General features: G+C 42.3%; 1 long non-coding RNA gene across 1 annotated transcript; it reads left to right on the top strand.

Annotated features, from left to right (window-relative positions):
* The first annotated feature begins 15316 nt into the window (after positions 1 to 15316).
* LOC141994538 (uncharacterized) lies at positions 15317 to 59263 on the top strand. The gene is made up of 5 exons (XR_012641158.1): positions 15317 to 15515; positions 16212 to 16327; positions 58380 to 58473; positions 58752 to 58832; positions 59200 to 59263. It is a non-coding gene; the product is annotated as an uncharacterized LOC141994538 (long non-coding RNA).
* The last annotated feature ends 12826 nt before the right edge of the window (positions 59264 to 72089 follow it).

Here is a 72089-nt window from a genome sequence, read left to right on the forward strand (position 1 = left end):
GCTACTTGATCGGATGCATTCAGTGGACTGCTGAATTGGAATTAATTTGCAAACTGGATACAATTAACTTAGGCTTGAATAGAGACTGGGAGTGGATGGGTCATTACACAAAGTAAAACTATTTCCCCATGTTTATTCCCCCCCTCCCCACCCTCCACTGTTCCTCAGACGTTCTTGTCAACTGCTGGAAATGGCCCACCTTGATTATCACTACAAAAGGTTTTTTTCCCTCACTCTCCTGCTGTTAATAGCTCACCTTAAGTGATCACTCTTGTTATAGTGTGTGTGGTAACACCAATTGTTTCATGTTCTCTATGTACATAAATCTCCCCACTGCATTTTCCACTGAATGCATCCGATGAAGTGAGCTGTAGCTCACGAAAGCTCATGCTCAAATAAATTGGTTAGTCTCTAAGGTGCCACAAGTCCTCCTTTTCTTTTTGCGAATACAGACTAACACGGCTGCTACTCTGAAACCTCTCTCAAATGTTCAGTTTGAAATAGTTCCTTAAAAACCCAACCTCTGAGGCTAGAACACGTAGTATCTCTGGAAGAATTTGAACTGTTGATAATTATTTCTCTACACTACCTTGGTTTTAAAAAACATTACCTGATGCTAGTTGAGCTGAGGACCTCAGAAGACTGAGTTAACAGCTGTAAGTGTTGTGGCAGTAGCTAGCAAATACCCTATCTACCCAGGAAACTCTAAAGAGCATCAACTCAGAAGGTTGCATCTAAGCAATTTCTAATGAGTACACAAAAACATTCTGAAAGGGAACTGGATGATTCAGAGTATTTGTAATAAGAGCTAAAGATTTTGAGCTTAGGTCTCTGTTCAAATCCAGGCAGGACCAGTAGTGACTGAAACCTATTACACAAGCTGTATAAAAAACTTTTGAAACACTCCATGAAATTACTCGGAATTCAAGGCTGTTATGACTTCAAAAATGGGCTCAATTTTGCTAAATTTCATTTTTTTTAAATGAAGTCCATTTTCAGTGAAAATGGGTCTATTCTCTGAACAAAAACAGCTTTCACATCGGAACATCCAATAGTTAACTTTTCACATGGGTTTTTGATATGAAAATAGCAATTTCATCAAATTTGCAAAAGAGGTGGATTTTGAAGGTACAAAACTCACAGAAAACAAAATAGTGACAATATTCATGAGGAATTCTGTGACTTGTGCAGTGTGAATTGTACACAGTTCAGGCTGTTAGCACTGGTTGTTTTTTTGGCCTATGGGGAATGAATTTCTATCCTTAGTCCAGCTCCCAGAGGAAAGGTCTGTGTCACTGAAACCACCACAACATTTAATACGACAGCTGGCAGCCTTAGCAGAAATACTAGAGAATGGATGAATCAAATTAGTTCAATTTCCATCTCAGTCCCAGCGGGAATCCCCCTAGGTTAGTGTGGATGCACATTGGCAGGATGGGGAAGGCACAAAGCAACAACTTATAGGGCTGCTACCCATGCAATACTTGATCTGTGGATAAAGAGAGATCATCTTTTGCCAGGACTTTCAGTTTGGGACCATTCAGATACACTAAGGTGGTTCCAATCCAGCAAAACACTTTAGCACATTCAGTAAGCATGTGAGTGACTTTAATATTAAACACATGCTTTGCTGGGTTAGGGCCTAAATTTGCATCAATTAATAAATAGCTATTAAAGTGCCAACAAAATAAATATTTATACTTTTGAGGAGTATGTTTCTAAAATGCCTGCATGAAATTATATATGCAAAATGTATTATTGTTATTCATATCATGGTAGCATCTAGATACCCTACTACATATACATAGTAGGAAATAGTCCTTGCATGAATTGCTTATGATCTAAAATGGCAACAGAGAAAATGTGACATAGCAAACAGGCAGAGAGTGGTAAAGTGATTTGACTAAAATTACATATCAGGTCTGTAACAGAGCCAAGATTGGGAAAAAATGCCAAATCTGTGACAAATTTAATCATGTTTGAAGTCCAGTGTTTGTCTAGAGAGGAGAAAAACAAATCCAAAGTACACTCAGTAACTGAGGAGAGCAATAGTGAGTATGAGGACTTGAGGACTTACTACCAGATCTGTCTAAAGCCAGACTTTTTACCATATGCCTTGTTAAAAAAATGGATTCCAGCACATCAAACTGACTGAGGTATCCAGTTACTTGACAACACCTAATAGGAGTGGAAGGACCAACAAGAACAAGCAGTCGAGGAAGTAAAAGAGATGACTGGGAAGGCTTCTATTTTGAAATATCACTATGCAAAGGAGACCCTGAGGCTGCAATGTGATCCATCCAGGATGGGTCTCGGGGCTACCATTCTGCAAGGGGGACAACCTGTTGCTTTCATAAACAGAGCATTGTGCATGACAGAGAGGGGCTATGCTCAAATTGAAAGAGTTGTTAGCAATACCCTTTGGAATGGAGAATTTCACCAATACACTTACGTTTGCACCATAGACATACAATCTGACAGTAAACCTCCCTAACCCATTTGGAAAGAGCCATAAATCAATGCACCAAAGTGCTTACAGCAGATGTACCGCTGCAGTTGCATCATCCACATACAGACCAAGTATTGCCCGGCCAGAGATTTGCTGTTGGTAGACACCATGAGCTGTGCGTACCTGTCCAAACCCATCAAGGAGAGATCCATAGACACTGAGATGGAGGCAGTAAATATGGTACAGTATTTACCTATTTCAGAAGAAAGGCTGAGAGAGATACAGAGCCAGACAGAATGCTGCAGACATTGAAACTCATGATCCTACGGGGATGGCCAGTGACAAGAGACCAAGTACTTAGAGTGAGAACACCATTCTTTCAGATAAGAGATGAGTTGTGCACACAGAATAGCATTATATTTTGCGGAGAGAGCAGTTATTCCCAAGAGCTGGAATGAGGTTATTCACAAAGTTCGTTCATTACATCTGGGAACTGAAGGTTGCTTAAGGCAAGCCAGATAGACTATATAATGGCAAGGAATGAATGAGCAATTAAGGACGTTCATGGAAAAAGTGTAATGAATGCAGATCCTGGGAAGACGGTCAACCAAAAGAGACCCTTTGGCAACGGAATACTCGAAACCACCTGTTCAGATAACGGTCCACAGTTTGTTTCAGGAGAGTTCCAGAAGTTCAGTAAAGACTGAGATTTTGATCACACAACATCACACTGCGGTATCCTCAAAGCAACTGCAAAGTGGAATCAGCAGTAAAAAAACAAACAAACACCAAAGACAAAAATCTAAGAAACTGTTGAAAAAAGCAAAAACAGCAGAGGCGAAAGATCTGCCAGATCTGGAGCTAGGTGACGATAAGGTCTGGCACAAAGTTATAGTGGTACAACCAGGAAACCAAAGATCATATCAAGTACAAATGGACAATGGACAGACAATGAGGCAAAACCATAGGCACCTTAAGAAAATACAAGAAACCTCTAAGGACAGGACGGACAACACGTCTTAGGGTTCTACAGCAGGAGAGTCCCAAGCCAAAATGTTAGAAGTGGACAATGTCAGGAGCATACCACAGGACAGACAGGAGGAAGAAGATGTTTTGAGGGACACTCCAGCAACTTGAAACCTAGAGACTGTGGCTGACCAGATGGGAGGAAGACCACATCAGGGAGGCTACAATGAACCACAAAATTTCAGCGGAGGGTGGATTGTTAAAAGACCTGCTCACCTGAGGGATTTTGTGTGATGGACTTCCACGTTGTTATGATTTTATAACTAGACAAACTGATGAACGCAGTAACTGCAAGACTAGTCAGCCTCTGAAAGGAATATTAGATTATCAGTTATTTCTGGTGTGTTTTATTGTTTTAAAAGAGAAGGGGTGACAATATGAAAATGTTAGCACACGCTTTCTGGCATCATACTGTTTCCTGGGGTGAACTGTTTGGAAGCAACCCTGTAGTTTTCTAAACTCGGTACCTACATTTTTGCAGTAAAAAGGTTCTTACATGTCTGTTTCTGCCTCTGAGCATGTGCACTGCTACTTTACTGTAGACACCCAGATGCCTAATCTCCCACCTAAACCCCACAGCAATTCACAAACCAGGGGAATATAGGTGTTGACCTGCTTAACTCATGTGTGGGGCCAAATCCAGTAGGCGTGCTCACTGCCTGCCTACCGAATGGGGTCCCTCAGGCAAGTTCACCCAAAACAGCTGGGGGTTGAGGACCTGCTTCATACCTTTTAGCCCAGTGGTTAGGGTATTCATCTGGGAGGTGGGACACCCCTAGTTCAAGTCTCCCCTGCACCTGATGAGAAGAAGGAATTTGAATAGCGATCTGCCACCCTTCAGGTGAGTGCTGTAACCAGTGGGCTGTGGGATATTCTGGTATGGGGCTTCCTCAGCCTCTTCTGTTAAAGCTGTTCAACTGTGGCTAAACACTTAGTATTTGCAGTGTTGTAACTGTGGTTGTCCCAGGATATTAGAGAGATGAGGTGAGTGAAGAAATATTCAGACCTGCAAGGCCAGCCCTAGACCAAATGGTGCCTCAGGCAGGGAATGTCTTCAGCATTCCCCCTCCATTTGTTAAACTTTTGAATACATTATTTTTTATTGCATTTATAGCCCATTTCATGACTTTGATGAATGATTTGCATGTCATCAAACATTATGTGTTAAGCATGGCAAAAGAAGTAACAGTATTTCTTTTATATTGTTGCGTAGATAGGGGTTCGATAGATATATCTTGCATTTCATTAAAGATGTCCTTTTATTAGTCGCTATTTACACACTTCAAGTCTTAAAACACAAGCATGCTTTCCCAATTACAGAATAAAGCAAGTTTCACAATATGGCAGCTGGGCTCTCACTTCACTTCAGTTTGTTCTTATACCTCACTGACTGACGGCAATGCCCCACCGCTTATATACCCATGTGGGGATGGCTGACAACATTCTAGGAGGTTCAAGGAAAATGTAGTTCTCAGAAAGTCTGGAAGGTTCTATGAGATTCTACAAAGGTCCAGAATGTTCTAGGAGGTTAGTGAAAAATGAATCCGTATACAGAATAACAAACATTTTACTTCAAACATTCTCTTTCCCTTTTGTCGCCTACAAAAAAAACAGCCCCCAAGCCTGGCACCCCAGGCAGTTGCCTATGTAGTCTTCCCCTAATTCTGGCCCTGCAGACTTGAAGAAGAGCTCTGTGTAGGTCAAAACTTCTCTTTCACCAACAGAAGTGGGTTCAACAGAAGATTTTACCTCACCCACCTTGTCTCTCTTGAGTCATTGGAGCAGAGGACGGGATCCTGAGTCTCCATATCCTGCAAGAGTTATAAGTTATAGAGTCATTCTCATGTTGATCCATACCTGCTTCCAGTACTGGGAGATGGGAAAGTGGAATAATGCTCTTCCACCTCATGTGTGCTGAATGGAGGGTAGCTCTAGTGCACCTCAGAATCTAGCCCTTGAAATCTATTTTAAGTGAGTGTTTCCAAAATACAATACTGCTGTCTAGAACGGGTATTTTGGAGGGCAAACATATTATCTGTATCTCAGCAATTTTTAAAAAGGTATGTCAGTAATTTTTGCACAGTCTGACAGTAACAGTCTGCATTCATAAGGAGCAAAAGAGGACATTGAAGCTCAGTCACTAAATCATATGAGCTTCTCGTAATTCACCAAACCATAGAGATCCTGACTGCCCTTAAAATCATATGGCATATTGTAAGTTTTTTTTTTCCAACATTTTGCACAAAGCAGAACCATCCAGCAACCCTCCAGTACATGTTCCAATTCTGCAGGCATTCATCTAATTGCAACGTCTTATTTCAAAATGTACAAATGGCTTAGAAATATTGCAAACTCAAGTTTATCTAATGTTAAGCAAGCAAGTTTGAAAAATTCATTTGCTCATACTAATAGACTATAATCCCAAGAATATACATATTCTTCTTCTTAGAAAATAGAACTGGGAATGCCATATTTCTAAACTACTTTAGCAATATAGTATAAAACAACTTGTGCAATACTGTAAGCTATCTAAAAATTAGAAATGTTGAACCAAAGAAACAATCTTTGTTTACACATCATGTTGTACTTAATCACATTAGTCTCAAATATGCCTTGATGATTTTTGTACTTAAGATGCCGCTATTGTTTATTTTTCAATTTCTTCATTAATGCTGGATTTATACAGCATTAGGCATATTTTGCTGAGGTGCTGGCATATATTTTATTGCAAAAATGTAATCATGGTTGTCAATTATAAAACTGATTGCATTATATCTCTAAGGCACTTCTGCTTCACATCATTTAGAAGAAAAAGAGGTCTTTAAATCAATCTTACAAGTAGTATCTTGCACAAAAAATAAAGTTAACATCCAGTTCATTCATTACTTACACGAACATTAAAAGTATACAGTGATTGACAAAAGCTACCTGCTGTGACAATAGTGTAGTTGCTAATTACAAACAGAGATATGATTCTGCTGGGTCATAGCTTGATAAACAAAAAGATCATCATGTGTTTCACAGGAGCTTCCAGCTCTCCATTATGTGTATTGAGATTTGTTTTCATGTGGCATAATGTTTTACTGTATAAGTTTGGTAGGGCTGTGTAAAAGAGTCCTTGGAGGCCAGGTGGCCTACTGGGTAGCACATCCAGTTTCTAGTCTCGTTTCCCTGTGGGAAGGGCTTTCAGTCCAGTTATTAACCGTTGAGTGTGGCCTAGCTTCACCTTAAGGGTTTCAACAACCTTGCCCTCTCCTTACTAGAGAAGGAGTGGGGTGGGAATGACTCTTATGCCCCTCCTGCAACAAGGGCAAGTGGTAGGGGAGCCTGGACCATCCCCCTCCACCGGGCTCTGACACTCAACAGTGTCTGGTACCTTGGAATTTCCTCAGAGTTACCTCCCTGGGTCACTTCTTACCCTCTGTCTCTCCCCATGTCTCCAAGACCAACATAAGATAGGAAAAGAAAAGACAACTAAACCTTCAGCACCAACTGGGCTCAAGAAGGCAGTCTTCTTCACAAGGAGGCTTCTTTGACACCCTTGCTCTGAAGCCCTCAGGGTAAGTCTATCTTCCTCCCCTTTCTGAGCTAAATTTTGCTCCCTTTTGAGCTTCCTCTGCAGGTCTGGAGGGGCAGGGCTAGCTGGGCCCAGTATTATCCTTTAACTCCTTCAGGTTCAGTGTGGGGTTTGTACACCCCATCACAGGCTGCTTCATCTGTGAGTGATAATGGTTATACAGGTCATCCTAAATGAGTGGAAGTAATATCTGCATGCCATGATACGTCATCATGCATTCTGTACCAGCATTATGCCAGGTACTACACAGAAAAGTTTAGAACTATTTTACGGGTGTTTTCTATTTTACTTTGTTGGAACCACTTCTTTCATCCTCCCTAATGTCTTTGTGAGTTCTACTGAGCATGGTTCACAGGGAGAAAAATATTAAGCCTCTAAAATGACCCATACACAAAGATGTCTCAGCTTTAAAATCTGAACTCTCAGGACCTTCAAGAGCTAGTCAGCACTATGTGTCTGGTTGGGAATCTTCACTTTTCAGTGCTCTGAATCTTCTGTGTCTAGCTTTCAGGATTACAAATGGTCAGAATTTACACACATCACTGACCCAGGACTGAATATTGCCCACCCTATGCCTCAGGCAAGGGTAATTTTTGGGTGTGTGGGAGAGGGCAGGACAGGGGGTCCTAGAGTAGGATAAAGATGAAAATATTATTGTGCCAGGTTGACTTAAAAAAAAAAAAGACTGAAATGGTGGTGGAGTATGGCATGTAAGAAGTATCCCAAGGGAAACAGATTAGTGGGCAGTGCAGGGAGGTAGTCAAAAGTATAAGATGAATGCAATTTATTACATGATATATATTACATGGATATACCACCCCTGTGGTATTTATTTATGAGTACACACCTATTACATTCACTTCGAAATGACATATCATAAAACCCTGAAGGTAGGAACCCATGTTCAGTCTCTCTTCAGACTGTTACTGCTAACTTCCATCTGTCACTTGACAGCTTTTTTTGCAGCTTAAGTTCAATTTTAGGATTTTTTCTCTTTCTTATATCTGATATTTTTAACCTCAGGGTATGTCTACACTACGAAATTAGGTCGAATTTATAGACGTCGGTTTTTTAGAAATCGGTTTTATATATTCGAGTGTGTGTGTCCCCACAGAAAATGCTCTAAGTGCATTAAGTGCATTAACTCGGCGGAGTGCTTCCACAGTACCGAGGCAAGCGTCGACTTCTGGAGTGTTGCACTGTGGGTAGCTATCCCACAGTTCCCGCAGTCTCCGCTGCCCATTGGAATTCTGGGTTGAGATCCCAATGCCTGATGGGGCTAAAACATTGTTGCGGGTGGTTCTGGGTACATGTCGTCAGGCCCCCCTTCCCTCCCTCTCTCCATGAAAGAAAGGGCAGACAATCGTTTTGCGTCTTTTTGCCTGGGTTACCCGTGCAGATGCCATACCACGGCAAGTATGGAGCCCGCTCAGCTCACCGTCACTGTATGTCTCCTGGGTGCTGGCAGACGTGGTACTGCATTGCTACACAGCAGCAGCAACCCATTGCCTTGTGGCAGCAGACGGTACAATAGGACTGGTAGCCGTCATCATCATGTCTGAGGTGCTCCTGGTCACCTCTGTGAGGTCGATCAGGAGCACCTGGGCAGTCATGGGCGCAGGGACTAAATTTGGAGTGACTTGATCAGGTCATTCTCTTTAGTCCTGCAGTCAGTCCTATTGAACCATCTTATGGTGAGCAGGCAGGCGATACGGATTGCTAGCAGTCCTCTTGTACCATCTTCTGCTGGGCAGGCAAGAGATGAGGATGGCTAGCAGTCCTATTGTACCATCTTCTGCCGAGCAGCCATGAGATGTGGATGGCATGCAGTCCTTCTGCACTGTCTGCTGCCAGCCAAAGATGTAAAAGATAGATGGAGTGGATCAAAACAAGAAATAGACCAGATTTGTTTTGTACTCAGTTGCAACCCCCCCCTTCCACCCCCCGTCTAGGGGACTCATTCCTCTAGGTCACACTGCAGTCACTCACAGAGAAGGTGCAGCGAGGTAAATCTAGCCATGTATCAATCAGAGGCCAGACTAACCTCCTTGTTCCAATAAGAACAATAACTTAGGTGCACCATTTCTTATTGGAACCCTCCGTGAAGTCCTGCCTGAAATACTCCTTGATGTAAAGCCACCCCCTTTGTTGATTTTAACTCCCTGTAAGCCAACCCTGTAAGCCATGTCGTCAGTCGCCCCTCCCTGCGTCAGAGCAACGGCAGACAATCGTGCGTCTGAGTTGACAGTGCTGTCCAGAGTAGTCACAACGGAGCACTTCTGGGATAGCTCCCGGAGGCCAATACCGTCGAATTGTGTCCACAGTACCCCAAATTCGAGCCGGCAAGGCCGATTTAAACGCTAATCCACTTGTCAGGGGTGGAGTAAGGAAATCGATTTTAAGAGCCCTTTAAGTCGAAATAAAGGGCTTCATTGTGTGGACGGGTGCAGGTTTACATCGATTTAACGCTGCTAAATTCGACCTAAAGTCCTAGTGTAGACCAGGGCTCAGTTATGTAGTTCTCTGTTGTGTTTCATTTCACCTAATGGCCAAAAGCAGACATGCTGATCTTGAATCAAAGATCTAAAGAGATAGTGAGGACTGACCTCTGATTTGTGACATCATCCATTACTCCATTTAAACTTGTATACTCACCACACTTCTGGCTCTATGGACCAAATGAGAAAGAAGACGAAAATGAGAATGTTATCATATGGCCTCTTGAAAAGGTTTCCAGGTAATCATATATCAAAGTCCTAGAGAAACCATGCTGGTGGAATAAACTGAGCTGGTGTTAGATTCAGGCTATGTCTACACTACACAGCTTTTAGCAACACAGCTGTGTCACTAGAGCCATGCTGCTAAAAGCTACGCAGTGTAGCCACTGCTTGTCGGCCTTCCTGCTGACAAGGAACTTCCAACCCCAAGGAGCGGCATTAGCATTGTTGGTAGGAGAGCGCTCCTGCCGACAAAGAGATGTTCACACCGGCGCTTGTCATCGGCAAAACTTTTGTCTTTTGGGTGTATTTTTTTTTTTTTTACAAGACAAAAGTTTTGTAATTCAGTTGCCAGTGTAGACATAGCCTCAGAGTTGTCACATTGCAGTGTCGTTAATGGCTCTGTATTGCTCAAAGAGCTGTTAGAACAAAAGTGAGAATTCAATAATTCTGGTAGGGATTTTGAACTGGAACAAGGGGAGATCCTGCAAGGTGACCTGAAGCTACAGGTTCCATGAAGTCAGGCCCGTCCCAAGTGGGGTGTGGGGCCCGGGACATAGGCGCCGAGTTTCTAATCTGCTGCGGGGGAGGGCGCAGGGGCTCCCCCAGCTCAGCCCAGGCAGTCGCCCCGATTTGCCCTACCCAAATGACGGCTCTGCAAGAAGTAGCATACTTTGGCCATGAAGGTATGTGTAAAATGGCCACAAGCTTTGAGCTGCAGTGACAGGCTTCTCCCCCATCTCGTCAGTTTCCTTCAAAACAATGGATTTTAAAGCAAAGCGAAAATATTAAAGCATCCATGATGGCACACATCAAATTTGTTCCACTTCTGGGGAGATAAGGGATAAAGAGCAAGAAGCAAAGTATAATTCATATACTTAATACATTGGTTGATGTGAAGGTTATTCAGCGCTCACATGCAGAAGGCTGCTTACCGTAGGACTTGAGTCAGCTACAGGCAAACAGGATGGCTGCCTCTTCCCGAGAACTGAAAAGGAAAAGACATTTATGAGTGGTTATTGTACACATGTATATACAAAGTGGAAATTACATGCTACTCCATGTCTCATCCTACCTACTGATGGCTTGCTGCTGGCAAAGCAGATGTTGCTCTCAGGCTGTTGCTTGGCTGTTTGTAAATAACTTCTTTCAGCAGCATTCCCATGAGCATATCCCTTCTCTTTTGCAGTGATTTTTTTTCTTCTCTAGTCCTCTTACTTGCTGTGACCCCAGTTGCTGCTAGATTCATTAAAACTTTGGAGTGCCTGTCTGTTCTGGCAGATGTAATTATCTCTGCAGTATTACCACTAATTGCTAATAATTACTATTTCACTCCTTTTGGATTGTCACAGGTTTAATGATATGTGTTTGGATGTGGGATACTGTATTCCAGCCTCCCTGCCATGACTTACCCTTCTGTATTGACAAGCTTGGCTAAGAGTTCCAAGAATGGACAGTTTTCATATCGGGAACTAGAAATGCTTATACTGTGAGAGCCACTAGAAAGGAATTAGCTCCAAACAACCAGTATCCCCTGCCAACGTGTGGGAGAGGGGTCAGTCAAACTGAGAGATAGAAAGTCTGGGGTTGGTGGAGAATATATTGCGTGAGGCAAAGGTGAGTTTACTCACAGGAGGAGCTAACAGCTAGCTGACTCCTGGAAATCAGATGTACAGTAGATAGCCAGAGGGTCGTTGGGGGATGTTTACTTACCTTTTTTTATGTTGTAGTACATTGTACAATTGTCTTTTATTAGACATTAATCCTGGTAAAGTAGTAAGAATACAATTTAATTTGTAAGACAGAAGGACAAAAGGGGAGAAAGTAGCAAACCTAGAGGGTGAAAGTCTTTGCATTTCATTGTCAAGCCCCTGAGCCAGTCACCCAGTAATGCACATTTTTAAGAAGGGGCTGGTCTTTTGGTTCAGGCACAAGATTGGAAGTCAGGAGATCTGGGTTCTGTTACTGGCACTTCCACAGACTTCCTATGTAATGTGTCAGATTCCCCATCTGTAAAGTAGGAATACTACTTTCCTATCTTACTCAGTCATTGTGAGGTTTAAATAATTAGTCAATAAATGGTTTGAGTTCCTCAGATGGAAGCTGCTGTAGAAGTGTGAAGTTGTTGTTCTGCGCATGGGGTAGGACAATGGGCAGATATTTATTATGCATTTATTACTGGTTGAAATCAAATTAAGTATATTCATCAGTTTAAAACATCCAAATTATGGGATCTTTTAAAAAAATTAATCCTTCCAACCAAGCATCTTAAAACACTTCAAGGCCTGAGAACAACCTTCTGAGATATGTAAGGGGATGTACTATATCGAGAACACTTAGCTGACCACGGAAGTGCAGCCACCTTGGAGGTTGAATGTTGAAGCTCTTTGAGAATGAATACCATTTTTACACAATGCTTTTAATGTCAGCCAATAGCCAATATTGACAGATGAGTTGTAGACTCTTGAACAACAGCTGTATTATGGATTTGCTGAAAGACCCTTGAGTGTGAAGGTGCTACCAAGCAACTTTCCAACATTCTGAGCTTGCTATTTTTATAGTTTTGGAAATAATGGTTCTTGTATTGTTTCCCTAAGCAATATTGTTCTGTATTAGAAAGAAGTGTAATAACATCTCTGCTCAATACTGAAGGTGGTAAGGCATGAGTGCCTACACCATAATTCATGCTATGAGCTCTCTGTCTCTTTATGCTCTTACTGGTCTCAGAGCCAAGTAGAAGCTATTATATCAATTGAGTGACAAAGCACTTGCCTCAACATAGTTGATCTAAAACAGATGTTGCAGCAGAAAGTCCAGTGGGGGTGGTAAAGGAAATTAGAGTCAGCATTTAATGTTAATCTACATCATCAGGTACCACAGCTGCTGCTTCCACCTACTTGTATTGTACCTTCTTAAAAATACAGAGCTGTACGAAGCACAGCAGGAGGTGTCCTGGCTAGTGGGTAAAAATGTGACTAGAGGATCCTTGCATCCTCGTGATCCCCAGTTTCCAGAATGGCCTTTGGTACCATGGCTAGCCAGCACAAATTATAGCAGCCTTAACACTACTCTAACTTTAACAGGAGATTGGCAAAGCAGACCCATGATCAGGGGAACATAAATGGCAGATGAAATTTAATGTTGATAAATGCAAAGTAATGCACATTGGAAAGCCTAATCCCAACTATACATATAAAATAATGGGTCTAAATTAGCTGTTACCACTCAAGAAAGAGATCTTGAGTCATTGTGGATAGTTCTCTGAAAACATCCACTCAATGTGCAGTGGCAGTCAAAAAAACCGAACAGAATGCTGGGAATAATTAAGAAAGGGATAGATAATAGGACAGGAAATATCATGTTGCCTCTATATAAATCCATGGTATGTCCATATCTTGAATACTGCGTACAGATGTGGTTGCCCCATTTCAAAAAAGATATATTGGAATTGGAAAAGGACAACAAAAATGATAGGGGTATGGAACGGCTTCCGTATGAGGAGAGATTAATAAGACTGGGACTTTTCAGCTTGGAAAAGAGACGGCTAAGGGGAGATATGATTGAGGTCTATAAAATCATGACTGGTATAGAGAAAGTTGATAAGGAACTGTTGTTTACTACTTCTCATAACACAAGAATTAGGGGTCACCAAATGAAACTAATAGGCAGCTGGTTTAAAACAAATAAAAGGAAGTATTTCTTCACACAACTCACAGTCAACTTGTGGAACTCCTTGCCAGAGGATGTTGTGAAGGCCAAGACTGTAACAGGGTTCAAAAAAGAACTAGATAAATTCATGGAAGATAGGTCCATCAAAGGCTATTAGCCAGGATGGGCAGCAATGGTGTCCCTAGCCTCTGTTTGCCAGAAGCTGGGAATGAGCGACAGGGGATGGATCACTTCATGATTACCTGTTCTGTTAATTCCCTCTGGGGCACCTGGCACTGGCCACAGTTGGAAGGCAGAATATTGGGCTAGATGGACCCTTGGTCTGACCCAGCAGGGCTATTCGTATGTTCTTATGACTTAAAGATCCTTAGGGGCAGTTGAGGATTGAGGTTTATAATCCTAATGGGAAAAATGCCTAATTTATATATAATGAGCCAAATCTCAGTTTATTTTAGTGACTATCCCCCTGAAATTATCAGTGGCCCCAAATTTGCACCCAGTGAAGTCAACTGGAATTTGTCATTGTTTTGAATGGGATAAGGAGCAGGTCCTTTACTTAATACTTGTTTGAAGAATTTCCAATCCTCTATATATTTAAAGCATGTTTCTTTCTGTCTCTGAAATACTGTTCCTTAACAAAACAAAGCAATTAGCATCACAAGTGTAAAAAAGTCCGGTGGGGCTGTAAATTATTTACCATCTTTCACCAGAATGCATTTAGAACATAATATGGCAACAGCAATCAATTTCTTCTTAATGTTATTGAATGGTCAAAATCACAACTGATTCCTTCCTGTCTCTGGCACTCATCACAATCTTTTGATCTATATATTTAACTTTCTCTGTGCCCATTAGTAAGGATGTAATATTTTAGACAATATTATTTTCGGTTTAGTTTCCTTGGCAGATTCAATAGGGACCATCAAAACTTTGTTTGTGGTGCAGCAAGACTGATGTAATAATTCCTAAACCATCCTTAATTGAAGGGTGGCCGCATCTAGTCTTATAAGCTAGTGTCAGCAGATGTCAATCAGGGTGGAATTTGACCCCATGGAGTATTGTTAATTCATTTGGAGTAAGCCAGAAACTAATTGAAACTTGATAGGCCAAATCCATTCCTGGTGTAATGCCACTGAAATAACAGGGATGAATTTGGCCTGAGAAATTTGACAAACAGGACTCTGCTCTGGATATACAAAATTTGCATGACAGAAGGAGAAAACCATCAAGGAGAGGTATAGGAAACGATTTGTGGGAGCTACAGAGATATTTTTCCCTTACATAAGATAATTGACAGAGGTTGAAGAGACCTTTTACTTTTTTAGAAAAACAAGTGCTCAAAAACATGTCATTTCTAATTTTCTTCAGTGGGACTCTTATAGCATTTGGGCTCTGCATGTGAGTCCCTGTACTCCCGGTGCCTCCATAGACAGGAGACATGTATTTGAGTGAAAGCCACTACATTATATGCAGCAGCCTGCAAAAGTATAGTAAATATCCTTCAAACAAATCCTCATGTGCCCTGACTACAAAATGAATTGAAAGCAACATACTGTGCTGAAAAGAAACCATATTTCTAGACAGGATTGTCAATAGATTCCTAGTTTTCCATTGCATTCATTCTCACTAAGTCTTCCTATTGTACCCTACGCCCCAACACACTGCAACTCATCTCCACTGTGCCTAGAGTTGTGACATTTTGGGGGGAAACAAGGCTTCCTTTAAAATAATTGTAGGCACCCTTTCTAGTGGGGTGTCTGAACTTAATTGGGAGTGTTCCAGTTGGGAAGATCCTGGGTGCTGCAATCCAGCTTTAGAGACCACAACTCCCATGATGCCTTAGGGAAAGAGTGAGAGACTTCCTCTTCCAGGGAGAGCAGGTGGCGGGCTCCATTTTTGGGGAGAGGAGCGAGATTGCTGGTGTGGAGCGTTCTCTGTACTAGGAGCTGCTGCTAAGAGCCTACTGGGGCTTTGCTCAAGCAGGGAGCTTGAGAGGTGGTTGGTGGCTTTCCTAGAGCCAGGGCAGAGACTATTGCTGTGCCTAGAGCTAGCTGGATAGGTCTGCAGTGAAGGAACTGTGAGTAACCCCCACTCTTGTCTGGGAAAGTACTTGCAAGGGAAGGGGCCCAGCAGAGAGACTGAGTCTGTGGAAAGAAAAGGAGTACTTGTGGCACCTTAGAGACTAACAACTTTATTTGAGCATAAGCTTTTGTGAGCTACAGCTCACTGGGGCAGAGTGATCTTCCCATAGAACCAGGACCCACTGCTGACCTTTGGTGGGGCCAGCTCCAATCTTGAGGAGGGTTGTGCAGCTTGTTGCATTGGCTGGACTGATGCACAGAACCAACAGAGTGCTGTCTCCAGCTGCAGATCTTCAGGCCCGCCCATGCAGGTCTCTGAAATCCAGAGGAATGTATACCCCGGGGCTGGGTAAATGGTGGCAGTGTAAATGCCAGTTAGATAAGTTTCATTTATTACTGTATACTATATTTGTTAATTGGATTTTATTCAACTGCCCCCTGTTTACATTAGTAGTGACATTTAATTTTAGTCTGTTATACCTTGTTTCTTAAATTAAGTAAATGAGTGTTAGCTCTAATGTAAGTATATTGGATGTATATTATTTATAATTGGTATTTTTGAGTTAGACCCATGCCGCAGAGGATGATGATTTTATTAGAATGGGTTTCTTCCTGGAGGCTCCCTAGGCATGCCATTGAGTGTGTACAGGGGCCAGCCAGGTGGAGGCACCACCAACTGTAAATTCCTTTAGGAGTAAAGGGACTGCAGCAGAGGGGTGGATTAAGGATTCCTACCTATCCAACATCATCATTGGGATACTTCAGGATCTCCTTTAATGTCAACATCATCAGGTGCCCAGGCACACAGGTGAGTGTTGCCTGCTCCTGAGTAACCTATGGAGGAAAGGGCGGAGGGGGAGTTTACATAATAATGAAAAATGGCCAGTTGTGTAGGTTTGGTAAATGTAATAATTTAAAATCCAGTCAATAGAGAAATTAAAAATAGCAAACACTATCTCCTTCTGCTGCACAACAGGACCAGGAAGTAGAGTAGGAGAGTAGATTAAAGCAGAACCCAGGGTTATCTTAAATACCTGAGCCACATTGTTTATTTTTAAACAGAAATCCCCACTGAGCTTAGTGGGGATTTCTGCTTTAAAAATCAGTGGCAGAGAAAGACTCCTCCAGAATAAGTTACAAAAGTGGAAGATGGGTCCAAACTGGTGAAGATTTGTTGGGATAGATTTTCCCCTCCAGAGGGAGTTGCTCTTCTTGACTGTAAATGAAAGGCAGAGAAAGGCATAAGACATTCCCATGCAGGAGGATTGTTGTTCCTACTGTAAATCTTAATTTACACAAGACTTCCCTAGTATCATTAGAACAAATTCAGAGGCATATTAAGTATTAATCAGTTCTACTTATCTGGTAACATCCAGAGTCTTCATCAGAACTAGAGTGCACTATTTAGGAAAAGGAGGGATTATAGTCTGACTATAATAAACTCTATATGTGTGCTATTCTGAAAGTATTTATTTATTTATTTATTTATAAGCATTTCTGTAGGGGTTAGCCTGGGCACCTCACACTATTAATGATTTTACCCTTGATAGACCATGTGAGGTGGGGGAAGTATCATTATCCCCATTTTACAGATGAGCAACTAAGGCACAGCAAGGTTAAATGACTTGCCCAGGTTCACACAGGAAGTCTGTGTCAGAACTGGGAATTGAAACCCACATCGCCTAGTTTAGTGAATAATCACAAGTTCTTCCTTCTCTCTTTGGAAAAAGGATTAAGGATTTTACAAGGAAGGGGAAATTTTTGTATGGAATTTAAGTGGTAACAGGATAAATTTCAGAAAACTTAATTAGAACCATTGTTAACAAGTGGATTAGGACATGAAAGTGGATTCTGCCCTTTTTGATTAGCCAAACAATTATGATTTTAACAGAACTTTCTGGAAGGAACATGAAGATGAGACTTAAGGAAAAGCTTCCTGAAACTGATTGTCAGATAATAGGGTAGAAGTTCACAGGGGGAAATCTGAGTATTCTAATTACCTGATTGTAGGCCCCAATCAGGTAGCAAGAAGCACAAGTGCGCAGATTTACAACCACAGTTCACCCTCCTGGGCCAATAAGGTAGGTGCAGAGTTTGTTGATTCATATGGCCACTGCAAACTGCAAGGCTGGGCCTCAGCCTGGTGGAAAATATATGGTGATATTTTGAAAACAAAAGGAGTTATTATTAATTCAAGACTTAGACCTGGCATTTCCCCCCTGAGAAATACTGCCCTGCATCTATAGAAGCAGATAATACAGACTGAATCTGCATGATTTTGTCCAAAAGATGACATGTAATTTCCTCAAAATGAGTGAAGGTGACCTAGATTAACCAGACTTTCTACAATTCAAAATAAATCCACTGATTGACACTTAATTGACCCACCCTGTTTGCTTCTTGCATAGCCACAGTAGAAGCTGGTCAGAATTTTTTTTCCCTGTGGAAAATGTCACCTTTTCATAAAGCAAACCCCTCCCCACCAATTGATTTTTTTTTTTAAATTTTTTGGGGGGAGGGTCTAGTGAAAACTAATTGTTTTTCAGCCAAAAACTGAAATTTTGACTAACCTCCCAAAATTCTAAGTTTTTCAACAATAAATTAAAAATTATATAGGAAAGCAGATGCTTTCTGTGGAAATATTATTTAGTTGAAAACCCAATTTTTTTTATCAACTTCTTTTAGCAAATTTTTGACTAGCCCTATTTTGAGCATAGTGTAAGGGCTCAAAAAATCTGTAGGACGTAATCAGTCCGATGCAGCTGGAGACTTCCAAGCTCCTCTGAGTCAAACTTCCTTAGGCCAATTCTATTGGTGAGTTCCATGTTTAGACTGCACACAATCTGGCCCTAAAGTGAGGTTCTGTCATTCTGGAAAACTAGAAAAAGGTGTGGACATACTGTTGTCACTAGAGATTTACCTCAGCTTGGTTATAAATATCACTTGTACAGGGAGTTGAACTGTAGATGATAAGGTGATATCTGGTAGTTGCCTCTATTCTTCATTTGTATGAAGAGCTTCATACCTGTGTATAATTAATAAATTAAACATTCTGAGATGCTTATATATTTGTATGGAGGGGACTTAGATTGAACATAAGAACGGCCATTCTGGGTCAGACCAAAGGTCCATCTAGCCTAGTATCCTGTCTTCCAACAGTGGCCAGTGCCAGGTGCCCCAGAGAGAATGAACAGAACAGGTAATCATCAAATGATCCATCCCCGTCACCCATTCCCAGCTTCTGGCAAACAGAGGCTAGGGACAGCATCCCTGCCCATCCTGGCTAATAGCCATTGTTGGACCTATCCTCCATTAATTTATCTAGTTGTTTTTTGAACCCTGTTGTAGTCTTGTCCTTCACAACATCCTCTGGCAAGGAGTTCCACAGGCTGACTGTGTGTTGTGTGAAAATGGGGTAATGATTGTTTGGGCTGTTTTGAACTAGGATGTCTATATTGGGCTGACTGCATTGGGTGAATTCAAGGTGTATACTTGATACACCTATACATGGTTGCATAAATCATGTATTTTTAAACAATGATTGAAGCAGAGCAATATAGTGGAAAAAATGGTTTCTTAACTGTGCTTTGGCCATTGGTCCTGATGGGTCCCAGTTCATCCTAACTGAAGCAACTATCTTTTAACATGTTTGCAGATGGCTCAGCAGTGGCTGATGCAGCTGTGCATGTTTGGCACATGGTTTTTAATTTTGTATTTGGTAGCTAGCCAAATTTTTCTTGGACTGGGTGGGGAGGGGAATGATCCATGGTTGTTGCATATACACATAGAAAAAGCAATTTACTGGCACTGATCCTTTCCTAACCATATAGCATCTTATTCAGGGCCAATTTTTTCACACATTCCCTCAAACCTCTATTGTTAGACAGCCTTAGAAGGTCTATCATCCCCTCTGGTGGCAGTCAGTATTATAATGGGGTAGAAGAATATGCTATCTGGGAATAGGCGGGCATGATGGTAGGAATGTTCCACAAATCCTCCTCAAGTAATTTGTGCTGCATATGTTTACAACAGCTTGTAGGCTTTTAGCAATTGCCTGGAGGAGTAGAAGGACAAGATAGAGGGATTCTGGTTTTTAATAGTATCACTGAATTTCTGAGATTGTTACAAAGCATTGATTTATTTGCTGGACAGTTCTCTCATAAAACTGCACAAAGTGGCAACAAAGGAAGCATCATGCATACTAAAGGACATCATCAGAACAGGATGTAAGTGGTGTTTTTATTTGTGTAGATTATGTTGTTATCTTTGTCTAAAACAATAAATCCTGGGACTGGAGTTTTGGGCTTATAATAATGAACTATTGTGCTCACCAAAGGTCTGAGGACTTGTTCTCTCTCAGAACAGACCTATACCGTTACCTCTATTGGGCAATGTCACAGTCATGTTTGAACTTTTTTCTATCACCATAGGTAATTCTGGATTAGTTAATCCTCCCCCCAAACACATGCACCCCATTTTCTTTGCAACCCCTAAGTATAGAGATTCTTTCATCTTGCAGGATATTCAATCAAAACCTATTCCCCAACATAAACATGTTAAAAAATCCAAAATTGATGACATTTCCAGCAAATCCTATTTATTTAAGAGCTGTCAGAAGAGAACTCCCTCTTGAAGTGGATGTGCTGGCTCTGGGCTCTCACTGTCCCACTCTGGGCATACGGTAGGTAAGATGCTTCTTGGGCGTACCCAGGATTGTGAGGCATCTTGCTACCATCTGCCTTTAGCCTAAGGAATCCTTGTCTGTGCCAACTCCACCAGCCATGGGCAACATAAGCACTCTCCTCTAGGCCTTGCACGCCCCACTGTTTCTCTACAGGCTAGCAATAGGCACACTCCAACCCTTGAGCCCTCTGAGTGTCATTTTGGTACACTGAACCCTCACAGTGTTCACAAATTCACTGCTTCCATAAAAACAGTACACCCCAGCTTGCCAGTTCCACCTCAGATCACTGCTGCGCTTAGTACACAGCACTTAGATATATTTATAGTGACATCAGGTATAAGTGTATTTAACAAAGCATAGAGATTCAAGTAATAGCAAGTAGAAGCATTGGAAACAAAAAGTTACATATAAAATAAAATCATAACATCCATTCTAGAGCCTAGACTTACTTAATAGGATACTCTCATGTTTTGTAGAGTAATGCTCACCCCAAATCCTTGCAACTTGTTACAGCCACACATGGCTGTGGTCCTCCTTCCCTGAGATGAGTACTTTGTGAGCTAGCTTCCCAAGTGAAGGATTCCAGGTGTTTCCTTGCACCCTCAAGATATACTGTAACAATTCTTTGTCTTTAGTCAGAAACAGGATACCTCCTGCTGTTTGTTTCATCTTGTGAATTTCCTTTCTTGTAGATTTTGCAATCTCTTCTTTCTCCTGTGGCTGTATATGCAAATAGGCCCATCTTGTGAGGCATACAGCATGCCAATGACCGGACAGGAAGATAGGTGACGGCTACTTCCTGCCGGAAAGGAACGTTTCCAAGGAATGTCCCCTCTCGGTGACCTACCTTAACTTAAAGACTTTAAGAACATAACTTTTGGTATAGATATGTAACTCTAAATATCATTTGTACATATGTTTCCCAATGGTTATGTTGACCAGTGGACCACTGGTTCTTTGGTAGAGACCTCACATGCCACCCTTTGGTGAACTGTTATAGATTTCAGAGTAGCAGCCGTGTTAGCCTGTGCTGGAGCTCACGAAAGCTTATGCTCAAATAAATTGGTTAGTCTCTAAGGTGCCACTAGTACTCCTTTTCTTTTTGTTATTCATAGAGGGATCCCCTGGGTCAGATTAAAAACGTATGTACCTCCTGTGCCCTCTGACAGTTGCCACTAAAAGGTCCCTGGGTCACAGCAGGGGCAATCTGGGGAAAGGGAGGGGAGGGAGGGCACTCTGGGGGCCAGCAGTGGCCATTGTGCAATTTAGGGCATGTTTACATAGTGGTTTAATCCAAAGCTTTTTGATGCAAATCAGGTAACTTCCACCAACTGTTTTCAATTCACATCATGTAAACACAGGACAGTAGTCTGCTGTGAACCGAGGACAGAGTCGTCTTGGCAGGTATTCCATGGTACTTGGCTTCACTGCTGGGTAACATGCATCCTGGGATTGTTAAAGGCACCTGTCAAAATCAGCTAGTCTAGAATCACAAAGCTAGGTTCATGTCCCACCCCTGTCCCAGCTATCCACCTGGGCTGGAGTTTGCTTGGAGGAAGGAATCTACCCTTTATGTGTAAACTATATTTGAAAGCTAAGCATCATTATTATTTATTGCTTTCCTCTTGTGCATGGGCTAACAGGCTCTCCATGTTTGGAGACACCAGATCTTTTCCATCCCAATTCTCTGCTGAAAAAAATCCTCTATTGAGATTCATTCCACTCTTACTCCTCACTTTCTTCATCTCTCTGATATTAATTTAAAAAAACTTGAAAATTATCTTTTAAAATTCATTCCATCTGTGCAGTCTCTTCTCTTTCAGGCTCTCTACTGCTTGAGCCCTAGGTCACAGAGCACACGCAGACAATATGCATGTTCATAATGAGGTAATAAATAATGCAGTGGTCTCATTCCGATCTCATCCTTTCAGCATAGCTGTGGATTCTCATGCTCTGAGCAGTTTGAATTTCTCAGCATTTCTATCTTTATAAGATCTAGTGGGCGACACAGACTAGAGCTTGTGATTTTGGGTAGATATTTTGTTGGCTTGTTATCAAGAACTTAACAGAGGAGTGGCATTGAGCTCATAATCAGGTAGGGGCTTGTGCACGGAGAGTCCTGATGCAGCTAGGCTCATGCTGCACTCCACTCTGACCTTCGGAGGGTTGTGCCCTGAGAGACACAGAGTGGTTGTGTGGTGGTGGTTTCAGAGTAACAGCCGTGTTAGTCTGTATTCGCAAAAAGAAAAGGAGTACTTGTGGCACCTTAGAGACTAACCAATTTATTTGAGCATGAGCTTTCGTGAGCTACAGCTCACTTCATCGGATGCATACTGTGGAAACTGCAGAAGACATTATATACACAGAGACCATGAAACAATACCTCCTCCCACCCCACTCTCCTGCTGGTAATAGCTTATCTAAAGTGATCATCAAGTTGGGCCATTTCCAGCACAAATCCAGGTTTTCTCACCCTCCGCCCCCCCACAGACAAACTCACTCTCCTGCTGGTAATAGCCCATCCAAAGTGACCACTCTCTTCACAATGTGTATGATGATCAAGGTGGGCCATTTCCTGCACAAATACAGGTTTTCTCTCCCCCCCCCCTTTTTTTTTTCCAAAAAAACCACACACACACAAACTCACTCTCCTGCTGGTAATAGCTTATCCAAAGTGACCACTCTCCCTACAATGTGCATGATAATCAAGGTGGGCCATTTCCAGCACAAATCCAGGTTTTCTCACCCCCCCACCCCCATACACACACAAACTCACTCTCCTGCTGGCAATAGCTCATCCAAACTGACCACTCTCCCCACAATGTGCATGACAATCAAGGTGGGCCATTTCCAGCATAAATCCAAGTTTAACCAGAACGTCGGGGGGGTGGGGGTGGGGGTGGGGAACAAGGGGAAATAGGCTACCTTGCATAATGACGTAGCCACTCCCAGTCTCTATTTAAGCCTAAATTAATAGTATCCAATTTGCACATGAATTCCAATTCAGCAGTTTCTCGCTGGAGTCTGGATTTGAAGTTTTTTTGTTGTAAGATAGCGACCTTCATGTCTGTGATTGCGTGACCAGAGAGATTGAAGTGTCACTTTGGATGAGCTATTACCAGCAGGAGAGTGAGTTTGTGTGTGTATGGGGGTGGGGGGGTGAGAGAACCTGGATTTGTGCTGGAAATGGCCCACCTTGATTATCATGCACATTGTGGGGAGAGTGGTCACTTTGGATGAGCTATTACCAGCAGGAGAGTGAGTTTGTGTGTGTATGGGGGTGGGGGGGTGAGAAAACCTGTATTTGTGCTGGAAATGGCCCACCTTGATTTTCATGCACGTTGTAAGGAGAGTGGTCACTTTGGATGGGCTATTACCAGCAGGAGAGTGAGTTTGTCTGTGGGGGGGCGGAGGGTGAGAAAACCTGGATTTGTGCTGGAAAAGGCCCAACTTGATGATCACTTTAGATAAGCTATTACCAGCAGGAGAGTGGGGTGGGAGGAGGTATTGTTTCATGGTCTCTGTGTATATAATGTCTTCTGCAGTTTCCACAGTATGCATCCGATGAAGTGAGCTGTAGCTCACGAAAGCTTATGCTCAAATAAATTGGTTAGTCTCTAAGGTGCCGCAAGTACTCCTTTTCTTTTTGTGTGGTGGTGGTGAGTATTGGTACTGGATTCTGTTCGGCTAATTAGATTGAAAGAGGCGAAAGAAGACCCTCTGAATATTTGAACATGGAAGCAAGTGCCCCCCCTACTCATAGGTTCAAGATGGTCAGCCTGATGCACAATCAAAACATTTTCAAAGGCTAAAAAGGTTGAGTCATCTGCATAAAAACGTCTGTTGGTTTTGACAACAGATTGCACCATGATTGCTCCTTAAATTTAACTCAAATTTAAACTTGATGTTTTATTTTTATTTCTTTATTGCTGTGCATTTTGTTGGCAAGTTCTGTAGATTGGCTGCATGCAGATACTTCCCTTGATTTGTCAGTCTGGACACATGTTGTTAAATAAAACTTGTTAATGGTCACTAATCTCCTGTCACCACAGGCTAAATGACCCCCTCCCAGGGACACACTTGTTGCAGGGGGCCAGAGGGTCAGGAATCTGTGTGATATGAATCTTGTGGGGCTCTCTGTGCAGCAGCCCACACTAAGGAGCGGGGCTTGGAGGGTTCTTAATCCTGCACATCCTGTGGCTTCCCAGGGAAGAAACCTGCTCCACCAAAGGTAAGAGGCCTGGAAACCCCCCAAATGGCTCTTCTGCCTTCGGATGTCCTGTGGCAGCATGAGTCCTGCGAGATTCCCATTGGCTGGCTCCCCAGTAGGAGGTGTGGAGGTAACTGAGAGGAGGCAAAAGGGGGTAGTGTTACAAAATGTACCAGGTCCCCTCCTCTTTCCCTTCCTACCCCATGTCCTGTCCCAAACCCCTGTGGAGCACTAACTCTAGAAAAGAAGTATATGAGGACTCCAGGAAGGATAGAAACACGATGCAGTGGCAGCAATAGAATAGTTAATAAAATAACACAGAGCCCACACCAAAGTGTATTTTCTCTGCATTTTAAGGTAGGTGTTATCTAGCTTTCACAAGTTTTACCTCAGTAATTCAAACCTTGATACTGCCAGCTCAAGCAGAAGCATTGCCAGTTTGTTTTGGTCCTTTTTTCCCTCTCACACATCTGTATGCTAATCCTAATTGGTAAGGGTGGTAAGCATGTTCAGACTAGTGATATGGAGCAATGATAATGCAGCAAAGGAAAGTTGCTTATTACTTGAAATGATTTATTTTTAAGCAAACAACTCTAAAGGCTTGTTAATCAAAAATGCACATGCTACTGCAGCCAATGGGAAACCTCTCTCCTCCTACATACTTCTATATTAAAAAATAGTATGTTATCCCATTATCATTTGACCCAGTTACCCAAGGAATAGACCCAATTGTTTAGAGGACATGTTGCTGTTTGGATTTGCAACTCCTTAGCAAACAGTAGTAAGCTGTCATTTCACAGGCATTTGGCAAAGAATTCTGCCACTTCACACGTTACAGTCTACTAGGCTTGAAAACGTGATTTTTTTTTGGTAAACTGCCCAGCCTGTAAATTATTATTATATAACATAAATAGCATGACATAACAAAAGGGCAAATGATGCTGTATTTTTTTCTTATTAAAACATGATTTCAGGTTACAATGTATCATTGCTGAAAAAGGAAACTTTATTTTCTATCTGGAAGTTCAAATAGGTAGGTGCTTAATTGTTTATATTATAGCAGCACTGATAGATGCCAGCTGAGATTGGAGCCCCATTGCCCATGGCATTGCACAATCGCATAGTAAGTAACAGTCTCTGCCCCAAAGAGGTTCCAATCTAAATAGACCAACAACAAAAAATGTAAGAGAAGGGAATTATTATCATTCTCATTTTACAGATGGGGAATCAGGCACAGAGAGATTACGTGATTTGTTCAAGGTCATGCAGAACAGCTGGGCAGAACCCCGAATTGAACCTAGGTCCCCTGGAACTATAAGATCCTCCTTCCACCTGAAGTGCAAACTCAGGCCTGGGCTACACCTAAAACTTAGATCAACCATCTATATTGCTCAGGACGGTGAAAAATTTCACACCCTGTGCAATGTAGTTAGGTGGACATAATCCCCACTGTAGACACAGCAAGATTGATGGAAGAATTCTTCCATCAACTTAGTTACTGCCTTTTGAGGAGGTGGATTTACTATGTTGATGGAAAAACTCCTTCTGTCACTGCAGTAAGTGTCTGCAATACAGTGGCATAGCTGCAGAGCCTTTGATGCGGACAAGATCGTGGCCAGGCACATCACTTGCAATGGCAGAAAGAGATGTAGACTATGGAATGAGTCTGGAGCCCTTTTTATCAATCTGTGAATCCTGTCCTAACCTGAAGAGATGAAAGTAGAAAGCTGGACAGACGTCATCACATCTGTAAGACTTTCCTATTCAAGAGGTTAAATATTGAGGCTTTAGGGAGGGTATTCATAGTTTAGCCAAATCAGTTAATCCATCCCTTTATTTAGATTCCCCATTGTTCATACAGCATATAAGTGTCCCATATTCCTGCTATCTGAGTTATTAGGGAATGGTTCATTGCATTTTAGGCATAATCATTATTGTGTCTGATAAAACATTTCATCTGAGTTCGTTTGAATTTATTATTGTATGATGAAAGACTAGTTTTGTGGCATAATTCCCAGATTAGACGGCTCTTGGTAATGGAATCCCTTTGTATAAGTGAGTGACACTAACATATTTGCTGTGTTTGTGTAAATATTCATAGAGAGATTTTCTATTTACATCATTATGCAGTATGTACACAATATATTGTATTTTTGCAAAGACATCTTTGGAGTAAACAGACTGAGTACTCAAAGTTGTTAGTGCTAGGGAATGGGAAATGGCAAACCTCCACACGCTTTGGTTTAAAAGAGCTTTGCTGGAAAAAGCTCTCTGTTTTAGATGTTTTAGAGCTTCCTGTTAAAGTGCATATAATAATTTAATTAAGTGACAAACTGCCAGTGTGAGACAAAAAGTTTAGCTTTGTTTAAGAAAGAGAAGTACTTTACTAGTGTAATCGGAAGAAATAGATTAGGCTATGTCTACGCTACAGCCTATGTTGGCAACACTTATGTCACTCGGGGGTGAATATTGCAACCTCCTGAGCGATTTAAGTTACCCAGACATAAGCGCTTGTGTGCACAGTGCTATGTCAGCAGGAGAGCTTCTCCCGCCGACATAGCTTCTACCGTTCACGGAGGTGGGTTTTTTTTTTTTTTTTATGCCGACGGGAGAGCTCTCCCATAGACATACCCATAGAATAAACACAAATACTGAGTAGTTGAATTGTACAGCTAGTGGGTTGAAAGCATAGCTGAACAAAATCCCTTCTCATGGGTGTAGAGTGTTTTTGTGGAATAGAATTGCTTTAGATTGAAACACAGATGAGATCCAGGCCATTCAGTTAGTCTCCAGATTCTGTCCCCAACTTTAGAGTGATTAGTGATACCAGGTTGGGACCATTATTGAGATTCTCAGATCAAAAAGTCGAGATTAAAACTTTCCCAAGGTGAAGATGGGGAGTTTGAAATACCTTGAATCTCTGAAACCAAAGATTTTAATCTCAGCAGGATTTGACTCAGTTTTTCATCCTTCTGAGGTAACTGAAGGCCATACATTTTACTGTGGAATAGAGCTAGTCAGAATATTTTTTTTCCCTATGGAAAAATTGAAAATTGAATATTTCAATTTGGAAATGCTACTGTGATGTCTTATAAGATTGTAGTTCAGTGGCCTCATTCTATCATTCTCGTTTATAGGCTGAGCTCCTGGTCTGACTACATATCTATGATGCACTCCAGTCTCTCCTCTGAGTGAGGGGAAGGACATGGGTGTCCTGTGGCTAAATTTCTTCATGGGAGATGAAGTTCTGCCTGAGAGACTAATTCATAGGAAAAAAATAGGGAAATGAGGCAAGTGAACTACAGCTCCCATAATGCAGTGCAGCAGCATCTCCAAATAGCAATATTTCCATTTTTGGCCAAAATATTATTTGTTTTGTCTGAAAATCAAAACATTTTCTGTTTTGGGGTGTTGGATTTTTGACAGAAATTTTTTTTGTGGAAAGCAGACCCTTTTGTGCAAAATACATTTGTTTGAGAACACATTTTTTGTGTGTGAAAAAATAGTATTGGAGAAAAAAAAGTCAGCAAGCCCTACTGAGCAGAGATCTTTCAAACAAGACTTTCAAAGGGATCTCACTAAAATGGATGACTGAATGACCTTAACTATACACAAAAAAAGATGGGGTCTAAATTAGCTGTTAGAACTCAAGAAAGAGATCTTGGAGTCATCATGGATGGTTCTTTTAAAACATCCACTCAATCTGCAGCAGTAGTGTTTGAAAAACAAAAAACTAACTATGTTAGGAATGATTAGGAAAGGGATAGATAATAAAAGAGAAAATATCATAATGCCACTATCTAAATCCATGGTAGGTCTACACTGTGAACAAGTACACAAGTACTCCTTTTCTTTTTGCGAATACAGACTAACACAGCTGCTACTCTGAATACTGTGTCCAGTTCCGGTTGCCCCATTTAAAAAAAAAAAAAGAAAGAAAAAGATATTAGAACTGGAAAAGGTGCAGAGAAGGGTAACAAAAAAGATTAGGGGTCTGAAACAGCTTCTGTATGAGAGAAGATTAAAGAGACTGGGACTGGTCATCTTAGAAAAGAGATGACTAAAGGGGGATTGGATAGAGGTCATGAATGGTGTGGAGAAAGTGAATAGGGAAGTCTTATTTATCCTTTCACGCAACAAAAGAACTAGGGGTCCCCCAATGAAATTAATAGCAGCAGGATTAAAACCAAGTACTACTTCATGCAACACACAGTCAACCTATGGAAGTTGTCGTCCTGGGATGTTGTGAAGGCCAAAAGTATTAGATAAGTTCATGGAAGATAGTCCAACTGCCAGAAGCTGGCACTGGACAACGGGGATGGATCACTCGAAATTGCCCTGTTCTGGTCATTTCCTCTGATGCATCTGGCACTGGCCACTGTTTGCGACAGGATACTGGGCTAGATGAACCATTGGTCTGACCCAACATGTCTGTTCTTATTTTTATGCCTACTCTGTGCCTGTTTACTCAGTTGTATAATCTCCTGTGCCTAACGCTTTGGAACACACAAACATTTAAAAAATAAAAATGAAAGTGTTTTTTAGATGTTAAACATCCCAAGGCACATTTAATCCAGTGACAAGAAAACATACTCCATTAAGACTTCCTTTGACTTCAGTGGAAGTCTTGATTGAGTAAGGGTGTCAGGATTAGATCTAGTGAATGAGGTAATCTATTTTATTGAACTAAATTCTGTTGGTGAGAGACACAAGTTTTTGGGCCACACACACACACACAGCGCTCTTCTTCAGGTCTGGGAAAGGTACTCCCAAGGTCACAGCAAAATTAAAGGTGGAACAGATAGTTTAGCACAAATAGTTAGCACATATTATATGGGACCATTCAAGGTAAGTGGCCTGTTAACACCTCTGCAATCATAGGACAAAAAGAGGTGGTTTGGGTTACAAATTGTGGTAATAAGCTATAAATCTAGTGTCTCTGTTCAGTCCATGATTTTTAGTGTCTAGCAGATAAATGAATTTAAGCTCCCAGGCTCATCTTTTGAAAGTGTTGTGCAGTTTTCCTTTGAGGATAAGGACTGGAGGTCAAATATTGAGTGATCGCTTTGTGTAGTGTTCACTCACAGGTGACAGGGTGTTTTTGTCTTTTATCATTTTCCTGTGTGAGTGTAGTGATTGTTTGGTTTCACCCACATAGTAGTTGTTGGGGCATTTAATGCACTGGATGAGTTATACCACATGTTGTTATGATCATGTGTATGATCCATGAATCTTGGAAGATGTGTTGTGGGGGGTGTTGATCGTCGTAGGAGAGGTGTCTGCACATTTTGCAACTGTTGTTCTGGCAGGGTTTGTTGCTCCTTTGATCAAATTTTGGTTTGTCCTGGTCTGTGGGAAGCTTACATCTGATGATCAGCTTGGAGAGGTTGTCTGAAGGCCAGAAGTGGGGGTTCAGGAAAGATTTATTTCAGGGTGGGGTCCCCATCGAGTATGGGTGTTGGGGGGGTTTATTTCTGTATTGAAGCAGGTTCTCTAAGGGTATCTATGTTGCTCATTCCGTGATGCGATCTACTTCTCTGGTGGAGAAGTGCCCTTGTTTGGTGAAGGCAGTTTTAAGTATGTTAAGGTGTATATCCCAGACTTTCTTCTCAGAGCATAGTCCGTGGTAGCTGAGGGCCTGTCTATACTAAAGGTTATGTTGGTATAACTTATGTCACTCAGGGGTGTGAATAAGCCATCCCCCTGAGCGACATAAGTTACACTGACCTGGGCGCCACTGTGGACATAGCTACTGCGTCTCTGGGACGTGCATTTATTTTGCCAACAGGAGAATTCTCTCCCTTTGGCAGAGAGTGTCTTCGCCAGATGCACTACAGTGGCGCAGCTGTAGCGCTTCTAGTGTAGACTAGCCCTTAGTGCCTGGCTGTAGACAACAGACTTCTTGGGAGTGTTTGGGGTAGTTCCTGGATTTATGAAAGTAGGCGTGGTGATCTCTTACAGACGACTGTATACAAGAAATCCACAGATGTGTTAACAGGACACTCTACCTTGAATGGTCCCTTACACTAATATGTGTAGTTAGCATATATTGTATGTGCGAACTACAATATGCCAACAATCTGTTCCATCTTGCATTTTGCAGATGCTGGGAGTATGTGAAGGAAGAGCTCTGTGTGGCTCAAAAGTTTGTCACTCACCAACAAAAGTTGGTCCAGTAACAGCTACTAACTCATCCACCATGTCTCTCTAATAACCTGGGACTGACATGGCTATACTACACTGCATGCAAAGGATTACGGACAGTTTTTTGAAAGAGGGAGAACAATAGACACTCCTGCTTAATCCATAAATAGATATAATAATACAATGTTTTGGCTCTCCCACACAATGTTCTGCTGTTGACTTACTTGATCCACTTCGTTTTCTGAATTACATTTGTGTGATTTATTTTTCAGAAAGGTTATGTAAGTACAGTAAATGAGTGCAGGTTAACTTTTTAATATGAAAGCCATTCTACATTTTTTGACATCACTCTGTATCTTGTTTCAATTATAATGTCTCTTGCTGTGCTAAACATTCATTTGGTAGGTGTGCTTGTTGGCAGAAAATGTAGAATTCAGAGGTCAAACTGCAAAAGAACTGGCCAATGTGCTGGCATCTTTGCTTTTTAATAATCAGATGGGATGTTTGTGATGTCTTGAAGTGCTTCTTCTAGGGAGCAGTGTACCACTGCAGCAGCTAATTGCCTGTTAACTTGTTGAATCAATGTAAAACAAAGAGGTGAAGGATTTTTCAGTGGCTGTTTCTTTTTTTTCCCTCTCCCAATACAGCTTTATTTTAGCACAGTCTCCTCCTTTACACAGGAATAAGCTGCATAGGTGAGGGGAAACTCCAGTATGGAGCTGCCTAGGGAATTCTTCCCCTGGGGATGGTGGAGTGGGAGGTAGGTTTGCCTCCACTACAAAAGAAACTGGTGGTTCTGCTCATGTGACTGGGAGCCCAGGGCCATTTGTGTAGGGGTTCTGTGCCTTCATAGCAATTCTAGGACCCCCATTTGCTTCCAATGGGGTGCTACTGATAGGGATTTAGCCCCAGACCCTCCCCCACAAAGGGGAGCTGTATTAGCTAAAAGTTCTGTATAAATCTGGGATGGTATTAGCCAAAGAAGCCCTGCCAGCTGTGCCTCCCAGCCCACTCCAACTCTGCATGCTGGGAGCCTGCAGAGCACCATCAGGTATGGGAAGAGAGAGCACACTGCAGATATAATATCACAGAGCGCATGCTTGTTTGCAAATGATAGAGAAAGACAGGGCCCCATGGAGACCTCAGTGCAGCAAAGCATTAAGTACATGATTTCCTTTAGGCAGAGGTTTAAGTCTCATTGACTTTAAGGATGGATTCTTGACTCCAGGCCTGATGCCTGGTTTTCAAGTTCAGCCATATGCTATGACAATAATTTGGTAGGGAGGACATGTTCTGCCCACATGGGCCGAGCAAAGGTGGTGCATTATTATGCAGAGTATTTCCACAGCTTTAATTGAGAGATAGGAGCATGGCCTTTTGACAACCAGGAGCTATAGTGCTGTGGCAGTGCCACAATAGCTAAGGTTGCATCACAACATCTTGTTTAAAGGTTGACCTTTCTAAGTCCTCTGAAATTGACATGCTGAGTCAGATTCCTTTGAAATTTGGTGTGTCTTTGGTGCAAATTGGGGTTATTGACCCAAATTTGAAGTAATTTGAACTCGAGGTTGTGGCAATATAAGCCTGCCCACCCCAAAAAAGCAATTTTCCCACACATTTTTAAGCGGATATTTTTTTTTTATTGCTTACAGCTAGAGATCAAACTATTGATGTGATGTGGGTCAAAATGGTCTCAATCTGTCTAGTTTTCCCAGGGTGGTGCATGACACCCACTAAATCTTTGAGGGATCCAAACTGAGAACAATATTTAAGAAAATATGCACTTTGTACAGTGTACATGCCCCAATACAGAAAAATGTATGGAGGATTTCCATTTCTGCCATTTTATATGCTTTAAAGCTCGACTCTTGGTTCTCTAAATCCAAACAGTTAGTTGGGTTGTTTTGCAATTTGGCATGCCTCGTGGAGGCGCAGGGATAGTATTAGTGATCCAGATTTGGGATCATTTGACCAAGGGGTTTCCAAGTTAATACCCCCTCAAAATGGTTTCCTGCTGCTGTCTTGTACTTTTAAACTGAGAGGTACCAATGATGGGAGGAATCAGTGACCCTATGGAGTTCAGTGGCTGTGAACTCTCAGTTGAAATAATTAAATAAAAAATCACAAGTCCCCACCTAAGACAAAAAGAGTTTTGGATTGAGTGGCTGGAGGATGCTACAATTTGTGAATCGGGGGGCACTTTTATTGGTGGGGGAATGTAATCAAAGTCTTTGGGAGAGAGAATGAGACATGTGAATGCTTCTTGGGAGGGGAGGAGTATTAGGGGGCAGAGGAGAGGGGAAATGGGGGAGAAGGGTTGGGGCTGCAGTGAGGGGAAGGGATTTATAGGGAGAAGCATGGTAGGAGAGGGTAGAGAGGTTAAGGGTTCAGGTGAGGGTAGGTTTGGGGATTGGAGGAAGCGGGACATGAGGGTGAGTGGCAGGGAAACTGGGGGAGAATAGGGGCAGAGGCACAGATTGGTCCCACATTTTCCCCTCTCATATGTGTGCCCAGATCTAGGGGGCTCTGAGACCCCTCTGTGTTCTCCTCTTATGAGCTGGGATATAGAGGGTCTTACCCCTCTGGGAGCATCTGAGCCCCTATCACTGCCCCCAGTGCATGTGCTAGGATCTGGGAGGCCCATGCCCATCTACATGGGTTAGTCCCTTTACCCCTTACGTATGTGACTCGGGTTCTTGGGCGTGGGGCATGCCCTTTCAAGAGGCCCTCTCCATGTGAGCGTACATCTGGGCTGCAGAGCTGAGAGTGGGTATACTTCATGCATATCACAGGCTGTAAAGCACTCAAGAGGAGGATGGAAACACCCATTGAGATTGAATGGAGCAGTTCACACATTTTAGAGCTGTTGTTTCAGGTCATATTCGTCTCAGTGTTGTGTTCTCATTCTACTGAAAACATCACATTGAGAATGAATGGGCTACTTCACACCTTTCAGAATGTCCCATGATGCAGATGGGTGTGTGGAGGAGCCCTTTCCTTCTAAAGGATGACATTTCTAAGTGCTCTAAAATCCACATACTTGCACAGATTTTCTTTAAGTTTTCTGAACCATGTGGAAGTACAGAATAGGGTTATTAATCCACAGTTTTCAGAGTAGCAGCCGTGTTAGTCTGTATTCGCAAAAAGAAAAGGAGTACTTGTGGCACCTTAGAGACTAACAAATTTATTTGAGCATAGGCTTTCGTGAGCTACAGCTCACTTCATCGGATGCATTCAGTCATTTGATTCAGAGGTTCCAGAGATATAAGCCCTGAAAAAATAGCACTTAAGTCATTTTTGTGTGAGCGCAGAGATAGAGATCAAACTATTGCTGTGATACGGGTCCGAATGGCTCAGTTGTTTTTTTCCACCCAAGGTAGTGCTTGGTACCTTGGGGACCCAAATGGTGAATGATATTTAAGAACGTGTTCACTTCTTCATTTGTGTAGATGTGCAGTCTGGCAGGATTACAGGCTGCGTCTACACTTGAAGCTGTGGGTGTGTTTCCCAACTTGATTAGACATACTCAGGCTAACTTTCATCCTTTGTCCATTATTAGTGTTAGATGGAATATTGTGGGTGAGAGTGACTGGTTTGTAAAAGAAGATGAAGTACCCATACAATTAATCAATTGTGGGGTTGGCAGAGTTAACAGTATGTGTGTCAACAAGGCATATCGGGGCGTTGCTGAGAGAGGGCAGAGTTAAGGTTGCTTGGGCATTTTGTGGTGGTCAGAAGTTTGCGTTTTGCTCAATTCCATGTTCTGCATGAGAATGACATACAAACAAGCAACCCTAACTGTGCATTATAGTAGTTTTTTGCCATTAAATATTTGCACAGTATGGGGGAAAGAATATGTTATGAGACATGCGGTAGGTTCTGCTTCCCAAGTGTCTTCTCTCAGGCTATGACCTGTGTAAACACTCAGTGGGATCCCAGGTAAAGCCTATGCCTTAAAAAATACCCTCTCTCCTCCCCCAGCCATTGACTGAGGATTCCAAACCCTAGAGAAAAAGCCAATAAAAATGTTTCCAGCCCTTCTCTCTTTAAATGCAATCACCTGTTTGCTGTCTTGCTCACAATTCTCGGAAAGCAAAGGGCAATGATTCTGTTCACATCACTTCTTACCCTACTGTTTGATGACTTAGTCATGTCATGCCAGCCAACGTGAATGTGAACATCATTTTGGGGAGCCTTAAGTAAAACAGTCTCAGTAGTCCACAGCTGTCCTGTCATGTGCTTGCCGAGGCAAAGAACGTTGAATCACAGCAGTTGCTAAACTAGGCTTCTATTCACTACTTGAATGTGGTGGTAGCGGTGGCAGGGGGAATTCAGTGGTCCACAGCCTCACAAGACTGTACGACACTAACACAATGTTCATTATGCCCTCTTCAAAAAACTCAGAACACCAACAAGCACTGCACTACCAGTCAATACGGCGATTTGAGTCTAAGCTGGGAGAGTAGCCTTTGTGAGTACCTTAATATCCTGAATGACCTTATCTTTCTAAACGGTGTCTGTCTCAAGGGACATAGAAGAATTTAAAGAGTGAATTTACAAGCTTGTGTTGTGTTTATAAAAATAACTGAGTATTTTCTGAACAAGACCCATCTGAAATCTTTTGAAAAAATTAAGGCTAATATTTTGACAATTGTAATACCAGGAGCTTTTAATCTTTGGGGGTTTTTTTCATTAAATAAGGATTCCAAGACATGGATAGCAGAAGATTAGGTTTATCCACTAACAATATAAATCCTGTAAGTTTAAAATCTTTCTTGGGCTGGAGAAAGAAACACTTTATCAATATGTACAGGTAGTGTGGCCTCTTTTGGCTATACAGCACATCCCGTTGCTTGGGGTTGGGGTGGGGGGAGGGATTTGGAATGTTTTATATGAGTCTAATAAATCTAATTTTTAACCCTTTGCATCAATAAATGGAAAAGGTTTTGGGGAAACTGTACTATTGATTGTCCAGATAACTTTTTTGGTGGGCAGATTTCAGATTCAGGGAAATTAATTATAATACTACGAGTGCTTGTTCATGTTGATTCCAATCAGGTGTGTGTGCGCTGCATGCACAGTTGCTGATAAGTGGTTTTTTTTTTTTTTTTCCCGCCAGCAGCTCCCTTTGGGTCAGCTGTGGAGCCCCCTGGAGTGGCGCCTTCATGGCGCTCAATATGTGACCCTGCCGACTTGGTCCCTCCTTAGTTCCTTCTTATCACCTGTCACAGTTGTCAGAACTGCGAGTGGGTTGCTTGCAAGTTCTCTTCGCTTCCCCAAGCTTTCCAATGTAGTTTATCTCAGTAGTTTATAGTTCTACATTTTGTTAGTAGTAGTTCTGTTGGGAGCGGGGGTTTCCCCCTCCACCCCAGTCTTTTTCCCTTGGGGACATTGGGGCATGTCTCGATCCCCGGTGTTCAAGCCCTGAAAGTCCTGTGGTCTCGGCTAATGGGGCGCGTCCCAGAGAGGAGTACCCAGCCCCGAGACTGTCGGAGTTGGCACCGGGAACTTCAGACCCACAAGGAGTACTATTGAGCCCAGGGCCATTGGACTCCCCAATCCATATGGTGGAGGAGGTGGGGCTACCGTCCACCCTGGACACCTTTCAGGCTGCACATGACTGTCCCCGACTTTCTGTCACAAGCCCCCGGCACTGCTGCGGGCGCTACTGTCCCATGACAAGCCATGACAAGCCCACCTGCGTCTCTAAGTCACTTGTCCCCAGCACAGTAAAGGGGGCATTATTCTGAGATCCCAGTCCCCATCTTCTGAATCAGATGTGGGTCTAGATACTCACACTGGCGCCAGCACCGGTTGGCACATTAATGGCCTGAAGTGGGTGCAATGCCATGGCTGCCTCAATGGCAAGGACTGGCACAACGGCCTTTTTGGACCCCCTGGACATATCATCAGTCCCAGGGTACCTTGTCCAAGGACTCCCAATCAGTGGCATCTGAGCCCAGGGTGCTGATGGCTTCGGACAGCTGTCCTGCGCCCAGAGGTGCGGAAGGGATTCCGGCTATAGCACCTTCACTGGCACAGACCCCTGCCCCTGTGGTGGAACCAGTGGTCACTGATCTGGAACAGCAGGTGGAACAGGAGGTGCCCATGGACCAACAGGCCCAGGATGACCCGGTTTCCCCCGCCTGCGTCCTCGTCCCCTTTCCCGGACAAGATGCTAGTGGGAACTTCAGTCTCAGGACCACCACCCATAGATAGTCGCACCCACCAGGACCTACTCTGCAGGGTGGTGCACAATCTGGACTTACAAGTCAAGGAGGTGGTGGAACAGGAGGACCCAGTGGTGGACATTTTGGCCCCAGAAGGTCCATCCCGAGTGGCACTGCCACTCATTAGGACCATTCAAAACAGCTTCAAAACTGTGTGGCTTACCCTGGCCTCTCCCCACGACGGCCTCAGGAGTAGAATGCAAATACTTCGTCCCCTCCAAGGGTTACAAGTATCTAGACTCCCAATCGCAACCCTGCTCCTTGGTGGTGTCTGCGGTTAATGAACATGAAAGGCAGGGGCAGCAGGGACCCACGCCTGTGTCCAAGGACTCTTTAAAAAAAACTTGACCTTTTTGGTAGAAAGGTCTACTCCCCTGGGGGCCTACAGCTCAGGATTGTTAACCAACAGGCAGTCCTTAAGTCTCAGTGACTTAAAGTTAACCAAATATTTAAGTGTCCTTCCTGAATCAGAGCCAAAGTATTTACCCCATCTTAGGTCCCAGTTCAGCAAGGTACTTAAGAAGTATGGTCCTTTGATATGGAGTTAGGTGCCTAAATACCTTTGATCTGGGCCTACATGCCTCACTTTAAACACGTGAGTTTTCCTATTGAAATCAATGGGACTACTCACATGATTAAATTAAACATTTGCCTAAGTACCTTGCTGAATCAATGCTTTAAGCCCCCAAACTTGCAACTGATTCTACACACGGGTTCAAGAGGCCACTCATTTGGATTCACTTGCAGAATCAGGGCTTTAGAATTAAAGAATGACTTCTAAATCCCTTTGCAATTGGGCTTCTACAAATATAATAGACATCTATTTTTTTCTCCCAAAAACATTATAAAAATCCATTAAGGCCATATTCTTTCCTTCTATGTATAATAGAATAATTAAAAAACAATAAACTACAAACTGAGGGATCAGAAAATTCAGAATAGTGATATATAATTTGTCTTTGGTATCAACTTAATTTGTATCATTATTCATCTTCTGAATACATACAAATTCTTTAGATTCATCATAATCATAGAACAAATTTATTTTACTGAGGCATAATTTAGATGGAAAAAATATGAAGACTCTAAAGCAAATTGCAAAAAATCTGCCCTCAGAAATCAGTACTTTTCTTCCAACTTTGAGTTATTCTTGAGACATCTGGAAATGTGTGCTTGATTCAAATCCCATTGAAGTCAGTGGGAATCTTTTCTTTTACTCAACGGTCATCGGATGGAGCTCTATATGAATTTTTCTATGACTGTTTTTCTCTGGATTTAGTGTACCAATTTTTCACAATCTGGAAAAGATAACAATAACAGGCCCAATACTATAAACTCTTACTCACATGAGTAACTTTATGCATGTGAACCGTCCCTTTGAGTACATTAGGACTAGATGGTTTACATGTGCACGTAAGCTTCTTTGTATGCATGTCTTTTTGAAGGAGTGAGGTCCTAAATAGATATAGATTCATAGATACTAAGGTCAGAAGGGACCATTATGATCATCTAGTCCGACCTCCTGCACAACGCAGGTCACAGAATCTCACTCACCCACTCCTGCGAAAAACCTCTCACCTATGTCTGAGCTATTGAAGTCCTCAAATTGTGGTTTAAAGACTTCACGGAGCAGAGAATCCTGCAGCAAGTGACCCATGCCCCATGCTACAGAGGAAGGCGAAAAACCTCCAGGGCCTCTTCCAATCTGCTCTGGAGGAAAATTCCTTCCCGACCCCAAATATGGCGATCAGCAAAACCCTGAGCATATGGGCAAGATTCACCAGATACCCAGGAAGGAATTTTCTGTAGTAACTCAGATCCCATCACAGGCCATTGGGCCTATTTACCATGAATATTTAAAGATCAATTAATTACCAAAATCATGTTATCCCATCATACCATCTCCTCCATAAACTTATCAAGTTTAATCTTAAAGCCAGATAGATCTTTTGCCTCCACTTTTTCCCTGGGAAGGCTATTCCAAAACTTCACTCCTCTGATGGTTAGAAACCTTCATCTAATTTCAAGTCTAAACTTCCCAATGACCAGTTTATACCCATTTGTTTTTGTGTCCACATTGGTATTGAGCTTAAATAATTCCTCTCCCTCTCCGGTATTTATACCTCTGATATATTTATAGAGAGCAATCATATCTCCCCTCAGTCTTCTTTTAGTTAGGCTAAACAAGCCAAGCTCCTTGAGTCTCCTTTCATAAGACAAGTTTTCCATTCCTTGGATCATCCTAGTAGCCCTTCTCTGTACCTGTTCCAGTTTGAATTCATCCTTCTTAAACATGGGAGACCAGAACTGCACACACTATTCCAGGTGAGGTCTCACCAGTGCCTTGTATAACGGTACTAAAACCTCCTTATCTCTACTGGAAATACCTCGCCTGATGCATCCCAAGACTGCATTGGCTTTTTTCACGGGAGTATCACATTGGCAGCTCATAGTCATCCTATGATCAACCAATATCCCAGGGTCCTTCTCCTCCTCCGTTACTGCTAATTGATGTGTCCCCAGCTTATAACTAAAATTCGTGTTATTTATCCCTAAATGCATAACCTTACACGTCTCACTCTTAAATTCCATCCTATTACTATTAGTCCAGTTTATAAGGTCTTCCAGATTCTCCTGTATGATATCCCGGTCCTTCTCTAAATTGGCAATACCTCCCAGCTTTGTATCATCCGCAAACTTTATTAGCACACTCCCACTTTTTGTGCCAAAGTCAGTAATAAAAAGATTAAATAAGATTGGTTCCAAAACTGATCCCTGAGGAACTCCACTAATGACCTCCCTCCAGCCTGACAGTTCACCTTTCAGTAGGACCTGCTGTAGTCTCCCTGTTAACCAATTCCTTAGCCACCTTTCAGTTTTCATATTGATCCCCATCTTTTCCAATTTAACTAATAATTCCCCATGTCGCATGGTATCAAACACCTTACTGAAATCTAGGTAAATTAGATCCACTGTGTTTCCTTTGTCTAAAAAATTGTTACTTTCTCAAAGAATGAGATCAGGTTGGTTTGGCATGATCTACCTTTTGTAAAACCATGTTGTGTATTGTCCCATTTACCATTGACTTCAATGTCCTTAACTACTTTCTGCTTCAAAATTTTTTCCAAGACCTTGCATACTACAGATGTCAAACTAACAGGCCTGTAGTTACCCGGCTCACTTTTTTTTTTCTTTTCCCTTTCTTAAAAATAGGAACTGTGTTATCAATTCTCCAATCATACGGTACAACCCCTGAGTTTACAGATTCATTAAAAATTCTTGCTAATGGGCTTGCAATTTCGTGTGCCAATTCCTTTAATATTCTTGGATGAAGATTATTTGGGCCCCCCGATTTAGTCCCATTAAGCTGTTTGAGTTTCGCTTCTACCTCAGATATAGTAATATCTACCTCCATATCCTCATTCCCATTTGTCATGCTACCATTATCCCTAAGATCCTCTTTAGCCTTATTAAAGACGGAGGCAAAGTATTTGTTTAGATATTGGGCCATGCCTAGATTATCCTTGACCTCCACCCCATCCTCAGTGTTTAGCGGTCCCACTTCTTCTTACTTGGTTTTCTTCTTATTTATATGGCTATAGAACCTTTTACTATTGTTTTCATTCCCTTTGCAAGGTCCAACTCTACTTGACTTTTAGCCTATCTCTCTTTATCCATACATGTTCTGACCTCAATAAGGTAGCTTTCCTTGCTGATCCCTCCCATCTTCCACTCCCTGGATGCTTTCTGCTTTTTCTTAATCCCCTCTCTGAGATGTTTGCTCATCCAGCTTGGTCTACAACTCCTGCCTATGAATTTTTTCCCCTTTCTTGGGATGCAGGCTTCTGATAGCTTCTGCAGCTTTGGTTTAAAGTAATCCCAGGCCTCCTCTGCCTTTAGATCCATAAATTCTTCAGTCCAATCCACTTCCCTAACTAATTTCTTAATTTTTGAAAGTCAGCCCTTTTGAAATCAAAAACCCTAGTTGCAGATTTATTTTTGTTAATCCTTCCATTCAGGTTGAACTGAATTAGCTCATGATCACTTGAACCAAGATTATCCCCTACAACCATTTCTTCTATGAGGTCCTCACTACTCACCAAATCTAAACCAAATCTAAAATGGGATCCCCTCTTGTTGGTTCAGCAACTACTTGGTGAAGGAATCCATCAACTATCGCATGTAGGAAAATCTGAGCCCTATTATTATTATTACTAGCACTTGTCCTCCAGTCTATATCTGGGAAGTTAAAGTCTCCCATGATCACGCAGTTTCCATTAGTATTTACTTCATTAAAAACATTAAAAAGGGCTCTATCCATATCCAAATTAGATCCCTGAGGTCTATAGCACACCCCAAGCACTATCCCAGGGGAGGCTCTAATAGTTTTCTTCCCCAATGTAATTTTTGCCCAGACGGACTCTGTCTTATTCATTCCATCGCTTCTTATTTCTTTACATTCTACCTCATCATTGATATATAATGCTACTCCACCACCTTTACCTTTATTTTGGTCTTTCCTAAATAGCACATACCCTTCAATACCTGTAGTCCAGTCATGACTACTATTCCACCATGTTTCTGTTATCCCTATAATATCTGGTTTCACTTCCTGCACCAGTAGCTCTGGTTCCTCCATTTTGTTACCTTGGCTCCTCGCATTGGTGTACAAACATCTTAATTTTTCCTGTTTGGCCTCACTCACATTCTTTACCCTATTAGGCACGGTCATTCTACAGCCAGTATAACCTATTAGACTGGTATCCACACTGCCCTTCCTCCTGATATACATTCTCCTACCCACGGCTGTATCCTTTCTTACTTCGTTTTCTTCCCTCTCAATGCCAAAATCCGGCATGGAGATTACCTGGACACCTCCTAACCATCTCCCCAAATTCCTAGTTTAAAGCTCTCTTAATCAGTTGTGCCAGCCTCCATCCTAGAAGTCTATTTCCTTCCCTACTCAGATGAAGTCTGTCCCGAGAGAACTGTCCTCTGTCCATGAATGCTTCCCAGTGACCATACATCCCAAAGCCCTCCTTATAGCACCACTGCCTAAGCCATCTGTTGATAGTCATAATCTTGTCACACCTTTGTTGCCCTTCTCTAGGAACAGGCAGAATCCCACTAAAGATCAGCTGAGCCTCGATTTCCTTAAGCGTCTTCCCTAGCCTAGCATAGTCTCCCTTAATACTTTCCAGTGAGAATCTAGCCGTATCATTTGTTCTCATATGAAGGATAATTAGGGGATTCTTTCCTGCTCCCTTTAGGATCCTTTTCAACCTCAGGTCTACATCCCGTATCTTAGCACCTGGAAGACAGCACACCCTTCTATTCTCTGGATCAGCTCTGGTTACAGGCCTGTCTGTTCTTCTCAGTAAAGAGTCCCCGATCACATAGACCTGCCTTTTCCTGGTGACGGTGCTGTTCTCCAGTCTATCCCCTGTTCCCTCTGGCTGCAAGTTCTTTCCATTCCTATTCTCCCTTGTAATCCTCTTCAACCCATCCTGTATCCTCCTGGGGCTCATATTTGGTGTAGTCTCCATTGACTCTTCCCCTTTTCCTATAGGACTAGCCGCTCTTCTCTTCTTCCTTGCCCTTCCGCCTTCAGTGACTACCTGCTGAGCCCCTTCTTCATTTTCCAACTCTGCAAACCTGTTCTTGAGCTCTATTTCTCCTTCACTAGCCTGTCTTTTCCTCTGCCTGGTTCTTTTAGTCACATGCTTCCACTGACCACTTTCCTTATCCAGTCTCCCCTCAGAATTCCTCAGTCCTGCTTCCATCTGCAAGTCTGAGCTTTTCCCTTCAGATACCTCATGTCTTTGCTCCATAATCTGCTCAAACCCCTTCCTAAACTCAACCAGACTTTCCACCTGCACCTCCAAACCTTGTATCTTTTCCTCCATCAGCTCTATCAGACGGCATTTCATGCAGACAAAACTCTTACCAGGTACCCCCTCCAGGATCATGTACATACCGCAGCTTCCACATCCAGTCATCTTCATTGTGCCTTCCACGACATGAGTCACTCCCAGTGCTGCCTCTGTATCTGCCATAGCCTTCCTACCTAAATCCTGTCAATCTGGGAAACACAAACCACACCAAACCACCACCACCCATAGCAAAAACAAACCCCAAACAAGCACCGCAATACAAACTCCCACTCAAACTCCCCTGTGTACAGCTCTGTTTGCTGGCTCCTGTGCCGCTGGCTGGCTGGCTGGCTACCTTTATAGGACCCCTAGTCAGAGAAGCCCCGCCCCCTAATCAGGGCTCAGCTTCTCTTCCAACACAAAGTCCCTACAAGCCTGTACATAGACCAGGGGCAAATTATTTAACCACTCCGTTCCTCAGTTTCCACTCCTGTAATATGGTGGTGATATCTATCCTGCAAAGTGCCATGAGCACTATGAATGAGAAACTATGGAAGTTACGTTTTATTACTAATACTTTAAGAAGAAACTTCCCGAATTACAACTGGGGCAGATTCGAATTACAACTGGGACTAGTTCAAAAAAAGATTTTTCCCAGTAAAAATTAGGGAACTTCAAAAAGGAACTTCTCCAGTAACAACTAAGGTTATTTTGATAAAGAAAAAGATAAGTGTAAATTTTTTTTTAAAAAAAGGAAGTAACAAACTGCATCTAGATATGATTAAAAATAAAGTACCTTGGTGATAAATGGAACCATTTCCAGATGGAAATTTGCCAGATTACAATAAGGGTTACTTAAAAAGAGAGTGTCCCATGTTATAGGAATGCCTACTTCATTAAGAAAATTTCCCAGTATCAGTCAGGACAGATTTTAGGAGGAATTTCCCCAGCTGCAGAAGAACCCAACAAAGGATATTGCAAAAGGTCTCAGTTCAGCAAAGCATTTAAAGAGAAACTTCTATTTAGGAGAATGAGAAGCAGATTAGCGGGCTCAAGCATCTCGCAACAACAAGGTCTGAAGAGGGGAATATGGCTTTGTGCCTCAATTTACTGACATCATCATGTTTTGTGAGAAGCCTTGGTGTAAAAAAGAAGGGAATCCGAGGACCATTACCAGCATCTGTAGTAATGGGTCGTATTATCAGTGATTAGGGAACAGAATCCGTTGCCATTGAAGTCTGTGGGCACTTGGCTCTTGAGTTCACTTGCAGCAGGATTGAATCTTCAATGCCCTGCTCCTTTTTCTGCTTCACTGTAAGGCTCTATAGCTCATATTTTAAGGTTTTATAAATTCTTGGTCATTCCACCCCATCTGTCTGGGGAAAAAAATAAACTACTATGTGCACTCCACAATTTCCTGAAAGTAGCCTTCTCAGACAGAGAGAATAGAAGAATATATCTATAGCTATCATTTCACCTATTCCAGATCCGAAAAATCAGGAGTAACGGTGGGGCTGGAAGCAGTACTTTGACTTCACTTTCCTGATATGGATACAATACAATTTATTTTTATGTAGTGTCCTTCAAAGAAAGTATCATCACTTGAAGCATGGTTTTGTGCTCGCTGCCAGAACTAAGCTACTGAAGATACTATAATGACAGCTCCTCCTGCATCATCATCATCAATATTATGACAACCCAAACTGACAAAAGTGCTATGTGTGGTGGTATAGTGATTTGTACAGTGAAAATAAACAATGCATCAGCATAATGGCTTAGAAGGAGGACAGTGGGGTTTGTAGTATTATAGGCAGAGTTGGTAGTGCTGCCTATACTGAAGGTTGCCTAAGGGCATGGCTACACTTGCAGATGTAGAGCACTTTGAGTTAAATCCACCTTTGGAGAGCGCAGTAGGGAAAGCGCTGCAGTCCACACTGACCGCTGCAAGCGCACTGGCGTGGCCACATTTGCGGCACTTGCAGCGGCATTGGGAGCGGTGTATTATGGGCAGCTATCCCACAGAGCACCTCTTCCCGTTCTGGCGCTGTGGCTTGTGGGAAGGGGAGGGGGGTGCAGGGCATTCTGCGTCCTGTCCCAATGCCCTGTGATGCATCGGTTCGCATCCCAGCAACCCCTGTGCTTCCGTCCACATTTGGCGCCATCTTTCAACGGTTTTTGTACTGTGCGCTCTGTCTTCCCTTTTGGTCTGCAGGAATGAAGCCCGAACTGCTGAGGAGTATGCTGACGAATGTCACCAGCACGTCACGTTTGGCAGTCGAGTTATTCCTTATGATCCAAAGTGACAGTGAGGGCTCCGACGATATCGACTTGAGTAACACATATGACACAAGATTGCTTGTGGCATTCATGGACATGCTCATCACAGTGGAACGCCACTTTTGGACTCAGGAAACAAGCACTGAGTGGCGGGATCACATCGTCATGCAAGTCTGGGATGACAGCAGTGACTGCAGAACTTTCGGATGAGAAAAGCCACTTTCATGGGACTGGGTGAGGAGCTTGCCCCCACCCTGCAGCACAAGGACACAAGATTGAGAGCTGCCCTGATGGTGGAGAATCGGGTGGCTATTGCAATCTGGAAGCTGGCAACTCCAGACAGCTACCAATCAGTCGCTAACCAGTTTGGAGTGGGAAAGTCGACCGTTGGAATCGTGTTGATGCAAGTTTGCAAGGCCATTAGTCGCATCCTGCTCAGAAGAACCATGACTCTGGGTAACGTGCATGACACTGTGGATGGCTTTGCACAAATGGGTTTCCCTAACTGCGGAGGGGTGATACATGGCACGCATATTCCAAGTCTGGCACCAGCCCACTTAGCTTCCGAGTATGTTAATCGGAAGGGGTATTTCTCTATGGTTCTTCCGGCGCTTGTGGATCACCATGGGTGTTTCATTGACATTAATGCAGGCTGGCCTGGAAAGGTGCATGGCGCACGCATCTTTCAGAACACTGGCCTGTTCAGGAAGCTGCAAGCCGGGACTCTTTTTTCCCAGACCAGAAGATCACCATTGGAGAAGTCGAAATGCCTGTTATTCTTGGAGACCCTGCTTACCCTTTAATGCCGTGGCTCATGAAACCCTACACAGAGAGCCTTGACAGCAGCAAGGAGCAGTTCAACAGGCTGAGCCGGTGCAGAATGACTTTGGAGTGTGCTTTTGGCCATTTAAAGGGCCGCTGGCGCTCTCTGTATGGGAAGCTGGACCTGGCCGATGACAGCATCCCCGCGGTTATATCCGCGTGCTGCACCCTCCATAACTTTTGTGAAGGGAAGGGTGAATGATTCACTCAGGCATGGAACTTGGAGGTTCAATGCCTGGAGGCTGAATTTGAACAGCCAGAGAGCAGGGCTATTAGAGGGGCCCAGCATGGGGCTGCAAGGATTAGGGTTGCCTTGAGGGAGCAATTTGAGGCTGAAAGCTACCGGTAATGTCTGGTGCCCTGCACAGGAGTGAAGTTCAGTGGTTCCAATGTTAGTAGAAATCTGTGTTTGCTATGCTGACTTGCAGTGCCTGTTTCTTTCCTGGGCTAAGGTATCTTTTACTTTATGTAGTAATAAAAAATGTTTTCAAAGCCAAAAAATCCATTTATTGAAAAGAAAATTCATTATTGAAAAGAAACACAATTGCTTGGGAAACAGGGCAACGGGGTGGGATGGGGAACGGTACAGTCACAGATTTGCATATGTCCTGTTATCATACTCAGCCTTCCTGTCTGGAGTGCTGTGCAATGAGTGCTATACTGCATGGAGATGGGGGTTGAGTGCAGTGGGTAGGGGTCATAGTTTTCAGGGCTGGATGGTGAAGCTACAGGTATTGGAGGCAGCTGGTGGTGGTAAGAAGCTGGATGTTGGGGGAAGTGGGTTGGAGGTGGACATGGGGGCACCAGGGAAAGAGTTTTGAGACAAGGGCTGCAGGGAGGGAGGGGGGCGCGGTAGTGCTCCGCCTGCATGGCTACGAGCTTCTGGTTAGAGTCTGCCTGGCTCTCCATTATGCTTTATCAGCCAATCCGTGCTTTGCTGCCGGAGCACCGCGGTTTTGTGCCGGCGCTCCTCATTCTGTTGGCGGATCCTCCTTTCACTGTCCCACCACTTCTGCACTTTTTGATTTTTATTACTTGAATGCTGCATTACTTCATGCAACATATGTTCTTTGCTTGTACGTGGCCTCTTTCTGATTCTTTGGAGTCTTTCGGCCGGTGATAACACAGATGGCTGAGATCTCAAGGTTATATCTGTAAAGGCAAAATGCAGCACTTAACAGAGGCAGCATTGTTCACACCAGACAGAGCAATGATTCCCCCGTACTTAAGGGCAAGCACAGTCTACACAATAGCATAATTTGCCTGTCCCAAAGCGAGCACACATAACCCACGGGAGCCCCAAAACGGTGAGTAAGCACTGGGTCAAGCGTGACTGATTGTTTCATGGCTGTACTGTCTTCTGGGTTTCTGTGCCTTGGGGAGAGCCGACAGCAGCAGGGGGCTCCTATACTGAACACTGTCCCCACGTTTTCCATAGGATGAGTTCGTCCTGGAAGATATCTCGCTGCTGAGGGTGACCTGGGAAGCAAGGGAGGGTCTTCTACTGCAATGCAGCTTCCGCCCTGGCCCATATGCAGCTTGCCTGTGTGCAGCAATGTTCCTCCCGCCCCTCACGGCACAGTGGCACAGACAAGTTAGCCTTACTGGGACAAGGACCGCAGTGGCTCTCCCGAGAAACCTGCGCAAGCGCATTGCCCAAGTTCTGGATGAGACCTTTGAAGAGATCACTGAGGCAGATTACCACGATGTGAGTGAGCACATCAACGCCCTATTCCACAAGTAGGCATGCATGCAGCCCTAACCCTCCTCACCCCAAGAGCCCACACTGAATAACTTCCTTCCTAAAATAAAAGCTGCTTACTGGGAACCTCCTCTGGTGTTTGTCCTTCCCCAAGCACCGGCCGCTGTGACTGGCTACCTTCCTCCTGGCTTGAGAACAGCTTCTGGCTGCGTGCATCTAGGGATTTCAAGGTGTCTTCCTCCACCTCAGCACCCTCTCTCCCACTTTGCTGCTGCTCCTCCTCCTCCTCCTCCTCCTCCTGCCTTATTGAACTGGGCTCTGGAGTGGTACTTGGAGTGGAGGTGGGGTCACCCCCAAGTATCGTGTCCAGCTCTTTGTAGAAACGGCAAGTTGCAGGGGCAGCACCAGAGCAGCTGTTTGCCTTGCGAGCTTTGCGGTAGGCATTCTGCAGCTCCTTCACTTTAATCCTGCACTGCAGTGCGTCCCAGTCATGGCCCCTTTCCATCATGTCCCTTGATATCTGCCTGAAGGTATCGTAATTCCTACTGCTGGAGCACAACTGAGATTGGACAGCTTCCTCCCCCCAAATACTGATGAGGTCCAGCACCTCGCCATTGCTCCATACTGGGGATCACCTGGCATGTGGAGGCATGATCACCTGGAAAGATTCGCTGAGTGCACTCCATGCCTGGCTGAGCAAACAGGAAGGGGATTTTCAAAATTCCCAGAGAATTTAAACGGCAGGTCTGATGGTTGGTCACCTGAGGGCAGAGCAGTAGAGTTCAAAGTGATGACCAGAGTGGCTAGAACAGGCATTGTGGGACACTTCTGGAGGCCGATCAGAGCACGCTAACAGACCAGGGTGTCCACAGTGGCTCTGTGGTGCTCCAGCGGGGGCGCACGAAATGTTATTCCACTCGCCGAGGTGGAATACCAGGCGCGCTCTAGCCATGGAGTCAGAGCACTGTACATGTCTTGCCAGTGTGGACGGGTAGTGAGCTAGTGCGCCCGGGGCTCCTTTAATGTGCTCTAACTCGGAAGTGTAGCCAAGCCTTAATACTTTCTTGTATAAGACCCTCTTTTCAGTTGCATGAACAAACTTAATTCGGGCATTTCCTAATTTTGAGTGCTTGACTTTGCAACATTTGTTATTTTAATATAGTTTTTATGTGAAATATGTATGTTTAAATTAATTGTTGTTGCTGTTGTCATTCTCCCTCCTCTACTCCCTTTTGTTTGTTTTAAATCTAACTAGATAGCTAGCTTTCTGGAGCGGGGACTATATGTTTGTACAATGCCTAGTGCAGTGGGGCTGCAATTCCCAATTGGTTCAGTAATTGGGTGTACTGGCACTTTAAGAGAGAGATGAGGGAAGTCTCTAGAACCATTTTAACATGTTGCAGCAGTTTTATGGTAAAGGCAGAGTTGCAGGACAAGAAGAACAGCCACTTAGAAATAAAAGGAAGTGGTTTTGGGGAGGCAGTAGGGATGTTTGGAAGTACAGCAGGACTCCTGCCTCTGCCCAAGAATGGAACCCCTAGAGGCAAGGTGAGTGGAAGCTTCCATCTGATCTCCGTTCAGAGGGAATGCTGGGTAGTGTATTCCCAGGACTTCTGGTAGATGCATGCTAGTCTGGAGAGAGAGTGTGGGAGGATATTGCAGACAATCTGTCCCAGGTACAGGGAAAACTCTGTTTGATGTTTCAACTTTGACCTCTGAGGATGGTCTGAGTTCTCAGAAGAAGAAGAAAAACCCTGCTGTGACCTCTGACAAATGTTGGCCTGCCCCAGGGTCCTTAGTTGCTATTGTGATACATATAAATAATAACAATAATCCATCAGCTTTTTAAATCACTGCCAGTCCAAACCATTCAAAATTGAGTCAGGCCAGACTGCTTTAAAAATCATGACACCTTAAAATAATCCTACATGTATTTTTTATTTTTTTATTTTTTATTTTTTACGTTTGCCTCTGGATTTTCAACCATTAGGGTTCACATTTTCAAGCTTTTCTCTGCAATCAGGAGGACAGTTTTTTTTAAATGAAAGCTGAGATTCTGATGTAATTGCTTATTCCAGGAACTGGGTCTTTAGTGGACACATCAGATATCATGAATTGGCAACACTGTATTGCTCTCCTAGGGTATTGCTGAAAGAGGGCAGAGTTAAGGTTGTCTATGCAACATTGCATTTCCTGGTTTTCAGAAGTTTTGAGTTTTGCTCAACACAACATACTGCTAGGGGATAACATACCACCAAGCAACCTTAACTCTTAATCAGCTGGCTTTTCCATCAGTTCACTGAGAGTCTACCTGGCTGTCTATATCAGCAGTAACCTGCCTGTGGATAGATTTTTCCATTTCTGTCACTCTTTGATATCCAGATTTCAGAAAGTTCTAGTCAAGGTATACCCTACTGGGTCTGATCCAGTACCTTTGTGGGATTTTAACCTAGTTTTCTCCAGACTAATGTATTCCCGCCGTTAAACCTATGGTGAGAACCTTGCTATCTCTATTGTATATGAAGACTGCATTTGTGGTGTCAAGCACTTCTGCAAGGAGAGTCTCAAAACTTTAAGATCTCTTAGCTGATTCTCCTTTCGTAGCCTTTCATAAAGATAAGGTTCCCCTTAGGCTAGACCCTAAGTTCATGTTAAAGATGATGTCTGCTTTCCATCTCATTCAAACTATTCAGCTTCTGGTGTTTTTTCTAAACCCTCACTCGTCACAGCTGAAGAAGTGCTCTGTACCTTAGATGTTTGTAGAGCTTTGGCATTTTACCTAAACTGCGCAGTCTTTCAAATCTTCTCCCAGACTCTTTGTAGCCTTACTGAGAGAATTAGGGGTCAACCAGTAACGGCTCAGCAAATTTCACATTGGATTTCTGACTGCATAAAGCTGTGCTATGATCTTGCTAAAGTCTCTCCTCCACCAGCAATAACAGCTCACTCTACCAGAGCTCAATCAACTACATCAGCTTTTCTGAACAACATTCTGTCACTGGGGCACCCCCTCAGGCTCTGGGTGGGGCCCCAGCACTCACCCAGGCTATGGCTCTGGGATGTCTAGGTGGTTTTCCCACTCCAGCTCCAGCCCTAAGAGCAGGGCCGGCTCCAGCATTTTGGCCGCCCCAAGCGGCAAAAAAACCCAACTTGCTGCCGAACGGGGAGGCGGAATCCTGCCCGCTGAACATGGAGGCGGAGTGATGGTGCGGCTGCTGAATTGCTGCTGGTGACTGAAGAAGAGTTGTGTTCCCACCGCCCCCCAGGGCGGATTGCCGCCCCAGAGCCCGACATCCTGCTGCTCCTTTACATTTGCCGCCCCAGGCACCGGCTTGGTTCGCTGGTGCCTGGAGCCAGCCCCGACTAAGAGGCTCAGCTCTCTGGCTGGTCCCCAGCTAGTCAACCTCTTCTGGGGCTGTCAATGAACAGAAAGAAAGTGTAATTAACAGAAATGGGTTGTCCCAAAGCTGGGTTAAGGCTCCCTCTTTTCAGAGGGTGCTCAGCAGGCTGTGGACCTATACTAAGTTCACAAGTAATAGAGAGGAATAGTCCCCTTTCAAGGTGAGTCAGGATCAGGCCCTTCCTTCCTTCATGGAGGAACTATTGGGCAGTGGTCAGTAAGGAGCTCCTGCCTTTAGTCGGCCCTCTCTCCAGGAGGTGAGGACTGAAGGTCTGGTCTGCTCTCCTCCCTGGTCTGCCATTAACTGAGCTGCATTTCTCTCTTAAGCTCCTCACTCCAATTCTGACATCTCTCACAGGTGTGATGGGGTGGGGCCGCTGAGCCTGCACTAGCTCATTAAACCCGTGTTGCCCAGTGTGGTCTTTGTGTACCCAAAGCAGCTACATGACCATTTGTACATATCTTTTCCAGACATCCGTGATGACAATGCCACCTTTGGCAAGTTGATGTTACAGTCTCTGCTCAAGTGAATGGAAGTCCCAGCACTTGGAAGGGAACTGCTGATGAGTCACCTGCAATAGAATGTATATGTGCACAATCACTTGAAGGAGAAAACGTGCTTACTTATCTATTCTTTAACTGTTGTTCCTTGAGATATGTTGTGCACATATACATTCCACAACTCTCCCACCTTCCCTGCTGCTTTGGACCTTACGAATACATTGGTACGAAGAAATGGAGAGAGACAGTGGATATGCCCCTTCTATGCCCTTGGCCCAGCTCATGAGGAGAGCAGGGGCTTGTGTTGACTAGTGATGCTGCTGGCAGAAGTCTCCAACTACAGTGCACGGGGTGCACCGGCAGTAGAATGTATATGTACACAACACATTTTGAAGAACAACAGTTACTGTAGGGATACATGACTCCTCCCACTCCCCCTTACCCCCATGAAGGTTAAGTTCTGTAAGGCTTAATTACATTCTTAAGTGCCGGCCAGTCCTGAAATTGTTAAAACCTGACTTTTCAGAAAAAAATTGAGGCTCTTTGGAGGAGAAAATGACCTGTGATAGTTAAATACTTACTTTGATCGAACAAGTTTAAGTCACAGACAGAGATTCATCCATGTCAGAAATGTCAGTTCTCGCTATAGATGAATCCTAAAAGGCTTGGTGGCGAGTTCAGGTAAGCATGTAAAAGTTCAGATGATTATCCACACCTTTTTGGTTTGGAACTATAGCAGGAATAGGCTTTCACATACTGTTTTGGGGTATTCATTCTAAGACTTATCCCAGCCAAAAATCAGAGGAATAATTTTTAAAATTTTTAGACCTTAAGACTTTTTAGACCTTAAGTAATGTTTCACTTCTTTCCAGTATGGAGTTTGAATGAAGTTTTGGGACAGTTATGACTTATTTCAGACTGACAGGCCTATACTTAGCTAGATCTTTTTTTTTTTTTTTTTTTTTTTTTGTTAAACGCTTGACGCACCATCATGCTAATGTAGAATTTACTCTTGATGCCAGAGGTTCCCAAACTGCAGTCTGCAGAGCATTTCCTGAAGATATATGGAGATCTGGGAAGCCATGTGAGGAATTGCCACAGGTATCTGCTGCTACCCAGGAATCTGCTGCAACCACCATAGTTGTTGCCACTGAGGAACCTTCTGTAGCTATATAAGTTGCCACTGTTACCAGAAACTGTGAGATCTGTAATCATGGGACACTCTGCTGCTGAAAGATCAGCCATCTAGGGAACCCCATTGCCCACAACTTCTGCAGGACCCTAGTGCTGCAGCTACTTCTCTGAGACCTCCTACCACTGAGGGACCGGCTGCTGCAGCTGAGGGGAGGATAGGAAATATAAAAGTCCAAAACAGGGGCCTGTGAATGAGGGAAGGAGTAGTGGGAACTTCTGAATGGGGAATTTTGCGTGGAAGGAGGAGTAATGGTCAGTCTGAGGCAGCTGGGGATGGGGTATCCTCGGTGTGACAGGGAAGGCAGGGACTGGAACCGGAGTGTGTAACCTGAGGCCTAGGGAGGAAGACAGGAACCAAGTGCCAGGAGACAGGAACTGAGGACTAGTGTGCATCTGTGTTCCCCCTCTATGGTCCACCAACGGTCACCTCTCTTTGGTGGAGACACACACCTCTCTCTCTCTCTCTCTCTCTTCCTGTTGACTTGGGTATTTCTAGGCTGCACAGTCTCTGCCTACCCAGTGCATTCCCCAGCAAGTCAGACTGCCTAAACAGACATGCTTTGCGTTTCTCTTCAGGTTATAAACAGCGGAATTCCTCACTGCTATAAGTTACCACACAGTTTTTCCTAAGCAAGCACATTTATTCTTAAAGTGAAAGCATTACAGAGAAAACACATTAAAATAATAAAAGAGCCTAACTCCATGCTGTTAATCTTGCCAGAGATCACCCCAGCTCCAACAAGGGCTCTGGTAGGAATCAGTCCTTCAAACCCCACCAAAGAGTTTTTCTGTGGTTACAAGTTCAGAACCACCTTGGCTCAGAATAAGCAAACTCATGAACCTGAGAGTCAGTTCTTTATATAGAGTGGGCCTCTGAGCTTGTCCTCCTATAACAGGTGATCTGCAAACATAGGTCTTCTCCTCAGGGTGAAGCTTCAAATGACTGAGTTGCATAACCAGAAGGGGTGCATTTGCATACATTTTCCCCTAGAGAGTTTCTGGGAAACCCTTAACTTTGTCCCAAAAGTACTTTTGTGCCTGGCACACTGTTTAAAAAAGTCCTTTGAAACTCATAACACTTCCCAGGGTTTACACTGACCACATCTTCCCTCCCTAGAGAAGTTGCATACAATCCCACAATAATACATAAAAATTTGCATTTTTAGTACAATGAACTCCTAAGATATTTAAACTTGTAATGTGACAAACCCATACCATTTAGTCCCCATGCAATATTACAGGATTTCAGCTGGAAAGATTGATTGGATCCTGAAGTACTGAAAAAGGACAGACAAGCAGGTAGTAAGTTGCTTCTGGATGCACCATGCCGTAAATAAACAAGTTTTATTCGGTTCATAAAACTCTCATCAGCATGTCAATCATAGCAGAAGTGGAACTGATATGCATTGCTGAAATTAAGGATGAGTAAATGGTGGTGATAAAATTCTAGACTCATTCAATTATTAAGGCCTTGTTGTCAGCTGAACAGAAATGACATATCCAGGAGCAAACCTCTACCACACAAAGCAAAGCCATATGAAGGCTTCAAATTTTTATTTGACCTGGTGCCTGAATAATTTTTTTTTAAAGAAATTATGGTGAATGAGGGCTTATCTGCTACCACCAGGTCCCACCAAATTGCTCCTGCTATATGAAAAAACAAAACAGAAGAACTTGAGGCTACATCTGTCCCATAAATCCAACTGAAGAGGGCAGGGTTGCAGCTCACTCCAATACCCATTAATATTACTCCATAGGTTAGCAAGAAGCAATCACTCAGGGTGCTCTCTCCTGCAAGGCAGCAAGTGTTTTGCCTACAGTACTCTCATTCACGCTTGAGATGGGACACCAGGGACAAATGAAGGACTCAAATTCGGATCCACTCTCAGGACTCTAAACCAGAAATTTTGCTTGTATTTTCTTGATCAGGCTCCCTATTATTCTTACTAGTTAACTCAACTTGATACTCCGTTATTCAGCTGTGTATGTCTGTAATGGCTGGTAGGGTGGTCTAGAAAACCACCATCCTGTTTTGTGGAAAAAAAATGAAGCTTCTGTATTTATTTTTGTTCAACAGGACTAAACCAAGACCTTTCAACGTTTTTGAGCGACTGACAGGATAGTGAATAGTCCAGTGGTTTGGGCACTCAACTGACATATAGAAGACTCAGGTTTAAGTTCCTGGTCTGGCTGAGTCAACCCAGGGATTTGAACCTGGGTTTGCCAAATCCTAGGTGAGCACATTGGCCACCAGGTTATCAAGTCAGTCAGTTTCTCCTGATGGAACTTTTCCACTTTGTATAAATAATTCAATTTTCATGGGGCCAGAGAGAGAGACTTACTCTATAGCCTGTTAGTTAGGGTCTCCACATCTCAGAAGAGTGCTGAAACCGCTAGGCTATTGGCTAATCAGGTAGGGGTGGGTGCATGCGTGAACACACATCAGAAATTCCATCCTGGATCTGAGAATTCCTTCTGAAAATTCTCATTGAAACCAGTACGTTTTCATGAAAAGTTTTGAGTTAGATTAATCAGCATTTTTAACAACAAAAAATTTCATCAAGAAATTTCCAATCAGCTCTACTGTTTTCCCTTTCTGTGGGTTCCCTCTTAATTCAACATGGCTATCTTAACCACTTCACCACAGTATCCAAAGTAAATTCAACAGCACACTGATGATGCAAATTGCTCTTTTTGGCTGGTTCTGTGTGTGTTGCTGTTTTTCAGGCTCTATTACTAGTTAATACCCATTGTTGTTCAGCCAATTATGGCAAGCTGTCACATTTTTGATTAATCACATTCTACCCTATCAGTATATTTTGTGATGTTTGTGTTACACTCCTTCACATCTCCAGTTCCTGCTATTGAAGAAAGTGATACTGCCATGCAATTAAGCTTTTGGTGTCCAGGCTTCTGAATGTTATTTTTTGTGATAATAAACCATAAAACCTGGGTCATCTGGCATATCTTTGGGTATTTTCATTCTGACAAGTATTGATTTCCCCACACATTATTTCCTGTTGTTCTCCAGTTTAATGGCTGACTTGCCACAGTATGATTCCAACCTCTTTCTGGTGACTGAATCATGGATATGTCTGGGTTCTGACCATAAATCTTTGCTATTTGTCTCTGTGTCTAACGGGTGATATTCTGAAACCTAACTATTGGCTCTAAGACATTAATACATTTAAATGGCTCATGGAAAAATGACACTAGTTCATTTTTCAAGATTTAATCTTGGGGGGGGGGGCTTTCCAATGTATATTCAGGGAGAGTTGTAATTCTCACTTTTTCTGGAGGCCTAAGAGATTCTAAGATCATTAACATTGTGTTCTTTACAGTACAGATTTCAGAGTAGCAGCTGTGTTAGTCTGTATCCGCAAAAAGAAAAGGAGGACTTGTGGCACCTTAGAGACGAACAAATTTATTTGAGCATAAGCTTTCGTGAGCTCACTTCATCGAATGCAATTTATTAGTCTCTAAGGCGCCACAAGTACTCCTTTTCTTTTTACAGTACAGAGAGGCTGTCCATGAATTATGCTGGTGTTAGCTCTGGTAGAACTTTATGAGCAGCATTCAGCTGAGGACTTGAAAGCTCACACTGCTGAAGTTGTAAACAGTGATATGGGAACCAATTAAAAGGGAAATCTCCAACCCCAAATGCAAATCTTCACATTGATGTGTCAGATCTTACAGGCAAGATCTTCCTAAAGCTCATTTAAGTTATTTTTTTTCTTCCTTCCTCATTCCAGTGCACTATATACTATATGTATTTTTTTTACTTCTACTTAATTATTTTCTTAAAATGTTTTTAATCACATGGCCATCCATATATATTGTATATTAGTAGAAAAATGCATTTAGGCTCCCAAAAGCTCTTTGAAAAATAGGTTACTCCTAGTCATGTTTAGTATTTTTTTTCCTTTCCTCAGGATGGAATCTGCTTTCAGACTATTTTTCACAGAGGAAAGGGATTAGTGCCCCTTTATCAATATTGTCCATATCCCCACTCAGTATACTTTATTATCACTGCTAGAAGGTGCTTCTCGAAGACTGAGCTGTGAAGCTGTAAAAATCAAGCTTCTCAAAGCTGGGGAAAATTGAAATGTCACTCTCTACAAGGAGTTTTAGGAGTGAGACTAAGCATTTACCTCAACCCAGGCCATCCATTCTATGGCCTAGTTCAGAAACTTTCAAAATCAATTTTAAATCTTTTCTTTAGGGCTCTCATGTCCCTTCAATATCATACTTTATTATTAAATTGCCATAGTCAGAGCAACATTTGGGGAAGAAATTGATTTGTTATTTGCAGTGACTACTATTCTTCCTCACTCTGCTCTACCAAACACCAAACTGGATGGAGAACTTCCTATTTTCAACAGATGCAATAGGCCACTGTGTTGTTTGACAGACAATTCCTCATGTTCACAGAACTAGCAATGCTCTTCAAGGCCAAATTAGATTTATATGGAATGGTAGGTCAGCTAGCAGCATTATGTACCAGTCTGAGTGACCAGGTTAATTAGCAGCCAAAATATAAATAGTAGCATCTCCAGGGACGCTGACATGCTTAATGCATCTGTGGCAAATCAAATTAAGAGAAATCCCATTATCTTGTTTGGGATTCTGCTTTCTACTGACCACATGTTTCAATGTCCAAACAGGCCAGTTATTGCAGAGATATTTCATTACTCTAATATACTGTCCTAAAACAGAATATAAGGCGAGGGGGGAACCTAACCATACAACAAGATCATTATTTACAATTAAACTAAATTCATTTGTTTTCTCTTTTTCCTGTCAGGGTAGGTATCACTCAGCTGAGATTACACTGTCAGCACAGCACATGGTATTTTTGCATTTTTAATGCAGCCCCCAAACATTTTTATTTAGCTCGCTGTTATCACAGTATTACTAATGAGCTGGTTGGAAGACAAATATTTTTAACAATACTTATAACCTTGTCATGCTCTGGGGTTTGTTTTCTGATGTTTATGAATATTTCTCATAGGGACTGAGTATGGTAAACTGTCCATTAATCTCTAACTTTATAGTCTTCATGTTATTCAAGACAGACAAAAGAAACCCATAAGCATTGGGAGTTTTTAAACAAGATTATTTTATTACTAAGGGAATGAAGGACATGAATAAAAGCAGAAATGAGAAACACGTACAAGTTTTTATATAAAATGATACTGTGGCTGGAATAAAAAGCAAAGAATAAAGGGAAAATGCACTGATCCCTTTGTACCTTTGGTAACTCTGGATCATTAAATTCAGCTTCATGGGCAAGACCTGACATTTAAGTTGCATATTTAACTACGCTTTGACACTGACACTTTCCAACAAGGGATAAGAGAATAATTTGATTTTCAGTGCAAACTATCACTATTTTAAATATTTAAGATAATGTAATTTATTTTTTTCCAACATGTAGCCACATTATAACCAAAACATCCCCGAAGGGACAAATCCTCCAGCATTAAGTATTTTACCTAACTAAATTTTAATTAAGGAAACCTGAAAATAAATCCCATCTTTTCTGTGGCCTGTTTCCTCAGTCTGTTAAATCTTTGCCCGTGAAAATAAGTCTCAGATTCTTATGTAAAACAGCAAGCAGTGTAATTAAGTGTTCTAGGAAACCAATCGTGCACTTTCAGGTATCTTAAATATGTAGACTGCCAGCGATACATTCTTCGATAGAACTTTAATTGAGATAATTACATGTATTTTAGCATTTTTCCTTCTGTTATGTTTCAGATTTTAAATTGTGTTCTGTTTCCTTGTGCTGGCTCATCATCACTTTCACTTTTAATTTGACAGAGTGGTAATCATTTTAGAAGAGGAATACATTTTTGTCAGAAAGTAGCCCATTTCTACCTGTGTGGCATGATGCTGTGTACAAAGCACTACATAAGTAAGTTCTGTACATATTAATGATTTCCTTAATTAATGATTGGAGGTGTGACCAAGGATCACACGTTTCCTTCTTAGGAGTGAAAATTCAGTTAAAAAGCTGTTCTGTTATATGACTGTCATTTTGGTCCCAATGTGGATGTGATTGCATATATATCATAATATTTCTCCTGCCATCTTGTGTTATTTTATTTATGTACTTTAAGTGATTGTAGTGCTCTTGAAAATACCAGACTGATAGAACCGGAGACTGATTTTCTGTATTTATCCCCATTATAGGTATAGTGCAAGCTTTCCCATACTTCTCTGCTCATGTATTCATAACCAGAATCAGGAGGACCATCTGTAAAGGATGAGAAGGTACAATAGTCACCACCATTTATTAAGTGCTACTATGCAGCAGTCTCAGATACACCATTTATGCACTAGATTTTCTAGAGAATGGTGTGTGACATACAATGACAAGATTTCTGATAGCAGTGAGTGGCAGCGGTTGGTAAGTGTTCACTTTTAATGTTGACCGCTCTTTTTCAGTCTCCATGCCCATTTAGCTCATGGCATCTACTCATAGAATTTAGGGACCCAATTAAGAGAGTGTGGGGAAAATAAGTAATACAAACTAGATTTATAATGCATCAAGCTGTTAACATTGTTTACATAAGAAAATGTGTTTCATGAAGTATCAATAATAATAATACAATATTATTTCTTTTGTTTGTTTACTCAGATATCTACAACACTTTCCTTCCCCCCCGGGCTTTCCTCCCCGCCCCAGTTTTTGAAGACCGGACATAAATTGTTTGTGGGTGGCAGGTAGCTCAATCCCTGCATATCTGAACTATGTAAGAGTTAATTATATCCCACTTCACTGCAGCTATGGTTAGATTCATGGGGCCTCTCTGTGTATAATGCTGCACTTTAGTAATGTGTGTCACTGTAGAGACAAGACACATTAATGCAGACCTGAAATTATTAATTACAATTATAGTGACTTACAGTATTTAAAAAAATCAGAGCTAGATGAAATTCATTATGAATAAAATTCATTATGAATTTAGCCCTTTTTGGAATAGCAAATATTTCATTAAAATTATTTTTTATTGCATGTGTTATTTTTCAATATTTGCTGGGTAGTCTGGACAAATAACATTTTAGTCTATATGTTTTTAGTAGTTAATTTTGACTATTTGTTATTCGTTATTCATCTTGTGTCACATAGCATTATTTCTGCTCCCTGTTTGGATGTCTGGAACTTTCAGATAGCAAAGACTGAATAACGCCTTTCCAATAACAATATTTAGATGAATAAACATTTGTAAAACTTTCAAGATTTGTGAACATTTTCACGGGTACCTCACAGATGTCCAAATACATTTGTGCAACAAATAATCTGACCCCATAAATTACAATGAACTGAATTTGGTGTTTTTTAAATAGTCATTAAGCCATTTTTTTGCTTGCTAATTTCTTTAAAAGTATTCATTACAAATTAGCGCTAGTCAGAAATATTTCCTCAACATTTCCCCTCAGATTTTATCAATTTTAGTTCAAAACTGAAACATTCTGTGTAGCTGGTTCAATTTAGATGAAATTCCTCCAAGCAGTCTTTGAAACATGCCTGCCAAGAGTTCCACGTTCCAGGGCTCCAGGGCAGCCCTCCAAGTGGATGGTCCCCATGCTGGGAACTCCAGGGTTTTCCCTTTTGTGGAGAATTTCAAAATTTTTGGTTTTCATTCCAAATCAGGACAAAAACCAAATTTCAAAATATCAGTCATCTATTCCAAATAGATTTATAGATGTTAAAGGCAGAAGGGCCCATTAGATCATTTGGTCTGACCTCCCGTATAATAAAGGCCATAGGATTTAATCCAGTTATTCCTGGATTAAATTGAACCCAATAACTTGCATTTGACTGGAAGATATCTTTTAGAAAGGCATCTAGTCTTGATTTGAAGACTTCAAGAATGGAGAATCCACCACTTTCCTTGGTAGTTTTGTTCCAATGGTTAATCAGCCTCAATGTTAAATAATTGTGCCTTATTTCCAAATTGAGTCTTCCTTCAACTTCCAGGTGTTGGTTCTTGCTATGCATTTCTCTGCTACATTCATAATCCCTATGTTACCTGGTATTATTGTTGAAAATCATGAAAATAGTGATGGTGACATTTTCTTTCATCAAAAGTTGCTTTGATATATTTGGCAAGTTGAATGTCTGCCTCCTAACTGTCTCAAGGTCACTTCGAGTACACTGAATAGGGCCCCAACAACTTGGGGTACGATGTCTAGAAAATGGTTTCTATCTTTGGTGAGAAATCAAAACTCATGTTTTGCTTCTTTCTTAGAAAGTCAAAATAAATACATATTCCGTTCCTCAGTGCAGTCTAACCTATTTTTTGCATTAAGTAAACAGATGTTTTGCCAGTTAAACTGTAATGTGCTTAGCGAAGTTTAAATATTTGTGTCCAATGGAGGGGAAAGCTGAAAATCAACTGGTAAACTCCTCTTCAAGTGGGAGGTTTTCATAGCCTGAATTTTCATGTGTCATCAGTAACATCCAGATTCCCAGCAGGGAGAGCTTGATAGAAAAAGTTGTCTCGCTGTCTCAGGATTTATTTTGTGAATGAGAATGAGACAGACAACACTATCAGCTGAATGGGAGTCAAGGGATTTGGATTCTTTCCCGAGCTCTATCACTAAGCTGCTGAGTCACATTGGGCAAGTTTGATTAATTTTCCATGCCTAACATTCCCTAATGATTGAAGGGAAGACTTTCAGAAGTACCCAAGGGAGTTTGTAGCATAATTCTCCTTGGAAGTCAATGGAGCTTGTGCTCCTATATCTCATAATTGTTTTAGAAAATTTCTCCAAGAATCAGTTCCTTACCAAATGCAGCATAGTTTAAAGTACAGTTCCTTTCTGAAAGTGACTATAAAGAAAAGCAGCATGAAGTTCCTGCTTTATTTTCTCTTTATTCCATATCACCTGTGTAAATTTTCCAAGTAAACTGATGAGGGATTTTTTTTAACTGCCATTCTGGAAAACTCACCCAAAGCTCAGCAAATCAGATCAGGATCTTTCCTGCCCAAACATATTACCCCTAACAAAGTTTAAATGAGTTCTTCAGTGACATCTGTGTAACCCTACTGCTGTTGTAAGATTGACACAGATATAATTTATTGGAACTTAGCAGGCGATTCTCCTGGTGATGCAAGTGGTGGCATTTGGTGTGGCCTCAATCTACAGCACTTAAAAAGAATAGAACTTTAGTATCTCTAACAGAAGGGGGAAAAAATCTTACAAAAAGAAGATACAAACCTTAGCACAGACTTAGCAAGAGTATAAATATGGTTTTTGAAGAAGGGTACAAGCAGATTGAGAGATTCCAGTATTTACATATATCCCCCAAGTGGAGTGCTGTTGACAGTTCTAGTAGTATCTCTGTCCAGAGTTTCCCTGAGAACTTTCTCAAGCTATCTTACCCTTCTTGAGTCCTTGGACATCTATATACCTCCTTAGCATATGCATACTTTCTCTCTGTTCCTTGATGAAATTCCAGTGACTCATTTGACAGGTCCACCCCCATAAGGCCAGTAATTGAGTAGCAGAGCATTGGAAAGCGTTGTGCTTTGAATGCTAGGGGTGCAAATTGAAGTATCTGTTGCAGGGGTTGTGTATACTCCTTCCAGCTGTATCATATCCCAGTGCAGTAGCAGCAAAGAGTCTTTCCTGGTCCTAGGAAATTAGTCCTAGCTATGCAGGGCAAGCCCCCCCTTTTTAAATCTCTTCCTGAACTGCTAGACCATATAGACTCAAGAATACCCAAGAAGATGTAGAATGCATCTCTCACTTGGAAGTTCTAACGAGAGTAAAAGGCAGTAATCACTTTATATTATTATTTTTTTCTTTTGTTGTTGCTGAAGTCACTTCATGTGTCTTTGAATAAGCACAGGGAGGGGCTTTGCTGAGTTAGGGGGCTGCCATTTTTACATTACCACTTTTCAGAGCACAACCATGCTTTAATTCATCAGCTTGCTCCTATGCATGAGTTCAGTCAAGAGCAGGAATGAGCCCATTACTTGTCAGCTGCTTGGAGATCTTCAGATAACAGGTGTAAAGGGAACTTGTAATACAATAAGGCTTCTGGACAAAGTACTGTTGTTTGGAAAACTATTGCCAAGCAATAAAAATCACTATTATATTTCAATTTCTTTTATTGTAACAACTGTCTTTGAAAGAGGCAGTTTTTACAAGTGTGTTTTACTGGCACAATATGGAAAATCAGGCAGGCAAAAGAGCAGGTACCTGTGGAGATAATAATCATGATCAAAATAGACTGTATTTGCAGCTCAGACAGTTGCTGTTATTCGGCATATCTATGGTCAGTCTACATTCACCACATGTACTTTTCCTTTAAGAGAGGATCTCTTTCATTCTAAACACTTCACTGACAATTATCAGACATTCTGTGATGTGATCTGAAATATGAAATCTTACTCCTGTAGCCATGCTTCTATGACACATTCACTTGGAAACTTAAATTACCATGGACTGGATCGTGACATCTATAGCTCTTGCTGTATTAGGGGATGGGATATATACAGAGGCCTTGAACAAGCAGCAATGGCTAGAGGTGTTTTGCCTGTAAAAGGCAACAATAGTGTGTACTTCTGAATGCGCTCCCCCGGACCTCTGAGGTCTGGGGGAGCACATTCAGAAGTATATACAATTATGATTGCCTTTATAAAGGATACAGTAGCTGTTCCTTGTTATGCCAGACTCAGATCTCTGGGTAACATGGAGGTGAAAGAAATCATGGCCTGTTTTCTTTGTGGTGCCTTGCAGCCACTGATGGTCCTCCACACTTTACAGCAAAGGAGCTTATGGAGAGGATATGTCCATTTGTATCTACAATAGGGTCTTCTGCCAAAAGTTTCCCATTGTTGCTGGAGCTGGTTCAGGAGAGCTATTGTAGACCTGGTTCCAGACAACTGCTAGTATTTCAGGCACTGTGACACCTAACCTTGATCTGAGCATGTGCTCATAAGGCCAGCAGCTGCCAGAACTTTGTCTGCGCTATCATTCCCACCATTCCTAGGGCTAAGTTAGAGGTAGCAACAAGAAATTTCATAAAAATAAGTCTAGGGTCGGCAAGGCTGCAGTGCAAGGGATAGGATTGAGGGTATGTCTACATGGCAGCCTTTTATCTCCCTGCAGCAGCAAGTCTCAGAGTCCAAACCTATAGACTTGGGCTTGTGCTACAGTGCTAAAAATAGCTGTGTAGACATTTGGACTTGGACTCTGAAACCCATCCCACTTTTTGGGCTTCAGCCTGAGCCTAGATGTCTACACAGGTATTTTTAGTGCTGTAGTGTGAGCCTGAGTCTATAGATCTGGTCTCTGAGACTTGCTGCCATGGGTTTATTTTTGGGTTTATTTTTTGCTGTGTAGACATATCATTAGGTTGAATTTTTCACTGGACCACTAGCAGGGAAGGAATTGTGCACTATCTTTCCCTTTGCAAACATGCTAGGAGCAGCCAAAATACAGCCCAACTATATTTACTCCATACAGACCAGTCCTGTGTTCTTTGTGAAGTTAAATACCATTGTCTTCATTGTGTGTCTTGATCATGCAAGGAATGTAGGCGTTGTGTCTTTTGCTATATACATAAGAGTGTGAGTGACAGAACACTGGCACAGTGGGGTCAAAATAATCATGTTTTCAGTATACACATAGAACTCTCAAGGTCCAGCTGCCTATATATACTGCTGCTCTGGGAGGGTTCTCCTAGATTCTAAGTATAGAACATGGGGAGTACTACTAGGGGACTCCAACTATTTAAAGGGATACTTCTCTATTCCTATACACTGTAGTAAGTTAGGGTCCTTAAGTGATTTTGAAAATGCTGTATTTTGACAAAGTAGTAAGGTAATTTTCTTTTCTGGACCAACTTCTAAATAAATAAATAAAAGATATTAGCTTACCCACCTTGTCTCTCTAATATCGTGGGACCAAGAGGGCAACAACACCACTGCATATTTTGACAAGTGATTGCTAGAATTTTTTAGTCTGTTACATCTGTCTTTTTCAGCTGAAACTGTGTGTCTGAATATTTAGCTTGTATTGTTAACAGGAAAAGAAATATTTCGCTCCCATTTTTCAGACTGTTTTAGTCTCCTAAAATGTAATATTTCCCCAATATAACTTCATGTAGGTTTCATTTATTTTAACTTTTAAAAACAATCCTTCCATTAAAGGTTAAAGTAAGAAGTTGTTTCTTTTGTGAAAAAGATAAAGAATGCAGACTTTACAGGCCTGTGCAGTGAAGACCACCAGGAAGCTGCCAAAGAAAATTGGATTCATCCATACAGAAGAACATGGTTTTCTTGCAGTAAAATTCATTAAGTTGCCCATACTCAGAACTTCCCAATGCTAATCACTCCAAGCTCGACTCTTTCATGAGGGTAAAATGCTCTGCTGAAGTATCTTGTTTGAATTCAATGGAGTTACGCTGGACTATACAGAGTAAAGTTTGGAGTAAACAGGAGATAAGGGTGACACTCTTTTCCCTGACAGATTTAAAATTTTTATTAAAGGAAATGTTAAAAATATATATATAAAATGTAGGTTGGGAAAAGAGTGTCTGTATATCTGGTTATAGTGCTTAGATTATCCTCAAATATAAAGTTTGTTTTTAAAGTCATATGATACATAGAGTACATAATCAGGAATAACCCAAATTTAGGTGAATAGATTTAACAATACAGTTTAGATTTTAGAATCCAAATACTCGTACATCCCTCGTGAAAAGTTGTACAGAGATTTGGTTGTGGAGAGCAAAATATATCAATGAGTAGAGATTGTCCCTCAGTAATTGAGAATTAGATTGGTTGTCCATTTAGACAATCCTTGAGGAAAGTATTTGTTACTTTCCTGACTGCACTTCTCATCGTGCAGTCAGGAAAGTAACAAATATATCTACAATATCAAACTGTGTGTGTGTGTGTGTGTGTGTGTGAGAGAGAGTGAGAGAGGTACACGGGGCTTATTTCTGCAAGGTGTTGAGCTCCCTCAACTCCCATCTAGCTCAATCAGAGTTGAGGGTGCTCAGATCTGATACAAGAAACTCTGCATCTCACAGAAGCAGGCCTTTACACAGCAAGTGCTTGGATTTTGTCCTCCCATCCCCATTTCACCATTTGTGCTACAAACATATTTCCCTGCAGGAGAAAGGATTAGTTAACTGGATTATGTGTGAAGCTTTAATTGCTCAGATAAATTGCCTATGGTATATTATTTTGGTATCTTGTGAATCAACATGCAGAAAAATGCTAAGTTCCCTTGGTGTATATCCAAATGGGCCAAAATCTGATGTTTAGTTACACCAGTTTAAATCTGGAATACATCCATTGACTTTCATGATTATTCTGGGTTTTTACCAGTGCACATAAGAGCAGAATTTGACCCAGTAAACCCTTTCTTATTGTACAACTCCTCTGCAACTGTGCAATCCATTTTTCATATGGAGCACATTGGTATTCTATGGCATTCTAGTCACGATATGTAACAGGACCCCAAAGACAGATTATGCAGTCACAACGATGAAAATTGATTACTAAGCACTCAATGAGTCATCTGCCTCAGGAAGTAACTACTTCAATCTATTATTGTCAAAGTCCTGATGGGTCAACCAGGACGTGAAAAGGAATTTGCATTAAATTGATTTGAGTGTTTTTTTTCTAGAAATAACATCACTCAATCAAAGGAAACATTCAGACAGAGCTAGACAGGACTGACTGAATTTGATTTGGAAAGGCAGAGCAGCAAGGGATGAGCAGGCTGATTCAGATAAAAATATAAATGGGATTTAGAGCACCATAAATCTAATTTTACAGAATAACAAGTTAGAGGTGGTGGTAAGAATTTCTGCAATGCAGATGGGGATGCACAAGCAAAGAATCTTTTATTTGGTTATAGATGTGTGTGTGTGTGTATATATATACAAACAGCACATGCTATAGTATGTTTATACAGGTAGTTTATTTATATATGTATTCACCATTAAAAAAAAAAAAGGGTTGTCATTTGGTAATAAAGGATAAGCTCAATTTCCAACATTGGTTGATACCATAAATCACAAGAGCAAAGATCTTATGCTTTGTAACAAGATGCTGAAAATGGAGTTATTCTGGATTATGTTGTTGCATTGAGTATTTATTTATGTTTTATAGTTTGAGGTTAGCGTATTTCTGTTTTGAAGGCTTTTACCTTTCGAAGTCAGGATTTCAGAATATGCAGCCCACCACTTCATAAAATTCAAAAAAGTGAAATATTTTCTCTTGATTTACAATACTCTGAGATCAGAATCAGGCTTTCAGAACGGACAGAAAATGGGGCATTGGAATTCTGTTGTTTTTTCTGACAACATTTTGTATCCTGAATAGTCTCTGTCTCCTCCTCCCCAACCCCCGTATAAACTAGGTCTTGTAATCACTGGAGTCATCTTCAAACTGTTTAAAATGTATGCCTTGCCAGATGTCCATTTTTGACTGGAACATCTGGTCGAAAAGGGACCCTGGTGGCCCCAGTCAGTACTGCTGACTGGGCTGTTAAAAGTTCGGTTGACAGGGATGGCAGGCCCCCTACCTGGCTTCTTGCAACTCTCCGGAAGCTGTGACCTGTCCCTCGAGTTCTAGGTGAAGGTGCAGCCAGCAGGGCTCAGTGTGCTGCCCCTGCCCTGAGCACTGGTTCTGCAGTTCCCATTGGCTGGGAGCTGCGGGGGCGCTGCCTGCTAGCAGAGGCAGCATGCAGAGCTGCCTGGCCGCACCTCTGCCAGCAGCCAAGGGACATGTTGTAGCTTCCGGGGACCTCCCAAGGTAAGCACCACCTGCACCCCTCACCCCCTCCCATACTCCAACCCCCACCACAGCCCTGAGCCCCCTCCCACACCCAAACTCCCTCCCAGAGTCCACACCCTGTACTCCCTACCCTAACCCTGAGCTCCCACCTGGAGCCTGCACCCCAACCCCCTGCCTCAGTTCAGAGCCACCTCCCACTCTCTGAATCCCTTGGTTACACCCCTAGCCCAGAGCCCCCTCCTTCACTCCAAACACCTCATACCTGACCCACCCCAGAGCCTGCACCCCAACCTCTTGCCCCAGCCTGGAGCCCCCTCCTGTACCCAAACTCCCTCCCGGAGCCTGCACCCGAACCCCCTGCCTCAGCCCAGAGCCACTTCCCACACTCTGAATCTCTTGGCTCCACACCCCAGACCCCTTCCCCCTGCCCCAGCCTGGTGAAAATGAGCAAGTGAATGAGGGTGGGAGAAAGCGAGCGACAGAGGGAGGCAGGATGGAGTGAGTGGGGGCGGGGCCTCAGAGAAGGGGTGGGGGGGCCTAGGGGAAGGGGCGGGGCAAGGGTGTTCACTTTTGTGCGATTAGAAAGTTGGCAACCCTGTTGGCAAGACCATTATTTATGGAGCAGTTCCTAAAAGTCTAAGGGCAGATCCTCAACTGATGTAAATTTTCACACTTCTATTGACTTCAATAGAACTATGACAACTTAAGCTGGTTGAGGATGTGCCCCCTAAACTTTATATTCTTTAATCCAATTCTGCAACTCCCATTCAGTCTGAATAGTATTTATGAGACTAGGCCCAAGAGAGCTCAGCGTGAGTAGTCCTATAAAGCTCTATTGTGTGTTGTACAAAGGCATAGTTGGAGGCATTCCCTGCCCTGAAGAGCTTGCAAACTAAAGGAGAGATTTTCAAATGTCTCAGGGATTTAGGAACTCAACCCCAATTGAAAGGATTTGGGCTCCTAAATTGCTTGCACACTTTTGAAAATCTTCTGTATAGATGAGACAGGCAAAAGATGGGTAAAAGGAATTTTTATTCCCATTACTGGCAGGGCTGAAGCACGCAGAGACTCAAGCCCTGATTCAGCACAGAACTTAAGCATATTCCTAATTTTGACTTTAATCAGCATTTTGCGTGGATAAGGAATGCAGGTTCGGGCTCCTTGTGAGAAACAGAATTAGCATGAACAGGGACCAAACTGTAAATGCTTGAATTTTACCAGTGGACAAAGAGGTGTCAGGGCAGATAGTAATCTGCATCTGACATAAGCTCTCAAATGGAACATAGGCATTTATCAGTTCCTATAAATAACACAGCTGAGAGGCTTCAAGTGCCTTGAACATATGTAGAACTTTAAATTATATCCCTGTTCTCAAAAAAAGTCCAATGAAACTTCTTAATCCAAGGGGTAACATGATCAAAATGGGTTTCAGAGCAGATAAATCAAGTCACCAAATTCCAAACAGCCTGCCAAATGGGTGAAAGTAGACCAACCATGAGTGCAGTGATACAAATCAGGAAGCGTCCTTCCCTACCCTGGCATCTTGAAAGTGAAGTAAATGAGAACTCTGGGCTCTGTATTCACTGATACATTTCAGCTGCTTTTTGCTGCTCCAGCTAAAATATGTGAAATCTAATTGGATTCCCCATTACATTTCCTAAATACAAGAATCCTGAACAACGCCATCTAAAAGACTGGAGATATGGAACATCTCTTCCTCAATCAATGGTACTGCATGTGTGAGTAAGTGTTGCAGGATTGGGCCCTTAATGTTTGTACAGTACGTATATCATCTAAGACCTGATTTTTCTCTGTCCAGCCTCTGTCTGTGTGCACACTTGTACGCATGCTCAGTGTGGTAACATTATTTACGTGAACATCTGACAAAATGTGCATGTGTAGAGATCAAACATGCAAGTATTAGTGCACCAAACAGTGCAAAAGGTGTGTGCCGCTGCAAAGATGCACATAGAGGCTGCCTGCTGAAAATGGGGCTCATAAAGTTCTATATTAGAGATAAAAATAGTTTTCATAAGAATGGCCATACTGGGTCAGACCAAAGGTCCATCCAGCCCAGTACTCCGTCTACCAACAGTGGCCAGTGCCAGGTGCCCCAGAGGGAGTGAACCTAACAGGTAATGATCTAGTGATCTCTCTCCTGCCATCCATCTCCACCCTCTGACAAATAGAGGGTAGGGACACCATTCCTTACCCATCCTGGCTAATAGCCATTGGTGGACTTAACCTCCATGAATTTATCCAATTCTCTTTTAAACCCTGTTACAGTCCTAGCCTTCACAATCTCCTCAGGCAAGGAGTTCCACAGGTTGACTGTGTGCTGAGTGAAGAAGAACTTCCTTTTATCCGTGTTAAACCTGCTACCCATTAATTTCATTTGGTGGCCCCTAGTTCTTATATTATGGGAACAAGTAAATAACTTTTCCTTATTCACTTTCTCCACACCACTCATGATTTTATATACCTCTATCATATCCCCCCCTTCGTCTCCTCTTTTCCAATCTGAAAAGTCCTAGCCTCTTTAATCTCTCCTTGTATGGGACCCATTCCAAACCCCTAATCATTTTAGTTGCCCTTTTCTGAACCTTTTCTAATGCCAGTATATCTTTTTTGAGATGAGGGGACCGCATCTGTACGCAGTATTCAAGATGTGGGCGTACCGTGGATTTATACACGGGCAATAAAATATTCTCCATCTTATTCTCTATCCCTTTTTTAATGATTCCTAACATCCCATTTGCTTTTTTGACTGCCGCTGCACACTGCGTGGACGTCTTCAGAGAACTATCCACGATGACTCCAAGATCTTTCTCCTGATTGGTTGTAACTAAATTAGCCCCCATCATATTGTATGTATATTACTTACTACTATTTTGTAAAATAACTGCCTGGGATTGTGATTGACTCCCTGGAAATCAGTTTCTCATTAAACACTATCACTGTGCATTTTTAAGCTCCTCTTAGGCTACGTCTATACTACCCATCGCTGGCGGCAGCATGTAGGGTATGTGCAGCTACACACTTCAGTGAAAACCGTGCTGTGTCCACACTGAGGTGGGTAGCTACACGTGCCAGTGAAAAGCTCTGGTGGGGGGAGATGGTGGAGAGAAGTTTCAGCACCCGCCACCCCTCCTACTGGAGCCTTTCACTGCACTGAGGAAAGGCTGCAGAAGTGTGGAGCTGGTGAAGCCTTTCCCTGCTGCCTCCCAGGTGCCAGAATCTTTCCCTGTGGTGGAGAAGGGCTCCACCAGCAGGGAGGCACTGGCACGCTGCACTGCTAAACATAGCAGTGTAGATGGGGAGGCATGGCTTGAGCAAACAGAGAGATGTTTGGGGTACATAGTTGTATACATACTCACACCCGTCAGGCATGTCTGCACTCTACTCACTTAATACACTTCTGTTTATACCCATGCAAGGGGGCTGTGTGGGGATGTACACCACACACTGCTGTGTGCCGTCTAGACATACCATAAATGAAAACTCTTCTTCCATGTCCATCTGGATTCAAATGAAAACCAAGGCAGAAGAACCATCAGTAGGCTCATCTCTAGTACAGCTTATTCCATTTGGAGGCGTCAAGAGAGTGCTATTATACTGATCAGCTATATTCTTAACATCAGGAAAAGGCATTGAGGTAAAGAGGAAATGGCTCTCTTCCAGGAGTGTTGGTACCAAGTGCCCTCAAATTACAGCACTCAACACTATGACAAGGAGGAGCTGACCACTAGGTTCTTTTAACAGAAGTGCATTTATTGTTACGTAAAAGTTGAAGAGCATTACTGGAATCAGGCAGCAGCTAGTGCTCTGAGCTGGGATAGAGGACGCTGATGAATTTCAAATGATTCCAGTGAAAGCCAGAGAAGGTGGCATTATTTAATACGAATATTGAAATAAAATATTTAAATTGACAGCAAAATGTACATGTTCATACAAACTTTGTTATTAACTCAAATGAATGATATATAATCACCAGCTATCCGTAAAGGGAAATAACTGAACTGCATCTTTCTGAAGGTGGAAAGATCTAAGAGGCTTTAGGTAGAGGTCAGCATAAATAAATAATAAATTAGAAAGGATACTCCTATACTTGCACTAGTTTCACACAGATGTAACTTTACTGACTTCTTCATTTGACTTCCCAGTATAAATAAGAGAAGAAGTGTGTTCCTCACCATCCTCCTAAGTTTATTTTAAATAAAGAGTGGGTCTCTGCAACTAAGGCAGATTTACTAAACATCTGGCATAGTTAGTCAAATTATAATTACAACAAACACATTGGCTCCTTCAGAAGTCCAGCAGTCAGTTCTGGAAGAACATTAGATTTTGTCTAGTGAGTAGCCATCCCATATATAACAAAATTAAGACATTAACTAGTGTGTTCAGACTCTTTGATGTCTCTGCAGGATTACAATGGTGAGAATGATTGCAAGGCCTAGAGACATTCCTCCTTTGCCTAAAATGAGCAGTCCTTAAAACATATTATCTTACAAAAGAGTTGGAGCCCAGTTCTGGGTTGTCATTTCTCTATGAACTTAATAGTCTGAGCCACAGCCAAAGTATTTGAATGACATATAAATAATTGAAACAAACTATATATACTTGCTACAAGGCTGAGAAGAGCTGCCACTTGAACTAGGAAACCCAGCTGAGGATGAAACAGACCTCAATCTGCCCTTCTGCAGTCAGCCCAAAAATACTTGGGCACTATAATAGTAGGAAGAAGCAAGAACAAAGAAGA

The sequence above is a fragment of the Natator depressus genome, chromosome 10 (assembly GCF_965152275.1).
Source record: "Natator depressus isolate rNatDep1 chromosome 10, rNatDep2.hap1, whole genome shotgun sequence".
Classification (NCBI taxonomy): domain Eukaryota; kingdom Metazoa; phylum Chordata; order Testudines; family Cheloniidae; genus Natator; species Natator depressus.